The sequence below is a fragment of the Dermacentor andersoni genome, chromosome 5 (genome assembly GCF_023375885.2).
Source record: "Dermacentor andersoni chromosome 5, qqDerAnde1_hic_scaffold, whole genome shotgun sequence".
Lineage (NCBI taxonomy): Eukaryota > Metazoa > Arthropoda > Arachnida > Ixodida > Ixodidae > Dermacentor > Dermacentor andersoni.
In genome coordinates, this window is record NC_092818.1 from 26,487,178 (window position 1) to 26,559,266 (window position 72,089).

At 47.5% G+C, this 72,089-nt stretch overlaps 1 protein-coding gene across 2 annotated transcripts; it reads right to left on the reverse strand.

Moving 5' to 3' along the window:
* Positions 1-3,046: 3,046 nt before the first annotated feature.
* On the reverse strand, positions 3,047-51,006 carry LOC126529981 (uncharacterized). Of its 2 annotated transcripts, none has more exons than XM_050177448.3 (5): positions 50,681-51,006; positions 30,891-31,229; positions 25,855-26,142; positions 15,711-16,040; positions 3,047-3,689 (listed from the first exon to the last, which is right to left on the reverse strand). In XM_050177448.3, the coding sequence occupies exons 2-5, from the start codon at positions 31,221-31,223 to the stop codon at positions 3,474-3,476; spliced, it is 1,167 nt and encodes a 388-aa protein (XP_050033405.1). In that variant the 5' UTR covers positions 31,224-31,229; positions 50,681-51,006; the 3' UTR covers positions 3,047-3,473. The 2 variants fall into 2 exon arrangements, with proteins under 2 accessions (XP_050033405.1, XP_054926140.1); XM_055070165.2 differs by lacking the exon at positions 50,681-51,006 and adding an exon at positions 38,047-38,180.
* Between the last annotated feature and the right edge of the window lie 21,083 nt (positions 51,007-72,089).

The window sequence follows — 72,089 nt, forward strand, 5'->3', positions numbered from 1 at the left end:
TTTGAGGATGTGGGATACCTTGTCTGACTCAGTCATGTGTGCATCAACTTTGCGGCACAGAGCCAAGACGTCCTGAATGTACGTGACATCGCGCTCTGTTGACGTCTGCACACGGCCGGAAAGCGCCTTCTGCGCGGCAAGTTTGTGACCGTAGGGGATGCCGAACAAGTCTCGGAGCTTTTGCTTGAGCGAATCCCAACTGGTGAGCTCCTCTTCGTGCGACAGAAACCAAACTCGAGGTGTGCCACCGAGGTAAAAGACTACGTTGGCGAGCATGATAGTAGGGTCACGCCGGTTATTGCGGCTGACGTGTTCATACAGGCTGATCCAGTCCTCGACGTCTTCCCCATCTCTGCTCTAGAATAGGCCACGATCACGAGGAGCAGGGAGAGTGATGTAGGTCGTCTAAGTAGCAGCAGGTGTCGGAGGTGGCTGAGTCGAGTTATCGCCGGGAGCGATGAAGCTAGGCTCGACGTACCGTCAACTGCGAAGCTCCGTGACGAGGTAAAGGGAACGTCCACCTCCACCAGATATGTTACGTAAGAAGACGCGGATGAAAAGCTATATACAAGTATATTTACAACGTAATACGCCGCACTTGGCCAAGAGGCAACAGCCCGCGCTAGCCTCCAATCGTCGTCGTCGTCTTCTTACTGCTCGCCTCTTCGTCATCGGTAATACTATTCCGTAGCAATATAAAGGGAGCTACGTATGATAATAAGGTACCCTCCTCCATAGTCATGCATTTTCTCCTCAACTAGATCGCCGAGTGATCGCGGCTATGCTTCGCGTTCACTGGCCCTGCGTCATGATGGCACGTCGCTTGTTGACTTCTGTTTCTCTAGGAGCCAGTACGCGAAGCCTCTCCAAACTCTCCGCCAGCTGCTCGGCAGTCGACCCCAAGCGAGAGTTATCGAAGCAGGATGCGTTGCGAGCTTTCTGTCGCAGCGCCGAATGTGTCTGGTATTGCGGTAACCAGAGGCGAGCTGGGTGTTTCGATGGATGAGTGGAGGCATAAACTCAAGCTGATGAAGGAACTTTAGCGTAGACGTACGTGAGCGGCCTGATTGGTGTGCACGGTCCAATCACCTGTTGGCGCAGAGCTTAACCAGCCGAACAAACCACTAATACTGCTCTAACCAAGTGTAAAACATTTCAAACATTTACAAAAACAACGTGTAAACGATGACACTCCTGCGAAAAATTTACACCAGCAGCAAAGAATACATTTCATTACTCCTGCTGTGTGTGGTTGAGCTCTGTGCCGCCAGGTGGCTGCACCATGCAGACCATTCACATTTGCATTTCTGCTCATCCCTTGAAACGGCCCGGTCAAACGGCCAGGCCCTGTCACCTTGCGCTTGCGTTTACCCGAATACCGGACTCGCGAAACGCTATTGCGGTAGTAATCCTCCGGTGCAAAGTGACGGCCACAAACGCGCAAATCGTAGCGCCGATCGGATAGCGGCAGTCCGATGTGTTACAGCCAGTCCGCACGTCTGCTGCCTAACACAGAGAAACGATGTCGCAGCTTGGCATATTTCTAGTCGCTACGTTTGCAGACCACAACGCAACAAAGTCGAATCATGGTGCTCGCGAAAAGACTGAGACCGACTCGGACCGCGGAGCTCTCGTCAAAATGGAGCACGATGTAACACAAGCAGACGACGCTTGCTCTGTGCCGGAAGTGCTTAAGCGTAGTGAGAAATTGTTCGTGTGCATTCTCTTTCTGTTAATTTCTTTCTATAGAAACAAATTAACTAACATTCCAATTAATACGAACAACATTTGTTTACCATAAAGCTGGAAAAATTATTGATGACGCAGCGTGGGCAGCCAATGGGATAGCTATCCTTACTAACGTCGTTTGGGCAAATCACGTCAAATGGGTCGCGGCGGCTTAAAAGTCAGTCTAGCGATGTGCTGCGATCAGCAGCGATGTGCGTTTTTAAAACGTCATAATAAATTACAAGCTGTACGCGAAGCCCTTAGGTGCGTCAATTAATGATCAGAAGGACCTACTCTAACGACTCGGTACGTTTGCACAAAATCGTCAAAATCGTTTGGGAGTTCCTTTAAGATTTTTGCCATAAGAGGAAGCTTTAGCTCGGGCCCAACTCCGACGCGGCCTATTCAAATACATGTAAAACGCGAAATGTTTTTCTGAGATAACCCCTGGACCGATTTTAGTGACATATGCTGCATTTGAAAGAGAAAGTTAAGTTCTAGTGACTGCTGGAAGCGTAACTTCGATTTAGGGCTTGAATTTTGTTAAAAAGATTTTCAAATATTTGAGTTTTAAAAAAATAGAAGCACGAAGTTTACAAATTTATAGCTCTGCATCAAGAACAGATATCGCGGTTCTGTAAACGGCATTCATTAGATCATTGAAAGTGGAAAAATTCGATTTGTCATTTTTACATCTTACGTGAATTTGTTACTTTGTTTATAAGGGTTCTGCAAAAGCTGTATTTCCATATATATATTTTTTTAATATTCATGTGTAACATATCAATTTTGTCCGCTTTAGATATACTATTAGATGCAATTAACGAAATTGTATTATCGTTTTTTGTTGCTGAGTTATAGAGTTGTAAACTTGATAGTTTCATTCTTATGAACATTTTAGATTTTTGCCAATTTTTAATAAAAAATTGACGACCTAAGTCAAAAATTCGAAACTAACAGTCATTGGATTTTAAGTTTTCTTTCAAATCCAACAAACCTTGTGAAATTTGGTGCAGTGGTTGCTCAGAAAAACGAATTCTCCTTTTGAATGTATTTAGATAGGAGCCCCCAAGCTAAAGCTTCCTCTTAAAATAAAATAGGGCGTTACGACATGTTAGAGAGGTTTAGATTAGGGGACGCAAGCGGCTTGCGTACGCAAGAACTAGGGGCCATTGTAGTGCGCATGCGCAGACCCTTATGTCTTGGTCTGTACATGCGCAGTAGCGTGGCCCCTAGTTCTTGAGCACGCAAGCCGCTTGCGTCCCCTAATTTAATACTCTCTATTGCCTCTTGTGGGAAAGAGTGGTATGAAAACGCATTTGAATTTCAAATATTTATTTATTCAGTAACAATAAGTAGGCAGATACAATAGGTGTCGTTTGCGATTACCTGATGAGATTAGGGGCATGAAGGCGTATTGCGCTATTAAACTGGTCGCAGTATCATCTGACGCTCCTGTCATCACACCGTGATTGTGTGGAATGTGATGGTGCAAATAAGGAAGAATTAGAGTTGCATTTATGTGCGCATAAAATGTTAGTAGTAAAGACAGATAAAATTGTTAGTGGTCAAGAAAATAAAAAGAAACAAAATGAGAGTAAAAGAAGGATTAGAAACAATTGCGTATAGGCAATAGTGCTTAGCCGCAAAGTTGGACGTCGTGCCGGAGCCACTTTTTGCTCTGATGCAGCAAGCTCGCCTAGGGTAAGGCCCGAGCTAGGCCGAGAGAGCTGGGCTCCGGAGCGTCATTCCATTTCTATTGAAATGCACAGAGAATCATTGGCTATGAAGCCTGAGAGCTCAAGTTGGTTCCATACAACCGAGCGCGTGCGCATTGCTGCGTTGACTCCATCAGGTGAAGGTTTCTTAACGCACTCAAAGCGCTCTGTGTCCTCAGGCACCGATACGGGCAGCGACATGTTTCTCCGCTCATCGGCCGGATGCACCAAAGTCAGGGTCACCTGCGAAAGTTGTCAGCACAATATCAATCAATCGATCCATCGTTCTTGCTTTTCTATTGTTTCGTGAAAGGTAAAATATGCATCAAAAAATTTAGAGGAGGTCCCAGAGCACAAGGCTACATGTGGACCTTCTCTCCGGAAGTTATATATGGCGCATTTTTTTTTAGATCGTATAAATTTTCGATAAGAACGTAATGAGCTCAGCGAACGTGGCGCTATTGCAGACGACTTCCTATGCTAGGCGAGCTTACTTTGCCGCTAATAGCGTGAGCTTCAGATGAATACTGACACAATTTCATTAATTAACCTTTTTGTTAGTGCTTTGGGAACAGTTGTCTATATATGGCAAATTTGGCGGCAACTACATTTTAATGCAGACACCATTTTAAAAAATCTTGAAACTTGCACGTTATTCAATATATTCATTAAGGAATCCCAAATGCAAATAGAGGTAGCATCGAGACTTGAGCGCATGCCGCTGCGCCTCAGACAGCAACGCCCCGTAAAGAAGTGTGGGGCGAAGTTTCAGCGACAGGATGCCACGGCAAATCATGACCCCAAAAACAGCCGCACATGCTTGTCAGAGAAACGAATAAATCGGTAACTGCAGCGACTAGCCGAGACGTTCGATTTGCAACTTCCTCGCTCTTGGCATCACGGGGCGTTTCGGTTTTGATATTGTCTCAACTTTCCTTTGAAATTCTGAGATAAATACCTCGAACTAGGTGCTGTCTTAAATATTTGGGAAAAGAAATGACAGTAAATTAAAGTGTGGCTCAGCCTTCGAATTCGTCATTTAAGCAACAGCTACTGAGACACTAATAAAAAAGTTTATACATTTTTCTTAGTTACTCTTCCGAAGCTCACGTTATAGCGGCAAAGTGTGTTCGCCTCGCCTTGGAACTCGTATGCAATAATGCCATGTTCGCGGCACTTAAGGCATGTGCATATTAAAAAATTGGTATTCCTTTAAAAAGACACACCCTGTATAAACGTAGAACAAAATAAACGACCCACCGCGGTGAGTTAGCGGCTTTGGTGCTGCGCTGCTAAGCACGAGGTCGCGGGATCAAATCCCGGCCGCGGTGGCTGCATTCCTACGGGGGCGAAATGCAAGAACGCTCGGGGCCCCATGCATTGGGGGCACGTTGCATATACCCTGGTGTTCCAAATTAATCCGGAGTCCCTCACTACGAGGTGCCTCAAAATCAAATCCTCGGTTTGGCACCTAAAACCCCAGAATTCAATTCAGATAAAACAAACCGTTCAAAAAATGAACCGTTACAATGGACGGCAACAAATGACAAAAATTCTGAATAGTAGTGATTGATAAAAAATGGTAGCAACTCTTTTGGGAAAATTACTATTAAGAAAAATGTTTTTCGTGTGATGGGACGCGCTTTTACAATAATGGAGCAGTAAACTAATCAGTATGTCTTCCTTATTTCGAGTATAATAAAAACCAAAAAATATCCATAATAAGCAAATCTTGTTGGGTTAGCATAGCGCATTGTTGGGTGCCATTGCGCACATTACGAAACCCAGTAGTATTTTTTGCTACCACCATAAAATTTTTGAGCTTGCCAGGAAAATACCTAACCAAAGATTTTCTATGCGATTAGCATTCTTCGCTTCTTCAGTCATTTTGAACACATCTTTGTATCTATCTATCTATATATCTATCTAGCCTCCTACGTGATCTTGATGATCCCAGTTGTCTACCAGCTTGTGCTACTAGGTATTGTTGCGCCATACTGCGTGCCTTCATCGAGGCAATTGGCGCTCACCCCTTCCTCCCCTCTCGTTCTTCTGAAGTGGTTGCCCTTGTGAGAACCTGCAAAGCTCCTCGAAACTGCCAGCACATCTTCGTGGGTAGAACTATGGTGTTGTGGGGCACAGGGCACTTCGACGAATCCATTGTCAGCCTTTGAAATGCCACAGAACTGCTGTCCCCTTGCCGTGGTGGTATGCAGCTTGGACTTCTTCCGCGACAAAGGAGGATAGCGACGCGGTTAATGTCAGCACCGTTCTCGCCTTTTTCCTGCCAAAAGAATTTAAGGCAGAACCGGCTAATTGTTAGGAGACAGTTGCCACCAGCCACCCCTTAGTCTGGTGCGCTCTTCGGCACCGCTACATGTATGCTATTTGTTGCTATATGTACCTATTCTATAAAACGTTTCGTCTCTTCTTCGTCTGCTCCAAGAGTCCCTCTCGCTGTCAACCCCGTGATGTAAACGTATGTGCTCTTGGTCGTGATGTCGTCATGGCCGTTCTATCAATGTCGTTCCAGATTCGTAATCTGACTTCCGTCATGCCATCGAAGTCAAGCCTGCTAACCCAAACCAGTATCCAAAGTTGTCTAATAGCTAGGACCACTAGGCACGTGCTCATAGTCGCGATACCGTCGTGATCTTTACAGTATCGCCATTGCAGCTTTGTCATTCGACACTCGTCATGCCGTCGTCGTCACGCCATCATCGTCATTCAGTTGTCATGCATTCGTTGGCACACCACCGTTGTGATGCCGTCTTGGTCACTCAATCGTCGTCCTCCGAGCTTCATCAACCGACTCTCGTCATGCCGTTCATGCCACGCCATCGTCATCATATACACTTCATGATACATTCGTCACTACCACATTGTTATCAAGCACTAGTTGTCATCCCTATGTCCTAGGACATTTGTGATGTCATCGTCATCATTGTGTCTTCGTCCTACTGTCGCCTTCATGCGTACGTTGTCATACGGTCATCCTAATGCCGCCGCAGTTGTTCCACTGTCCGCATTCTCACTTCGTCATCCGACTCTCGTCAGCCCGCCGTTATTACGCCGTTGCTTTTCCATCGTCATCACTTAAGTAACGCCATTCATCGTCGTCATGCCTCCCCGTCATACCATCTTTGTCGATCTATCAACGTCATTCCTTGTTTTACCATCATCATCATCATCAGCCTGGTTACGCCCACTGCAGGGCAAAGGCCTCTCCCATACTTCTCCAACTGCACCGGTCATGTACTAATTGTGGCCATGTTGACCCTCCAAACTTCCTAATCTCATCTGCCCACCTAACTTTCTGTCGCCCCCTGCTACGCTTCCCTTCCCTCGGAATCCAGTCCGTAACCCTTAATGACCATCGGTTATCTGCCCTCCTCATTACATGTCCTGCCCATGCCCATTTCTTTTTCTTGATTTCAACTAAGATGTCATTACCGCGCGTTTGTTCCCTCTCCCAATCTGCTCTTTTCTTATCCCTTAATGTTACACCTATCATTCTTCTTTCCATAGCTCGTTGCGTCGTCCTCAATTTAAGTAGAACCCTTTTCTTAAGCCTCCAGGTTTCTGCCCCGTACGTGAGTACTGGTAAGACACAGCTGTTATAAACTTTTCTCTTGAGGGATAATGGCAACCTGCTGTTCATGATCTCAGAATGCCTGCCAAACGCACCCCAGTGCGTTTGATTCTTCTGATTATTTCACTCTCATCATCCGGATCAGCAGTCACTACCTGTCCTAAGTAGATGTATTCCCTTACCACTTCCAGTGCCTCGCTACCTATCGTAAACTGCTGTTCCCTTCCGAGACTGTTAAGCATTACTTTAGTTTTCTGCAGACTAATTTTTAGTCCCACCCTTCGGCTTTGCCTCTCCAGGTCAGTGAGCATGCATTGCAGTTGGTCCCCTGAGTTACTAAGCAAGGCAATGTCATCAGCGAAGCGCAAGTTACAAAGGTATTCTCCATTTACTCTTATCCCCAATTCTTCCCAATCCAGCTCTCTGAATACCTCCTGTAAACATGCTGTGAATAGCATTGGAGAGATCGTATCTCCCTGCCTGACGCCTTTCTTTATAGGGATTTTGTTGCTTTCTTTATGGAGGACTACAGTGGTTGTGGAGCCGCTATAGATATCTTTCAGTATTTTTACGTACGGCTCGTCTACACCCTGATTCCGCAATGCCTCCATGACTGCTGAGGTTTCGACTGAATCAAACGCTTTCTCATAATCAATGAAAGCTATATATAATGGTTGGTTCTATTCCGCACATTTCTCTATCACCTGATTGATAGTGTTAATATGATCTATTGTTGAGTAGCCTTTACGGAATCCTGCCTGGTCCTTTGGTTGACGGAAGTCTAAGGTGTTCCTGATTCTATTTGCAATTACCTTAGTAAACACTTTGTAGGCAACGGACAGTAAGCTGATCGGTCTGTAATTTTTCAAGTCTTTGGCGTCCCCTTTCTTATGGATTAGGATTATGTTAGCGTTCTTCCAAGATTCCGGTACGCTCGAGGTAATGAGGCATTGTGTATACAGAGTGGCCAGTTTTTCTAGAACAATCTGCCCACCGTCCTTCAACAAATCTGCTGTTACCTGATCCTCCCCAGCTGCCTTCCCCCTTTGCATAGCTCCCAAGGCTTTCCTTACTTCTTCGGGCGTTACTTGTGGGACTTCGAATTCCTCTAGACTATTCTCTCTTCCATTATCATTGTGGGTTCCACTGGTACTGTATAAATCTCTATAAAACTCTTCAGCCACTTGAACTATCTCATCCATATTAGTAACGATATTGCCGGCTTTGTCTCTTAACGCATACATCTGATTCTTGCCAATTCCTAGTTTCTTCTTCTCTGCTTTTAGGCTTCCTCCGTTCCTGAGAGCTTGTTCAATTCTATCCATATTATACTTCCTTATGTCAGCTGTCTTACGCTTGTTGATTAACTTCGAAAGTTCTGCCAGTTCTATTCTAGCTGTAGGGTTAGAGGCTTTCATACATTGGCGTTTCTTGATCAGATCTTTCGTCTCCTGCGATAGCTTACTGGTATCCTGTCTAACAGAGTTACTGCCGACTTCTATTGCACACTCCTTAATGATGCCCACAAGATTGTCGTTCATTGCTTCAACACTAAGGTCCTCTTCCTGAGTTAAAGCCGAATACCTGTTCTGTAGCTTGATCTGGAATTCCTCTATTTTCCCTCTTACCGCTAACTCATTGATCGGCTTCTTATGTACCAGTTTCTTCCGTTCCCTCCTCAAGTCTAGGCTAATTCGAGTTCTTACCATCCTGTGGTCACTGCAGCGAGTCGTCCAATCACCATTATAATCATTGTCGTGCAATCGTAGTCCGAGAGTTGCTATCATGCATCTGTTCTCATGCAGTCATCGTCACGGCATCATTATCGTGCACTCGTCGTTATTCCGTCTTTGTCCTACCATGTCGTCACACACTCATCGTTTTCCCATTCTCCTGATGTCGTCGTCATCACGCTCCTTCACCATCGTCATTATTTAGGAATCGAGATCTCCATGTCGTTATGCCATCCTTGTTATAGCGCCTTTGCCATTCCATCGTCTTCACTGCATCGTCGCCATATACTCTTGAGGAGCGGAGCTCTTCGGACAGCGGACATCGTCTTGGCATGGTTGACGCCAAGTGCAAGGGAATAACTTTAATATGCTGGCAACAGTCCTTATAGCGTTCATGAAGTGACACTAAGTAATGAATTTCTATTGCTACATGGATCACCTTTTGTCCTTTTCTACGTAATTATTGAATAGCACAGACGACTATGTTCGCAGCCTGATATTGCCACATCTTTCAAATGTAGTCAATGATATCGTTTTCTGCAAGCACGATTACTGTTCTGTCCTTTTAGACTGTATGTTCTTTATTTGCACCGGCTACTGATTTTGTTATTGCGTTTTCTAATGTCACGAAAGGATTCGAGAGCGAAAAACTGTTCCAATCAGTTTCTATTCCTATCCTCAGACACGTCAACTTTACGCAACTGTCGACACAAGCATCGGGCGGTGACTCGAAGCGTTGTGTGAACAGGCCAACGACACGCTATCCTGGTTTATAGGAGATCATGTTTTGTTGTTTTCAAAGGGAATAGCATTAACTTGCTTGACAGATTTTATTTCATTGGCTGACCATAGGCGAGGAGCCTACAGAAGTGAAGAGGATTTCGGTGAGGCCGGGCTAGAGCAGTGAAAGTAGATGATGCGGGTGATGATGATGCGGGTGATGCCGGCGCATCCTTGGACCACTTCTTGTTTAGCTATTGGCATCTAGCAGGAAATTGCGGCGGCGTGCAACGTAATCGTAAAAATGCAGCTAAAACGAATCCTCACCGAAGAAAAGTTGACACAGTGATGTCACCTACGTGCTGAAGAGTCTCGCCAACGTTATGTTACCACTCCAAGATTGCTATTATAAGAAAATAAATCCATCCTCTCCAGTAGCGCCGACTACCGAGTGGAAGAGCGATCAGCCGGTCGTCATCTTCTATGCGTTTCAGAATGGCCGCAATCTCCAGCTATTCCGAAAAAGATTCAGTTTGTGGTCTCCAGCATATATAGCGGTGCTCCGCCGGGAGTCACCTGGACCACCGCGCGGGTCCGAGGATCCGAGCCCCTCAGGGGGACGATCAGCTCAGCCGCGTGTGTAGCGTGTGCCCGAAGCGGACGCTCGTTCGGTCTCCTATGGGAGCGAGACAGAGCGCCGCAAGGAGAAGGCCCAGAGTACAAGGAAGGCGTTTATTGTACGACCACCTTGGCGTTCAGGATATCCGTATACACCCGTTTCGGCGCGGGGCTCATGAGCCGAAGCTCCCGCAAGTCAAGGGGTGACACTCAGTTATCTCAAAACGCGGGAGCACGCCGCTATACGGGAGGATGGCTCCCAACGACCGTGCTACCAGGGCAACGTTCTTTCAGCTCGGGGTAGCCTCCGAGGGCGACTCGGCGCAGTACGACCGCGCACGTCAAGTGAGCCGCGTCTCTTTGGCGTAGCCTTCAGAACAGGAGCAGCGAATAGGTACGCAACCGCCTCGGGTCGAGGACCTTCGGCGAGACCGGCCAACCAAAGGGATGACCGGGAGAATGGGAAGTCAGTACGCACTGTTTCGCTGTCCGAGAGCTTCTCCCCGCGTTGCCGCTCCTCGGTCGACTTGAGTCGCCAGGGGAGAGGGAACGCGGGTTCCCACCCAAACAGACCAATCGGGTGAACCCCTGGACCGTTCGGGGGCGGACAGCAGCAAGTGTTTTACGGTCCCGCTGCCGTTCGGTGCCCTCGGAGGAACAAGAGAGGGGGAAAGCGATGGACCGCACGCGCGAAGTTCGAAAGCGACCTCGCCGCGCTGCGGCTCCTATGCCCAAAACGTGCTGCGCTATGGCGCTGCAACGAAATGGGCTACGCAATCCCCACAAGTTCTGTTCGGCATATTAACCTATCTTTAATGCGTACGCGTCATTTTGACGTGGTAAGCTTTCGCAGTATTGGGACGTCGTGTGACAGACAGGCGAAGTAGATGCAGCTGGAAAACTTTGGACCGATTGCGGAGAATGATGGCGACAAAAGCCTAGAATTTAAAATAATTATTCTTCTCTTTTTCGGTCTAATCATGCATAATTAGTGTCTACGAGTCATATCAGATGAGGGTCTTTTCCACTTTTCCTGACGTTGACCGACAGACAAGCGAAGTGGCGGTGGCCCGAAAATCTTTTGACCAATTGTGGACAGGTGATACCAGAAAAGGAATAGAAGAGTTTGGAATAGCCTTAGGTAACAACGCCTCATATTGAATCATAATTCTGATCTAGCCACCACTTGTGTTTTGAAATAAACAGCGCAGTATTTGTAAATCAAAAAATGCGCTGATACATCGACCGTCTACTTATTGAAGTATATCGAGCGCATTACGATTATTCAAATTCATAGCGTTCTTGTGCAGTGATCCACAATGTTTTCATTCATATTGCTACGGAACAATATGTGCGATCACGAAAAGGCGAGCAGTGCGAAGACGACGACGACGATGAGAAGCTAGCGCGGGCTGTTGCCTCTTGGCCAAGCGAAGCGTATTTTCTTGTAAATATACTTGTACATAGCTTTTCGTCTGCGTACTGGCACAACGCCAGCATGGCCACGACCGTGTTATCGCTTACGCCAGCAGGCTCCTCTCACCCGCGGAGCGCAACTATTCCATCACTGAGAGTGAGTGTCTGGCCCTAGTTTGGGCGGTTGCGAAATTCCGCCCATACTTATATGGCCGACCCTTTTCCGTTGTCACAGACCATCACGCGCTTTGCTGGTTATGCTCATTGAAAGACCCTACAGGAAGACTTGGTCGCTGGGCGTTACGCCTCCAAGAATATTCGTATACTGTCACCTATAAATCTGGCCGTCTACACAAGGACGCTGACTGCCTGTCTCGCTACCCGGTCTACGAGCCTGACGACACCGACAGTAGCAGCGCCAACGGCATTTTCTCTGTGTCTGCCTTCGCTAACATCACCGATGAGCAGTCCCGAGACCTATCGCTGCGAGCACTTATCGAGCGTCTGCGCTCAACACCTACCGACGCATCCGTTCGCCGATATGTCCTCCAGGGTGGCATTCTGTATCGAAGGAACTTCCTCCCTGACGGCTCTGATCTTCTTCTTGTCGTGCCAAAACAGCTACGACAGACTGCACTCTTTGAGATGCATGACGCACCCACCGCAGGACATCTTGGGGTAACCCGCACGTACGACCGCGTCCGCCGCCGCTTCTATTGGCCTGGTCTCGCTCGCTCCGTTCGACGCTATGTTGCTGCCTGTGATCCCTGCCAGCGTCGGAAAACACCTCAGGTGCTACCTGCCGGTCATCTCCAGCCGATCACTGTCCCTGTGGAACCGTTCTTTCGTGTCGGATTAGACCTGCTCGGTCCCTTTCCCACGTCATCCTCTGGGAACAAATGGGTAGCCGTCGCAACTGATTACGCCACCCGATACGCTATCACTCGGGCTCTCCCTCCCAGTTGCGCCACTGACGTCGCGGACTTTCTCTTGCATGACATTATCTTGCTTCATGGCGCCCCGCGACAGCTGCTTACTGACCGTGGTCGAAACTTCCTCTCGAAAGTTATCGCTGACATTGTGCGTTCCTGCTCCATTCAACACAAACTGACTACCTCATACCATCCTCAAACCAATGGCCTGACGGAGCGGTTGAACCGTACTCTTACCGATATGCTGTCCAAGTACGTTTCCAAAGACCACCACGACTGGGACATTGCCCTTCCTTACGTAACATTTGCGTACAATTCTTCCCGGCACGACCCCGCCGGTTTTCTCCATTTTATCTACTGTACGGTCGCAAACCTACCTTGCCCCTAGACACGGCACTTCCTCCTGCTGCGATCTCAACAAGCGAGTATGCGCGCGACGCCATCGCCCTCGCCGACCATGCACGCCAGCTTGCCCGTGCTCGACTGACGGCCTCACAAGCCGCTCAGCAGTGTCATTACAACGCCCGCCATCGTGACGTACAGTTTTCGCCTGGTGCGCTCGTGCTCCTGTGGTCGCCCTCCCGTCACATTGGACTTTCAGAGAAGCTCCTTTCGCGATACACAGGGCCCTACCGCGTGCTGCGCCAGGTGACGCCTGTGACTTACGGAATTGCTCCTGTGGGTTCAACCTCGTCCTCTCTTCTGGCATCAAGTGATGTCGTGCATGTCAGTAGGCTCAAGGCCTACTACACTTCTTAGGAGTCCGATCTTTAGTCGCTCCGGGACGGCGCTTTTGCAGCGGGGGGTAGCGCTACGGAACAATATGTGCGATCACGAAAAGGCGAGCAGTGCGAAGACGACGACGACGATGAGAAGCTAGCGCGGGCTGTTGCCTCTTGGCCAAGCGCAGCATATTTTGTTGTAAATATACTTGTACATAGCTTTTCGTCTGCCTCTTCCTACGTAACAATATTACTATATGGTACTTGACGCACCCAATAGAACGGGGTTTTAAGCTTCTGCGTGGCTATTTAAAAGTGTGTTTTTGAAATGAAACCTATGTTAGCCAACAGACCTCTAACATACAAAACTTGTTAATATTAAAAAGAAAAAGAAAGACCGGCGCATCAAAGGGCCATCGACATCATCGCCAGCGTATCGCGGAAGCTAGGCCACCGTTTTAGCCAAGCCTACGGCATTATTTTCACGCTGTTATAAAACGTATAGCATTTTCCGAAGGGGCTCGTTTTTCGTCTACCATGGAACACAGCAGATCCCTCGCCACGCTACTCTCTGCCATGCCAGACGACGCTGCACTTTACCCCAACCTTTGCTTCCCATCATCAAGAATCTCCTTCTCTCAAGTGAGAAGCGCTCGGCATCACGTAACACTGTAGCAAACAATACGAGAATTTGGGATTGCTACAACCCGGTGTGCCGAGTACGTGGTTCGAATTGTACATTAAGACTACTACAAACATGTGGCCACAAAAGCGCCTGAACCTTTGAAGGCCTTTTTCTCCTACACGCACTCTTTTTTCAACGTAGTCAGATTCCTCTGCACCAAAGGTTGCTGGTGATGTAGCTGGCTGCTAAGGTGCATCAAATGTATATGTCGGCACTCTCATTCGTACAGATTTACAAATACAGACTCACACCGACATAGAGAGGCCGGTAAGTTTGAGTGAGCCCGAGTTAGTGCTAGGAATGGGAGTGAGTTTGCGTGAGCCGAGGTGAGTCCAAGCTTTAGCCTCAATGAGTTGAACTGAGACGAAACAACACCATCATAATTTAACTCGACTTACAGATTGCAATATGCTATATAGTTATAGTGCTGTTGTTTGCCTAACATTTCCCTTTGTATCATTTGCACAGTTCTCCACTTTCAAAGACTTTCTTGTGCTTGGAGTATCAATAGCATACGTTGCGGTATAGCATATTTCACTATTCTTATACTTTTCTACACTTCAAGAACATCAGTAGAGTGTCGTTGATGACCACCAAATGTTACTCAATAGCTCGTGAATCAATCTTATGTATTTGCCAATTTCCCTTCTTTTCATTCAGGTCCTAAATTACAGCTCGACCTACCGAACATATTTCTTCCCCACCAAAACAGCCTGACAGCCAATCCGGAACCGTGTTTCCCTTGAAGACGTTGAATATCCCCGTAATTTTTGCTATGCTTAGCTCGAGGTCGAAGCCTTCATTCAGGCAGCGGCTGCTTCATTCCTTTGGAGGCAGAATGCAGGAAAGCTCATGTAGATTGCATGGGTCAAGTGAAAGAACCCTAGGCGGTGAAAACTATTTCTGCGTCTTCCACTATGGCGTGCCTCATAATGAGAACCTGATTTTGTCGCGTAAACACTATAATTAATTATTAAGTAGCTATATGACGTAATAATCTTCACAGCTTCTGTTAATTTCATCAGTTCACAAGTTACGTCGTTTGTTTGGTTATGTTCAGCAGCACTGACGAATACATTGTCATCCAAAAGCGTATGACGCTTAGATGCTAAATGTTCATCCTTACCTATAGCACGACGTACTAAAGCATATTGCATCTTTTGCATACCATGAAATCAAGCGCGTTCTGGATATGCGGTTAGAAAGAATAAAAATACCGTGCGTCATTGCACACCGCAATTCCTAACAGTCATCGCCAAGGACTTCATTGTGGAAAATTCTGTTGTCTACGAAATCCCTTCTTGATATTTTTGAAGAGATAGTTTTAGCCTTGTCTCTAAGCTTTTTTTTCTTTTTGCTATTGAACGTGTTGCCGGATTCGTTGGCATTCCCTTTGAAACGGGGCTATGGCAAATAATCGTCTATCCTGCTTGAGCTACTCAGGCAGGCTATACAAAAGGTGCGAGCGAGGCTTGTAGCGACATCTTGGGACGTTCTGCCTATGTGCAAAATGCGTGAACAAAATTTTGTGTAGCGTGAGCGTTCTCGTTGACAGTACGTCATAAAACGACAGCACGGTAATGATTATGACACTTCAAACTCATTTAAATCCGCAGTCACGTACGATACTATAGGTCAGCGCAGTATTGGGTCACAAGATTGTGTCACGAGATGTAATTATCCACGTTGTTGCTCCCGTAAACTTCACCAGTGATCCAGTATTTCGCAAACATTAATACATTTACAGAATAGCTAAAGCTCTCTAATAATCGAAGGTTTCTACACTCGCATACTGTGCAACACACGGGCTGTCAAAATTCACTGACAGTGTACCTCCTCTGCTTACCTGTCGAGAAAAAGGCCAAGACACGAAGCTGTCCCAGCTCCCAGCACAAAACATCACTCCGAATTCAAGGTGGAGAAGCTGGTCCTTTTCGGCGAACTTGCTCTCCACCATCAAGGAGTACCCGGCTAGGATACAGGCTGGGCTGACTTCACGCGTGCTTACGCCGCCGCTCAGCGACGACTTGCGCTTGTAGATTTGGCTCAGGCAGATGTACGTTCTGTCCACAATGGCGGCGCCCGCTGCACACCCGCTGCGCTTGCCATCGGCTAGAGCAGGTGGAATGTGCACTCGGGCCAGCTGGCTAGAGTCAATGGCATCCCGGAGCAAGCCCTGCGTATGTTCCAGCAGTTTTAGCTCATCAGCATGCAGGTTGTCTGTCCTTTCTCACGAAGCCACTTTTTTGTGTGTTTACAGAAGCAGAGCTGCCGGAGGGTGCAATAGCTGTATCAGGCAAAAGTGTCTTCAATGCTTTTGCTCTCAAAATAGGTCGCGTGGTATTATCTACTGCTTTCTAAGTGCAATGGCAATGAAAAAAGAAACTTAGTTGGACGCCTTTGTCTGAATGAAGAAGCAGGTTGCGTCTCAAACAATGTTGCCAATCGAAGGGTAATTATCCTACAATAGGGCATTTTTACAATCAGTGACAACGCTAGTTGTCGCTACTTGCTAGGGCTGTAAAGCTGTCCAACAAATTTTCGATGAATTGCTGGGCATTTTACCTAGCCGTAAGCCATTTTACTCACAAATTCTAGGAAGCTAAGAAAAGGCACAACATCCAATGACAGAACTCCGGTGAAATATATATGCAGAACATATTTATAAAACAGCGTCTCAGTAGCTCAATTGGGCATCGCGCACGGAATGCGAAGTCATGAGTTTGTGCACCCACCTGCGGCCAGTTGTTTTTTCGTACACTTTCATTTCCAGTAATTTATTATGTATTTAATTTACTTATTATGTACAAGTAATTTCCCTTTGCTGCCTTTGGTGTCATTGTTTTTTGGCTTCTTATGACATGACTAAAAAAGATTGGGCCCCAGTTACCATTCATCTGGTTCAGGTACAGTGCATGTGTTTTGTTGGTCAACTCCGCAACTTACAGTGTAATAGCGCCAATATGATCTTCTTTTATAGCTTCGCCCAACAATGAACGAGAATAAAGGGAACGAAGAGGCCGGATTTTCGTAATGGACAACCCCATGCAGCCCACAGACAATGACAAAAAGGAAAACACAGGGGGAATAAATTGTCTAGTTAATTGTAATGTTGTAATGATAAATAATTGAACATGAAAGTGGGTGGCCACTTGATCCTACCTGTGGACAGTTGATTCTTTTCGTCCATTTTCATTTATTTATAATTTGTACATTTCAAATAAATAAAAAAAATAATTAATTTTCCCTGGGTGTTTCTTGCTTGCTGTCATTTGTCTGTTGGCTTATCATGAGGGACGGCTATGCTAGCTATACACACACGTGCGTTTTGCTGCTATAGGTATATTTTTACTTTCGGCAGAGGACTGCACATGCTGCAAGGACATTAACGTTACGAGAATTATTTACTTCGGGACAAAATCTGATATCACTATTAAAATGCACGCCAGTAACATCCGGAAATTTCGTCATCAGAGAATCGCTAGACCAATTGGAATGCACTAAGCTGCATTTCAGGGAGAAAACTCATTCCTGCGGATAGTCAGAAGCACAATTTTGTTTTCAAGCTTCTTAGTTTTGAGAAATGTTTAAAGTATGTAAGTTAGAAAACTAAAGCACCATCTTTACAAGTACACGACTCAGAAACAACAATAAATATTGTAGTTCTGCGTCTCGTAAAGCGCTTGAAGACGACGCAAGTGGCGCACGAATTTCAGCTTAGGTGAGATTATTATACTGCTGACGAGTGTTTTGCATAAGTCCCACTTACAAAGTTGTGCTTCACAAAAGAGCAGTACGATGCATGCATATTCTGTTCCCTTTAGGTGCCTCAATTGATGCACATTGAATATAGTGGTACTTGGAGACGGATCTGGGAAACTTGATCTTTCATTTCTTTATTTACCAATATTCAACAACATTGAACAAAAATGTATGGTCCTAACAAATAATTTTCCCACAGTGGGTAAATTTAACATATTCTTTTACATCTAACAAAGCTTATCAAATCTTGCGCAGTAAATCGCGAGCAAAAGGATTTCTCCATTCTAAAGCATGTAAATAGCAGCTGCTGTTGAGGTAAACCTTCCTGTTAAGCTGACAAGCCAGCTGAGGTACAGAACTTCCCGGTTTACTACCAGTTCATGTGACAGCTCCTATGGAGCTCCAGGAAGCATTACCAGGTTATGGAACCCCATTATGAAATCCAGTGACTCTTTCTGTTAGAATGAAGAGCTGAATGAAGCTGTGAATTTTTCTGCTCACTTATTGCCTAATCCATGGATAGCTGAAAGAAAAGAGCTGCCTTCCCTTTGCCAGTCGTGACGAGAATGCCGAGTGACCCACATCAGTTTGAGCGAAAATCGGTCAGTAAAATGTCATATAACTGCAAGAAAACAGTTCAAGAATATTTCCACATTGGCCCTATTTTCATTAATAATCTACAGCATCTCTATACTACAAATGAAAGAAACACCTCTGGCGCCCTTTAGCCAGACCTGGCCCTTCTGCCAATAAATCCCACGCATCTTCATCATCACCTATAGTGTAGGTCATCTTAAACTATGTAAGTACCTGCGCCTCATCATTTTAAATCACATTTTGCAGGGACTGACTGGAACTTTCAATGTAAGCATTTATCATATAAGAAAGAACTACATGTCTGGTCTCAAAAGTAAGTGCATGAAATAAATATTATCTTGACATTTACGTGATACTATATCATAACAGGGAGCTCTGTTTTCGTGGTGTGTTCCTTACAGTCATACAGACGAGTGCCTTGTTTAAAAACTAAATTTGCTACTAATTCTTGTGTGCCCTTTTACTTTGTTACCCTGCAAAGAAGATATCGTATGTATTTCTTCCAGTAAGATTCTTTTTTTACAATATAGCTTTCTTGCAGGCAGAAATAAAACGCTACGTAGGTTACGAAATACGCGAATTTCTGCCATAGGACGCTGATTGATAAATGTGCACGATATGTAAGCTACAATAAGAAAGTTCACTCATCAGGAAACATTTTTGTTATGCTTACCAGCAGCAGAGATTTGTTTCGACAGCTTTATTTGCATGTTAAACATATTTATGTTTTCTTAGTAATGTTGTTACGTATTTCAATGAGACGTTGGTACATCGGGTAAAATGTAGAGTCTAGCAAGTGGTCGCATAGAAATGTGGGATTTCTTCATCCACCGCGTAGGGTAGGTGGGGCGCTTTTTTAATAAGCGATTGGCAACGTAAGCCTCATGCTCTTTTATGCACTTTGTTGTACTCAGACTAGCATCTGCTCAGCAGATTATTAAATACCACGCATCTCTTTAGGTACTTTTTTTACACGAATTATTGTCGCGTGCAATTCACTGTCTGCGAATGTGGTATCAGGAAGAAACTGAACTCGTTTGATCAGAATTCTCCCCTTGCCCTCCCCTCCAAAAAGTAATGTTATTGTCGCTGTTGGTACATATGTGTAAATAATAGGAATGGGAAGGGGGTACTTTTCTTAGATTCACAGTTTTTTTTTTTTTACTCGTGCTTTCTGCTATGATTTCCCCATTTTCCCTCGGCACCATCAGTTCAATTTGCTCTACTGTGTTTTCCGTCATGCCACAACAATATAGTTGACCACTGACTAACTGTTAATGTACCTTGCGGTACGAGGCATTATTCCAACTGGAAACTGTGAGGCAGAGACTTCAATTTCATTTCATTTTATTACCTTAAAGACCCCATTCGGGGTATTACATAAGGGGTGGTTAACATGTGAACAGAATAAAAGGCAGGTGTTACATTAAAATACAAGTTTCAACAGTTTCTAGAAATTGTCAATGACATGCGATGGCAGCGACATTAATGGGTAGGTCGTTCCAGTCCTTGGCAGCTCGAGGAAAAAATGATGATTGAAATGTGACAATTCGTGTTCGAGGACGAGAAACTTGGAGTTGATGGCTGGTGCGCTGTGACATGCGTGAAGATGATGGCGTGACGTAAGGCGGGCGGCTTAGTGAGCTGTAAACAACTTTGTGATAAAGAGAGAGCGTGGCGATGCGACGACGAAAAGCAAGAGATGCCAAGCTAGATTGCGCCTTTAAGTGTGAAATGCTGATGTTATATGAGTATGAAGAATGGATGAATCTAGCCGCACGATTCTGAACTGACTCAAGTGCATTGATGATATATGTTTGATGAGGGTTCCAGATGGCGGCGGCATATTCCAGTTGTGGTCTGACAAATGATTTGTATGCGAGTAGTTTGACGTGCTGTGGAGCATGACGAAGATGACGCCTCATGAACCCAAGGGACTTGTTTGCTGACGAGATTACGTTAGTAGCATGCGCATTCCAGGAAAGCTCGTAGGACAGGGTTACCCCTAAGTACTTATAGGCTTGAACTGATTCTACTGGGACGTCTGCAATTATGTAAGTAGACAGATAAGGATTACGATGGCGGGAAATTGAAATAAATTTGCACTTGTTAGGGTTCAAGGCCATTTGCCAATGGTTGCACCAGTCCTGCACGTTATTAAGGTCATTCTGGAGAGATGCCTGGTCAGAGATGTTAGTCACAGTACGATAAATCACACAGTCGTCAGCGAACATACGAATAGGGAAAGATACATGCAGCGGAAGATCGTTAATGTATATTAGGAAAAGAAGCGGTCCTAAGACTGAGCCTTGAGGGACACCTGAAGTGACAGGTAGGGGTTCGGAGGAGACGTTATTGACAAAGACGAACTGGGAACGATTAGTAAGGAATTCTTTTATCCATTGTACTACAAGAGGATCCAAGTTCAATCTAGATAATTTTATTAGCAAGCGGTTACGAGGCACTGTGTCAAAAGCTTTAGAGTAGGCTAGAAAGATTGCATCGGTTTGAACGTTGTTTTCAAGACTAACGTGGAGATCATTAAGGAAGATAGCTAGTTGTGTTTCACATGAAAGCCCTTTACGAAAACCATGTTGTGAAGGATGAAAGAAGTTTGCCGAGTCTAAAAAGTTCATGATATGCGAGTATATGACATGTTCCATGATTTTGCAAGGAACACTAGTTAATAAAATGGGGCGGTAGTTTAAGGGGGAGTCTTTGTTACCTGCTTTGAATACTGGAACGACCTTTCCCACTTTCCAATCATCCGGTAAAGTACCTGTAGACAATGATTGTGTGGACAACAGAGTGAAACATGCCGCGGATATGTGCTTAGTATTCATTAGGATCTTTGAGTTAATTTCGTCTACACCAGAAGAAGTACATAATTTGTTTTTTTCAATGATTGATAGTATACCATCTATCGAAAATACAATGGGTGGCATATGTGATGTTATGTTAGTAGGTAGTGGAAGGTCTGGAGTGGTAGTTTCTTTTGTAAACACGGAAAAAAATGCTGTGTTGAATATATCAGCGCACTCGGCGTCCGTGGCGGTGTCGCCTGCTGCATTCGTCACGCTGATGGTACGAGCTCCTTGGGGATTTTAAATGCGCCAGAACTGCCGAGGATTTTGAGTAAGTAGCTGGGGCAGGTCGACGTTATAAAAAGATTTCTTAGCAGTGCGAAGGGCACTCAGGTAGGCGTTCTCTGCCGTGTAGTATTTTGACCAAGCCTCGGTGCTTCCAAGACGCGTGGCTAGCCGGAAGTGACGTTTCTTTTGGTTTTCAAGCTTCTTTAAAGCTCTGGTGAACCATGGCTTATTTTGATTAGTGTGCATAGTTATTCTTGGTATATGTTTGTTTACGAGTTCATTAATTTTATTTTTAAATAGTGTCCAGTTTTCTTGAGGCGAGTGCATACGGAATAATGTCTCAAAAGTTGAAAAGAAGTCACCTAACTCGTAATTAATAGCTTCGTAGTTCCCTTTATCATATAGGCATATAGTTTTGTTGGATTTTCGTTGTCGCATGGGTTGAAAGGTGAAGGTGGCGTGGATTACTTTATGATCACTTACCTCACGGAGGTAAGTTATGGATGATAGACTGTCAGGATGGCTGCTTAGTATAAGGTCGAGTACATTAGATGTGTCTTTTGTAACCCGCGTAGGCTCTAGCACAAGTTGAGTTAGACTGAAATTAAGACACACATTAACAAATAATTTAGCAGCTTCATTGCCTATGATTAAAGCACTATTGTTAGTCCAGTTGATTTGCGGAAAATTAAAGTCGCCGAAAAGCAGGATTTCTGCGTTAGGGTGTTTTTCACCAAGTTTGCTCAAGATGTTATTAAGTTTATGCGAAAAATCAGGAGTGTTATGTGGTGGTCTGTAACAAACGCCCAAGAGAACAGTCTGTGGTAAAGCACGGCAGATTAGCCATGTTATTTCCAGGTCAGTCTCAATGGTTGCAAGCGTGCACGATAAATGGTGATGCGCGGCGATTAGCACACAACCACCTCGTGAGGTTTCGCGGTCTTTCCGGAAAAGGCAGAAATTCGGCAAGTCAGCAAGAACCTCAGTATCGGTAATATCGTCAGTCAGCCAGGTTTCAGTTATTATCAGCAAATTACTGTTAGACGACAACACGAGGTTAGACAGAATATCGCGTTTAGGGAGGAAGCTGCGTGCGTTGGCAAAGATTACGGAAAAGTAGAGGTTAGCTCGTGTCGATACCGTAGGGCGGTTCCCGCGTCGAGTTGGCTGCTATTGCAATTCTTTCACACTCCGTGTGCGTTCATCGAAAACATAGCGCTTATTACCCATAAACAGAGTTTTAAAGCGCAGGGAGTAAGGTGCCGATTTGCTTTTTTGCGAATGAAAGAAGGTGTCTGCCGGCCAATTGAACAGGACGTGTAAAATCCTCGCCAACGCTGAAGTTTGTTCCTTTAAGTGTACGGCCGTTAGAAAGAACAAGATCTTTTGTTTTATGAAAGGTGAACTTCACTATTATGGGGCGGTTACTAATAGCTGCACTTGGCTTCCTCTTGGCTTGGCTTGGCTTCCTCTTGTCGCTGGGAACCACAGCTTTCACGCAGAAACTGCGATTCCGGTGGTGCTGCACACTACGCAATTATTGTGCACAGCACGTAGGCTTTGTCTTGGTCTAGAATGTGCTTACATTACGGATGTATGCGTTGCAGCTGGAACTGTCCGGCATCTGTTCTACAAATCGAGCTAAGCGGCAACCTTACTGCAGGCAAATTCAGATTTTGTTAAATTCAAATACACCTCAAATGACCGAAAAAAAACTTTTTTTCCGAGCGAGAAAGCAAATCTGTATATCGGCAGCTCCAAACGAAGCATTTATTTACCAACCGCATCAGCCTGTATAAAAAAATGTTTTAAAGATGGGAAACACTTAAGAAATAACTCGTCGGTTCTTTCGGCTTCGAACTTAATCAATGCAACAGCGGTGGGAAGCGCCGCCTTCTCAAAAACAGCTTCTTTTCAACCCACAAAAAGTCCTATTTGTCCTTTACAATGTTCGCTCTTAAGAGCTAGCTGGTGAGACATTTGTACTCATTGTTGTCTTTTCTTGTGTTTGTCTGGTTCTTTTGTTTGTATTGTGAATTGAGGTATTCCAGGTGTTCTACCGTAAGAGCGGAACGGCGCTTCTTTCCACCGACGGCTTCCATGTACCCCGAGACTCTCTTCAACTTTACGACTTTGGTGGGGGTTTACCGTTGGAGTAGGGGCATATCGGTGGGGGAGGCGGGGGGCGAAGGGGGCGGGGAGGCGGGACATGTGACAAGCTGGGAGAGCGGACGGAGGCGAGTGACTTGGAGGAGCTGTTGCGCTAGCACTTTGTAACGGCTGCTCTGACGAGATCTGAAGATGCTAAGGGAAGTGCTCTTATTTTCATAACTGCAACTTGACCGATAAACGACAGTAAATGCATCAAACGGCAGTTCCTTCCTGAACGATCATCAACGACAACAGCGATTAAGTATTACAACACTACGAAATACAAGTTCAGGCGCCACCACTCACAAACTCTTCGTCACGCACGATATCCTGCAGTAATTTTCAAGCTTTCACACTGCGCTATTAATCGGTGGTTACCACGTCCGACTTCAATTTTAGTATTGCTGCGAGTGCCTGAATTCACACGCTAGTAGTAGTCGTCCTGATAATGAGGGCCCACATTCACAAAAAAATTTCATGCTGGAATTGTTCGTAAGCGAGAACTTCAGCCATCTTTATGCTGAACATACTATTAGCGAAGGCTGGTTAACAATGACAGAGAACACTTCCGAACGAAAAGCTTTGTGAATACGGTCTCAAGAGCTTTCTTTTTTTCGCCGCTATGTTTTGAGCGTGAAGCAGAGGTTGGGGAAATAACGATGACACGATAACGGGACGCGACAGCGATTGCAAAGTGGCAACGAGACACAGAAGACTGCATAGCAGATGTGCAGATGCATGGGCCGGGCGGGCACTGCAAACACAGATTCGAGCTCCTGACCCCTGTCGCAGTAAATGGAAGAACAAGGTTACAATCTCAACTTGCTATCAATATGTAGACGTCATAATTATGTAAAGTAGCCTTTAGGTAATCTAAACGAACATACGAAAAGCAATTACTTGGGTAGGCGCATATTTCGGAAGCAATTTTCGCGAATTATTGGCAAAACCGAGGGTGTCGTGTAGTACGTCATCTTTGTACGTCTTCGATTACACAACATGCACTGTCTGCGGAACTGTGACATCCATATTTTTCCTTCACACGTACAAGGTAAACATCCCGCATATTTCTAAATTTTCTGTTGTTGGGAAACATTCAAATATATATATATATATATATATATGGAAACATTTCCAAAATAGTTCCGTGCCATTTTTTATAGATCTTCAAATCCTAACATAAGTGTGCATTTGTGCATAACAATGCCCCATTCCTGCGCTTCCAATTGTTGAGAGACAAAGTCTGTTTTAAGAGTCGCCTAACCCATATTTCTTTTGGGAGTTTTCAAAATTGCCCACAGCTCTCCTTGTTTTAATGAAAAGGGAATGGTAAAAATATGTATGTGGTACCAAGGTGTCAATGTCGGCTCATTTCTGAAAGTAAATTTTGAAGTGGGCCGTTCTTTTGTTTGGTGCATGCTTTGTGAAGCTGCTCTTCTGAAATTGCGCAGAGTCGAAAACTTGAAAGCAGGGATGCAAATATATTCGAAAGACCAGTTATATAATAATGTTATCCGGCTCCTATGTTCACATAAATAAAGCAAATTTAAAAAAACTGGACTCAATATTGAAGCTAACTGGCGATTGCAGGTGTCAAAGCTCAAAAGGAAGAAATTGTTGCGGTCACAGAGCAATTAGGCTGTGAAATAAAGCATGTTTATGTGCTTATACAGGTTCCTTCGAAATATCTGCCCTACACACTTTGACCAAACGATATTTCACCGAACTTTAGAATAATCCGCATAAAGCCAATTTTTATCAGAATGACACTTGAAACAAGTAAGAGAATTCTTAGGGTGTTTGGAACTCTGCCAACGACACTTTCAGAAAAAGAATGCAGAAGCTCCAGTTATCTTTGTATACGAAAGAAACGCAGAGTTCTTAAATATTGGAAGCAGTACTTCACACCTAATGGGCTCGTTTAAAAACAGACCCGAAAGTAGAACACAAGCAGGAGAATACTGTTCACACATAAAAAATAGGATTTTTCAGCCTTACACGTGAATGAACCATTAGGATATGCTTTGTCATGAGGAGCCACAAAACGGCTTTGGGATATACCGCATGTGCTGTCACATAACTCAGTTTCGTGCGTATTATCACTCAACACTACGCAATTAGCCTTGGAACATTAACGCTAATGCCCTGTTTGCATCTTCGAGGACGCATCGACTACATATTCAACTACGCTACATAAGCGCTTTGCAAGCATTCATATAAACAACTTCAGGTCGATGAGATTACTGATGGAAACAATCAATCTCACTAACCACCAGAAATATTCAAAGAAGAGCACTCTTCCTTCCTTGCACGATGCGTTTTCCTAAAGCATTGTCTTATGATGCATTCGCCACAAACTTTGGTCAAACGTTATTTTGGTTCACTTACCTGCAAGGACTTGATCTGGCTCGTATACCCGTCCAAGCACTCCACGAGGCCATTGACCTTGCCCTGGACAGCGACTTTCTTCTGCGACATGCCTTCAAGTGCATCGTCGAGCGACAGTCTAATCTTCTGAAGATCTCCGAGCACCGATTCGTTCGCGTTAGGAATGATGGAGATGGTTCCTTCGACGCAAGAACCCAGACAATGCTCCAGAATCTTCATGTGCGTCACACTGCTGCCACATTTCGGACATGATACCTCGTAGTAGTCACAGTCGTGCTCGATGTGCTCCTGCATTCGTGAAAATGTTTAGACTTAGAGTGAATTTGTGCATTACCCGTTTCAACTTTCGAGAGAAGGCATAGACTAAAGGCTAGTGTAACAATTCATCACCGCTATACCACCTTCAGAGCAATAACCCTCCTTAATGAAATGGCTATATGTAGGTTAGTGTTTAACATGTCCTTCATTAGCCCTAAATCCATTATGTAATACTGGATGGACTTGGGTTTAATTAAAGCAACTACAGAACGCGCCGTTTTGTTGTTGCTGCTGCTGTTTTTATTTTTCTATGATAACACTTAAGGCACGTTTGCGAATGCGATTTCTTGCCAGAAAGTTTTTCATATCCCCTCATTTTATCAAGCTTTAATTACTGCATAATTTATTGCTTGCGAACAAGGTGGTTGCCGACATTTTTCATTTTGTCCAATTAGGCAACTCACGCATGCCAATCCCTCCGCATAATGTTACGTAAGCGCAGCCGAGGAAACCTAAACAGCATTGCTCTGTGCTGAAGAAAATGCACCACCTTTTACTCCTGAATGGAACGTGGAAGAGCTGCACTATGTTGGTATCACCTCGTAAAGCGTTAATAAAAATCTGTGTTTTCAGTCATTTGGAGGAACTATGTTGATTATGGGCGTAACAGATGAAGTAGGGACACGATAACCTTTCGTTTCACGCCGGCAGCTTGGTACCGGTATTCATTAGTAAGACGTGAGAGAGTTTAAGGCGTTTCCTCGTTGTTCGTATGTTCGCGCGGGAGTCATTCTCGAAGTTTGTTAAGGTTATTCAACGTATATTTCCTGATGAAATGTAGTCAAAGGCAACAAAAGCCTAGGTCACAATGAACACTGACTGGGAAGGGAGCCAAAATTTCTTGCATTTTAGCTGTTTATGGTCGGCATTTACTTTACTTTTGACGCCGAATAATCCCTACTTAACGAACTTCCGTCAGACCATTGATCTCAGACTGAAATGTTACTTTTCTGATCAGTAAACAAAAAAAAAAAACAATACTTATGCAGGTGCCGTAGTGGTCCATGACGCTACGGATCGTGGTCGCGGAACTTTCAGTGCGGCATCTTTCATATTTGCAGCGTTCCTAGATCACCGAGTGTTCAGTTCTGGTTTAAAACTGACCATTTCAACATTTCAGAAGCGTAACTTACGGATATGACTACGCATAACATTCGGGTTTATTGTTAATACGAAAGGTTAGCATGTGCTACAAGAAGAAAGTAAGCCAAAATGCTCAACGATATGCACGAAAGACTAAATTGCCTAAAAAACATTATTTTCAGCTGTCTTTACTGTGGAAAAAAGATAACTGAGTTGCGATTTTCGTACGCCACTTCTTCGTCAAAATTCTTTTACCCTGATGTGAGGGTGTGACCGCAGTGATGATATGTCTTAGCGTTCAGCTTCGTGTGAGAGCGAGAAGGAAAAGAAGGAACGAATTAAAATTCCTGGAAGTTCCTGAAGGATGTGAAGTCGGCCGGCACAAAGTCGCACATCACCACGCTGCTTCTCAGTGCCTTCTGTTGAAAGTGCTGGTGCCTCGGCGTTACGTCTGAAAGTGAAGCATTGTTATCAAAGTGTGCATGTACACCACAAAGCCTTGTGCTGAGGGCTAACATAAAATAAATAAATGAGAGCTAATTCATCATCGACACAATCTTTTAATTATTCGCCACACATTCTTTTCTTCTACTTCGGCTACTACTAAACCCTTTTTAAGAATTATTGCGGTAGCACACATCCCGAACGACGCTTCACAGTTTCTATTGAATAAGAAAAATTTCCGACGTGGCCCTGATAACGGGCCGCTTGAAATATTTTGAAGGACTGTCAAGAAAACTTTTTTTCTTGGAGCCCCTTGGCTATCGGGGCTCCGGGCCGCAGGTCATTTAGCCCATAGTTTAATCCAGCCCTTTTGATCAACATGCACTTGGCTTCGCACATGAAGTTACCGTAGTGTTCCCCCATTTTCGTTAAATTTGACCGCTGGGACTGTTACATTTCTGTCAGGGCAGCGTTCAAAGTTTTGCGCTACTAAGAACGCATCATAGCGCTCGCATACGTAATTTGTTGCTAAGACCCAATTAACACACCCACTTTAAACTTTGTCTACACGTTACTTATTACTTGCCCAATACAGTCAACACACATAAAGTAGCTGCTTCGTTCGGTTTACTCAGGCCACCAGGCAAGCATCACATAATGCACGACCAAAGGTACGAGGCTTAATTTATTATTCGCATCGCTTGTAATTAAGCCAGAAATTTGTATTTTTTTCACACACTGCCCTCGGCATTCCCCCCATTCCACGAAATATAATCTTGATGTTGTCTAGAGTTATCTCGCGTCCTTTAAAAGCATAGCTGATAGCGGCGGTATGATAATACTTGATTCACATTTTTTTAGAAAGCTGTATTTGAAGCAACCATATTCAAATTCTTAAATTCATTTCTAGGCCGTACCCCTTGTGTTCGCTGAAATTGGCCTCGGTGGCTGTTGCAGTTATGCAACCGCAGCGGACTAAATATTGCGCCGATTATAAAACACACATAACGCTCTGGAGCCCTTGTATATGTCATTTATTGGAAATACTCTAATTACCCACCCCCATTGGAATTATACATTTGCGTTTCTCGTAACCTGCCCTTGTTTTCCTCAAATGTAAGCAAGGTGCAGGGTCTGTTTCCCTAACTACACCATAAAAACAAACTAAGAACCCCGTATGACGCATGAAAATGGAAAGAATATTGAGAGGGTTGGGAAAATATTTTCAACACTTCTATATAAACCAGGAGCGTGTAAGTTTCGTCACACATTACACTCAAAATGTAAACTATTTTGAGCAAACTTGGAAGTTGGTGGCTAGTGCAGGCTGGTTTAGGAGTCTGGAAAACATTGCGAATAACGCCAGTAAGATACCTTAAAACGCTTGAATAAGCACCTTTCTACAAAAACTTTAGTTACGATGCACAAGTTAAACATTTCTCATTTGCCACTTGCAACATGCTTCCTACTTCAAAGAAATAAAAACGCAGCGCCTCATATAGCTCACCGAGAAGACCGGGTTAAAGCAACCACACATCTTTTGCAACGCATAAAAATTGGCAGAAGATGAGTATGCAGTAATTATCGTCAATGTACATAATTAACCTACGTCGTTCAAGCTTGCCCATATTTTAGCAAATTATTCACTTTCATCTATTCTTGGACTTCTCGGAGAAGTGGAAACAGGTGAAGCGTCTTATATAACGCCTTTAAAGGGCCCAAAACGAGGGCCTAGCAATTTTCATTTAAACCCTATGCACACACTCTTCAAATGTTGCATGTATATAGCCCTTAACAAACCCCATATTTTGTTACAAATATAGGCTTTGTGAGTGAACTCGTTTATATTGCAGAAACACGCGCAAACTAGCATATGGCGTAACCGGTTACTTCCAGCCGCTAAGCTTCGCTGCAGTAGCTTCTTCTCACTAATGTGTGTTAACTCCTGTTGCTGCGCTGTGCGGATGTCTTTGTGCATGTGAGCCATGGTAAGGCACTTCGTTTTGTTCTCTTCCTTGTTATAGCATTTCTGCCGTAGGATTGCTTTCGTGGTGTGTATCATGACAGTTGTAGCGTTTTTGGAATTAAGCCTGCTTCTCTTGGTGCGTAGGTTGGCTTGACCTCTCGGACACTTGTGTCTTTAGCCACGTCTCCCAAGACAATGCACGAAATTCTCTTAAGTTCCACAAGAACACACGCAGACACACACACACGCACACACACACACGCGCGCACACACACACACGCACACACACACACTCACACACGTCACCCACATGGCATACACGCACGTAACATTTACGCGTGTACACGTCTCCACACGCACGCATGCGCGGACACGCGCACATCACACTCGCACACACGTCTCAGACACGCACACACGTAGATACACACACTGTCGCACACGTGCGCACGCGCACACACAATCTTGTACGAAACATACGGGCGGGCAGGGGATAAGCGCTTGCCGTGTCTTAATTTCTCTTCTTTTCTGGTGTGCGTTTCTCTGCGCTTGCATAGCTTCCAAATTTATCTCTGCTGCAAATTATATAAGTAAGTCTCCATCCTTTCTTAAGTTATGTTGAGCAACGCTGTCACCCTGTTGATGCGCTCTGCCCTCGAATAAAGTACTTTATTTAAATGAGCAAAGTTTGGCAGTTACAGAACAATGCGGAAGCTGACGGGAAGTCAAGTAGATCGTGCGCAAGTAATTTTATCCGGAATGCACAGCAATGTGCTTTCTTTTTTTACAGCAGCGCACGATTATATTCAAATGTGACAGTGCATATGTGAAGCAGCAGTAATGCTTGGCACTCATATGCAAAGCTCGTTGAGCGTGATGCAAATCGAACACTTATATGTAAAACGCCAAATATACTTTACATTAGATTGTGTAGGTGAGGGCCCTTACCCTGTCCCCTAATCTTTCGCACTCCCTGGGCACGTTATATTTCCCATTCACCTACATACGGACAGTAGGTAAGTCGCGTGGCCTTCGTACGAAAGTGTGACGCGCAAAACTTCAATCACTGAAAACAGCGCCTTCCGTCACCAGAAAATCATCACAAATACCTCATATAGACGTGCCTCTTCCTGTGCACTTCCACGCCAACCACCGACCGCCTAGCTGCACTAGTGCAACTACAACGTTGCCACCGCTCAGTCATAAAAGTTGGTATTGCGACAACTACCTTGAAATCTGTGATAGTGCCCATGAAACTGCAGCCCCGCCTTGAATTCAGGCAGAGGACACGGCGGTCATCCAGTTGGTCCTCCTTCAGCTCCAGTGTCTGCACCTGCTCCTCGATTATTTTCTTTCTGTCCACCGGGCAGGACTGATTCTTGTCCTTAACCTGGCCGTAGCAGACCTTGCAAAGGACGTGCGAACAGGGAAGCAACATGGTCATACGTGCCACGATGCCACACAGGTTGCAAATGCGGATGTCCGGCATGTGATCGACGAACTGCAGCGGTCTCCAGTCGAGTGTGCTGCCGAAGCCTGAGAGGAAGCGGGTAGTCGCCATCTTGCCCTGCAAAGAAAGAAGAACCATCCAAACCATTCTTCACACCGACCTTGAATAAGAAAATAACGTGGGATGGCGATTCGAGAATGAAAAAGCTTCGTTGGCATGTGCCACGTTTTCGTGTCAAAACAATGGCTCACGCCATCATCATCGTCATGGTCACCAAAAGAGGTGAAAGACTGCACATTGCACTGGTCGGGTGCGTCGCAAGCATGTCTATTGTTTTGTTTTCTTGCGCTGTTATACTGACCGAATACGTATTCCTCGGAGGCCCCGTCGCACTCACAGTATTGCACAACAGGAATGCCCCAGTCAGCTAACTACACCAGACCAATGACGATGGCTATGACTGAAACCAGGGCTGCCGTTCCGGACATAGTCAAATTCAGCGGCATCTTGAAATTTGGCAATGGCGGGATTTTGAGCCAATTAGAGGAGCCGTAGCATCTGTATCGGTCGCTCTCGCTGGCTCACAATATCACCATTATAGAATTTGACCACATGGCGAAATTTGACAATGTCCGTAACAGCACCTAAAGTGAACATAATGACGTAAAAAGTGACCAATTTCGTACCTAAAAAAATTAGGTTGCTCTCGCAGGTTGCCAGACTACGTCTCGAGTGTAACCGCAAAATGCACAAAAGCACGAAACGATTAGAAGGACCAGGCAACACCAGACGTGCACTAAATTGTGTATCCGTATTTCTTAATGTCGCACCTTTGCGCCATTTACAAACATGCGCAGAAACGAATAGCCAAGTTCTACTTCTTATTATGGAAATGGAATGTTTGCGTATTTAAGCCAGCGTCGTAAACTAAGCGATATGCCAGAAACATTTAGAAGAACGCTTGTCGTTCGCTTTGCTCAGACCGTTGTAGGGTAACAAACTGCGCACAGTCGCTCCGCAGAAACGCGATTCCACGAACTCACAACCCTGGCGTCTGGATAAAAAAAAATTAAGGATGATCACTCTTTCAGAGGAACCGGTAGAACATGAAAGTGAACCGTGTCTTCACAGAAGCTGTTGCATGTTGCTTCGTGAACTCACGGTCCGTTGCAGCGAAAGGTGCACGATTTTGGCGCCGGCGACCGTGTTGCCGGTTTTTTAGGAGGCGTCCAGCTGCCGAGTGTCTTCGGCGACGGTACGAGCAGTTTGGCCCGACTCCGTAGTGTGTTTGGCAGCCAGTTGAATCGCGACTAATAATCCTAATCCTAATCACATAATCCTAATCCTAATCATAATCATAATCAACGGACATAATCCTAATACATAAGAAAGGGGACGCCAAAGACTTGAAAAGTTATAGACCGATCAGCTTACTGTCCGTTGCCTACAAAATATTTACTAAGGTAATCGCAAATAGAATCAAGAACACCTTAGACTTCTGTCAAGCAAAGGACCAGGCAAGATTCCGTAAAGGCTAATCAACAATAGATCATATTCACACTATCAATCAGGTGATAGAGAAATGTGCGGAATATAACCAACCCTTATATATAGCTTTCATTGATTACGAGAAAGCGTTTGATTCTGTCGAAACCTCAGCAGTCATGGAGGCATTACGGAATCAGGGTGTAGACGAGCCGTATGTAAAAATACTGAAAGATATCTATAGCGGCTCCACAGCCACCGTAGTCCTCCATAAAGAAAGCAACAAAATCCCAATAAAGAAAGGCGTCAGGCAGGGAGATACGATCTCTCCAATGCTATTCACAGCGTGTTTACAGGAGGTATTCAGAGACCTGGATTGGGAAGAACTGGGGATAAAAATTAATGGAGAGTACCTTAGTAACTTGCGATTCGCTGATGATATTGCCTTGCTTAGCAACTCAGGGGACCAATTGCAATGCATGCTCAGTGACCTGGAGAGGCAAAGCAGAAGAGTGGGTCTGAAAATTAATCTGCAGAAAACTAAAGTAATGTTTAACAGTCTCGGAAGAGAACAGCAATTTACAATAGGCAGCGAGGCACTGGAAGTCGTAAGGGAATACATCTACTTAGGGCAGGTAGTGACGGCGGATCCGGATCATGAGACGGAAATAATCAGAAGAATAAGAATGGGCTGGGGTGCGTTTGGTAGGCATTCTCAGATCATGAACAGCAGGTTGCCATTATCCCTCAAGGGAAAAGTGTATAGTAGATGTGTCTTACCAGTACTCACCTACGGGGCAGAAACCTGGAGGCTTACGAAAAGGGTTCACTCAAATTGAGGACGACGCAACGAGCTATGGAAAGAAGAATGATAGGTGTAACGTTAAGGGATAAGAAAAGAGCAGATTGGGTGAGGGAACAAACGCGAGTAAATGACATATTAGTTGAAATCAAGAAAAAGAAATGGGCATGGGCAGGACATGTAATGAGGAGGGAAGATAACCGATGGTCATTAAGGGTTACGGACTGGATCCCAAGGGAAGGGAAGCGTAGCAGGGGGCGGCAGAAAGTTAGGTGGGCGGATGAGATTAAGAAGTTTGCAGGGACGGCATGGCCGCAATTAGTACATGACCGGGGTAGTTGGAGAAGTATGGGAGAGGCCTTTGCCCTGCAGTGGGCGTAACCAGGCTGATGATGATGATGATGATGAATCGCGACGCACTCTGCTTCAGGAGTGCGAGTGGCAGAGTTCGCAGTGGGCGCCTCGAACGTGCCAATGCGTTCTGCTTCCCGCTGGCGCGTCTCTCATGCACCAGACCAAAGCGAGATTCGCCCGTTGACGTTGCCTTTTTGTGCCGCTTAACGCAGCAGTTTTCTTAGTTGGGGCCATCACTAGCGAAGCAGTTGGCGGCGAATAAGCACAGCCAGTGGCGTAGTAACGGAGCGGACCTCTGGTGTCAGGTGCCAGGTCGGGGGGGAGTATCAAATATGTCTGGAGACCTCCCTCTTTCCGCCGGCTTTATTGGGCGTAAAGGGTAAAGAATGCTCCCGTAACCAGCAGCCTGAGCTTATGTTCCCGATGTACCAGATGTGTAGTGCCGCAGAATTGTCAGCTGCCACTTTATCAACATCCTACGTAACAATCACACGAATGTGCGGCCTAAAAAATTAATTCGCTAAGTGTTCGCTAAACTACTCGCCTTAGCGGAACGCTTCATGTGCGCAGGTGCGCTCGTGCGGTGCGCGCATGTCCCACCATGGTTTATCTCTCATCAGTATGTATATGGTGTTCCATTTATCAGTTTGTATCGCTTGTATTAGTTTTTCATCTATTTCGCGGTGTTGAATAAAAGCACATAGCTAGTCATAGCTAACCGTCTCGTTGTCATTTTGTTGTTCTTGTCACGGTGGCATCGCACAGGGCGGGGTATTAAGCCCTATTCTCTTTAACCTAACTGTGGTTGGCCCTGCTGAAATATTACCCAAGACAATTCACCTATCAATATACGCTGATGATATTTGTCTTCGGTCTTCTGCGGTGACTCGTCTTCAAGTGCGCACAAGAATTCAGCGGTTAGTCACTCGAACTTGTTCGTATGTCCGCAAACAAGGCCTTAGTGTGTCCATCGAAAAACGCGCCGTTAATCACGTTTATACGCAAACCCATGGCGCCGCACCCTGTTTCTCTCAATGGCAAGGGTATCGAATACCAGAAGTATCCCCGCTTCTTATGCGTGATTATTGAAAGGGACCTTTCGTGGAGCCCCAACTGCATCTACCTGAAGCGGACACTAATTTCGATTGTACATATACTGAGATTCCTGTGCCGAAAAACTTGAAGCATGCCGGTACGGTCCATGCTGCAGCTGTACAGAGCACTGTTTCTGGGCTTTTTACGGTACAGCTTGTCGGTTTGGCTAACACATGTAAAATAAACATTCGTACCCTCGAAGGTATGCAAGGACAGGCTCTACGCACATGTATTGGACTACCACGATGCGCCTCGACTCACTAAACAATCATGATTGCTGGACACTACTTGGTTCCAACATATATAACGATTGACAAGCTTAAAGCACACATTCGACATTTATGTCGCGTACCTAGCCAATATATATCGCTTGTTTACCAGCCCAAAGACCTCAAGCCACATTTTCCAGACTTGGTGCGACACACCAAGGCTACCTTCCGTCGGGCTTTACACCAGCGCCAAGACCACTGTTACCCCTATGGTGCCTACGAAAGCCGCAAGTACGCCTCACCAATGAACATGCCTCACACTTGCAACACAGGCGCTGTTATGTTCCCGGCATTACAAGTCACAATTACGTTCAAAGTGTCCCATATAACAACCCCTATAGCAACAACACTTGCCGCTCTATGTGCCGCCGTTAATTACATCGCACAAGCAAAACCTCGAAAGTGGGTCGTTTTTTTGTGACTCAAAGTCACAAAAAACGAGTGGGTCAAAGTGGTATTATTAACTCAACAAAATCTTCTCTCAGCAAAATCGTCGTGGGTGCCAGAGCCTGCCGTACTTCTTCCATTGCGAGCGGCCCAGTATGACAGTACCGAAATAAATATGAAAAAGTACACCAGTGACGTCGATATCTCTACCCTCTCCATTGCGAGTGCAGACCAACAGTAGAGCAAGCTATCGCTTGCACGGGCTTCATCGCGGCATTCTCGTTTTTTTGCATGGTGACGCCAACAATCGACGCAGAGCGTGCTCTATTCCGCTTCTCGTGGCGCCACCGCAGCTTGGATGGTCACATTTGCCAATAGCAGCAAATAAAGAAAGGCTTTATGGATCAGAATGAAGAGAATTCCCAATTGTCATAGCATTGGCGCCCACGCGGCAAGGAAACAAGTGACGTTTTCTGATAGGGTGAGGAGATCGGCGTCACTGACACGATATTTCATTTTCGTTTGAGTTCATTACCTACGACGATTTTTGTGAAGCTGTTGCTGGGCAACATATGACTGTCAAGGTTAAATTTTGCAAATACAATATTGCCTCTAAAATCGCTAATTAAAACTTTATCTTTGACATTTCTACGGCTAATGCACTCACGTACTACCTGAGCTTTGGAGAAGCAAGAACTTTTGTTAAAGGGCCCCTGAAACGGTTTGGACAAATTCTCTAGACGTGTAGGGTACTGCACCACAAATTCTGTGAAGCGTCTCATATTAAGAGAGCTACGGACGATTACAAGTTACCATCCTCCATAGTCATGCATTTTCTCCTCAGCTCGTTCGCCGAGTGATCGGGGCTAAGTTCCGCCTTCACTGGCCCTACGTCACGATGGCACGTCGAGTCGTTGACTTGCGTTTCTCTAGGAGCGAGTGCGCGAGGCCTCTCCGAGCTCTCCGCCAGCTGCTTGGCAGTCGACCCCAAGCGAGGGCTGTCGAAGCAGCGTGCGTTGCGAGAATTCTGTCGCAGCGCCGGACATGTCTGGTATCCCGGTAACCACAGGCGAGCTGGGTGTTTCGACGGATGGCTGGAGGCATAAACTCAAGCTCATGAAGGAACTTTAGCGTAGAAGTAGATGAGCGGCCTGATCGGTCTGCATTGTCCAGCCACATGTTGGCGCAGAGCTTAACCACCCAAACAAAGCGCTAATATTGCTCTGACCAACTTTAAAGCATTTTAGACATTCATAAGAGCAACGTGTTAACGATTACACTCCTGCGAAAAATTTACACCAGCAGCAAAGAAGAATAAATTTCCTTAGGGCTAATCACGGCCGCCTCGATCACGTGCGCCCGGCGGAGCAAGCCCCGCCGTGCGCGCGTGATCGAGGCACACACACACACACACACACACACACACACACACACACACACACACACACACACACACACACACACACACACACACACACACACACACACACACACACACACGCACACACACACACACACAGAGAGAGAGAGAGAGAGAGAGAAACATTAATTTCATTCTGGCGTCATGTCGAAGGCTATTAAACGTTAGGGTAGTGGTAAGAGGCTGTTGTAAATGGGCGTGAAGGTATGACGCTGGTGGGCGTGGCCTGTTGAATGCGCTTGGTCCGCATCTTGGTGTCCGGTGAGCCCAAGCGCCTTTGTAGGTTCCGTAAACGCGGCCACATTAGGTGACGTAGAATTGGTATTGTCCTAGGGGAAAAAAATCCCCGAAGATTACGATACCAACAAGAAATTTGAGCGCAGCTATTCGGGTGTTTTAAATTAGCGATGTATTGAGGCAAAAAACAATTTGAGCCTGAACCGCGGGGTCCTCTAGGCGGCGGCGCTGATCCTCTACTGGGGTAGCTCGTTTAGCAGTAGCGGGAAACGAAGCACTTCCACCGGTTGCGTCGGTCATTGTTTAGAAAGAAAACGTAAACACGGGAAAGCGTGGATCGCGCGGAGCGCATTCTGTAGCGGCGGCGGCCCAGGCGGAGTAGCGCATGAGCATTGTGCCCGACGCCGGCGCTTTGTTTCAGTATATGGTACCGGTGGAAGCGCTAGTCGCATGCCTTAGTAATGACATCATCGGCGATCGGGTGACGGCGCATAGTACTAGGGCTCCGTTTCGTAGCGGTTCGTAGCGGTATTACTCAAGTTCGCGCGTGCGCACCTGACCCTTCTCTGGATCGCACAGCGCCGGCTGAGCGGCAGTCGCTCGCTAGCACTTTCGCAGCAGCCCTAACAGTCAGAGCTGTGACCCCTAACCCGCGGTTCGCAGTGAGTTGCGACCACGGCGGGTTCAGGCCAGGGGGGACAGGGTGAGTCTCGACCTAAGGTGCTTATTCACCTTAAAGTACAAGTATACCAACTGGACAACAACAGCAAACCACACTTACAGATACAAAACAAAACCACAGCGGCGGAGCGTTCCGCACGTCTGGGGTAAAATAAACCGCACAATGTGGGAACCACAAAAGAGGCTGATAAGAGTTCAGCTCACCCAGAGTGGATCCGCGCTCGGGCCCTGGGGCGGTCAGTCGCTCACAAAGGCCTACAGCAGCAGGGGGACGGCGTACGGCGGTCTCAGCGGCTGAATTGAGATGCGGCCAGTCGCAAGCTCCTCAGCCGAAAGACAACGGTGCATCGAGGGAATAGCGCTTCTCCCCGAGTGGTGGGGAGGGAGTCTCCCCGGTTCCAAGAAAGGGAAAGGAGGGAACAGAGAGAGAGAGATACTTGTTTGGGAAGGAGGAAACATGGGGTAAAGTGCAGCGCAGTAACTGTCTCTCAGATGAGGACGCCTCAACCGCGCTGCACAGGGGGGGAAGGGATAGAAAGAGTGGTGAAAGAAAGAGGGAAGGAGCAGCAGCGGCCAAACGCCGTGAGCGTGGGGAGGGGGCTTAGAGGCGATCAGCTAGGGCGATGTCCTCGGCGAACACCAGAATCGCTCGGAAGAGGCGCTTCTGGCTCGAGATGCAGCCTGAGGGGTGCAGCAGATTGTCCACCGTTGCACAGGGATGTTTGTGTAAAGGAGGGAACAGGGTACCTTGGGCTGCGGCGTCGCGGCCAGGCGCGAAGAGCAGCGGGAGCAGCGAAGGTGCCCTCTCCCCGCTACCCTCCGCGAGCGAGCACGTGATTATCGCGTGTTAACCGCGTGGCCGCTCCGGAGTTATCGGGATGCGCGTGCGATCCCCACAAGTTATCATAAATTGTTTCTTTCCTGATTTCGTTTTTTCCTGTTAAGCAGTTACTCGCGGCAGGTTTCTTTTCCATTGCCGCCACCCATGAGATTAATTCAGCCTCTCTGACTATCCGCTTGACCTTCTTTGTTGCTGTGTTGCCCACCCCACAGGCCGCATACTTGCTGGTAAGCTTCCTAGTTCTTTTCCTCCACTGTGAATCAATGTTTTTTTTCCTTTACAGATACCTCAACACTCACCCAGCCCATTTACTTTCTTGCATATTCTTCAGTCGTTCTTCATACTCAATTTTACTGCGAGCTTCCCTCACTTCAAAACTAGTCCAGCCTATATCACCCTGCACAGCTTCATTTGTAGTCTTCCCGTGAGCGCCCAATGCGAGGCGATCCACTGACCTTTGGTTCCCATAGAGTCCTGATTGTACCCATGATTTAAAGCAAACAAGCGCATTTCCAAAAATAAGTCCTGGAACCATTACACGTTTCCACATACCTCGGAGCACGTCGTACCTATTGTATCCCCATAGTGCTCTGTGCTTCATTATGGCTGCATTTCTCTTCCCCTTCACTGTTATTGTTTTTTCCTGTGTTTCCATATATCTATTGCCTTCATTTATGCATATACCAAAACATTTATATTCTTTCAAACGAGGTATTTCCTGGCCCTGTATCGCCACTGTCTGTTAGCTGTTTTCATTGAATACCGTAACACCTGATTTTCTAACACTAAATTTCAAACCTAAATTTTTGCCTTCCTGTCCGCAGATATTAGCCAGACGTTGCAGATCACTCTGCTTGTTAGCTAACAAGACAATGTCGTCCGCATATAATAAACCTGGAAGCTGCTGCTCTACTACTGTACCCACCTGTTTGTATGAGAGATTAAAGCCGATATTACTTCCGTCTATAGCGCCCTCTCCATCCTCACCATGTACATCATAAACAGCATTGGGGATGAAGGGCACCCCTGCCTCAGTCCCTTGTTGACATTAACTTTCTCCTCGCTCCTCATCCCTTCCCATTCAACGCAAATAGCATTTTCTAGGTAAATCTCTCTCAAAAGCTGTAGACAATCGTCAGCTAAGCCTTCCCCTTCCAGGATATCCCACAAAATGTGGCGGTCTGCGTTGTCGTAGGCTCCTGTAAGGTCTAAAAAGGCCACACATAAGGGTCTACTTTCTAGTTTCGATATTTCAATACACTGGGAAAGAACAAATAAGTCATCACCTAAACGCCTACTTATTCTTAAGCCATTCTGGAGTTCTCCCAAAATTACACTATTCTCTGCCCATGCTTGAAGCTTCAATTTGATTGCCTGCATTGCTAGCCTGTATATTACCGATGTCATGGTCAACAGTCTATACCAGTGAATTCTATCTTTCTCCCCCTTACCTTTATAAATTAAATTCATTCTACTTTGTCGCCAACTGTCTGGTATTCTTCTATCTTTTAAAGTTGTTTCCACTGCTTTCGCCAGAGCTTCCTTACTTTTTGGTCCTAGTTCATTAATCCGCCTAACGAGAACCTCGTCTAGCCCTGTGGCTGTGCGCTTAGGAATTTTCTCCTCGGCTTTCTTCCAGTTAAAATTTGTCAGCACCAGCTCCTTTTCCACCTGGGTCTCTTTCATCTTCTTTTTTTCTTCAAATACAACTTCGTCATTGCCTTGGAGAGATTCGGCTGTTATTTTTCGGATGTAATTTATTGCCGCTTCCCCTTCCATTCTGCTTTAATCTTCGTCTAGGATATGTTGTATTGTTGTTGACTTCCCGCCTAATAATTTTGTGTGGTTCCAAAGTGTTCATGTGCGGCCTTCTTTCTGTCACGTATTTCTGAAAACCAACGTTCACTTTCACCTTTTAATTTTGCTTGCACCAGTATTTGAAACATTGACTATTCCTCCCGGTATATTTCCCATTTACTGGTTAGTTCATCCTACGGCAACTGCGCCTTCTTTGCCTGCCTCTGCTCTCTGGATGCTTTCTGTCGATCGGCGATCGCTTCTCGTGTCTCCCTGTACCACCAGCTTTTCGGTGTCTTTTTTCCTTCCCAACGAACATGTTCTTTCTCTTTCCGCATTTCTGTCGTTATTATACATATTGCCGTAGCAATATGTCGTGAAACACCATATTGCTATACAGTGGCGCCATCTATGGGCAGTCGGAATGCTGGCTTGGGTGGCGAACGCTCCGTTTTGCATTGCATGGTATACGCTCGGCGGTAGTTGCTGGCGTGTTTTCACGCTCGTGCGGTCTGTTTAGTATGACGGGGTGTCTTCTACGTGGAAAAGGTTCTGTGAGACGCGCTGAAGTGGTATAAGATGGTACGGCTGGACTTCCTGCTGGCGTTGAGGCGGACGGAGCACGCAGCGCGATGTGTGCGCGCATGTTAGAGCCTACTATCAGCCTCGGAGATCAACTGTGTATTTCTGAAAGTTCCATTCACTAATGTGACCTTATTGCAGTATTATCCTCTAGTTCTAAGCTGTGGTTTAGGAGCATTGCAACATACGCGATGATTCTAACAGCGTGGGTACCGTTCTACTACGTTAGAATTAATCTGTGCTGTTATACTTTGACAAGTGTTCAAACTGTTCGCTGCAGATTACATTGCGTGGCTATTTGGTTCGGTAGACGAGGTTTCCACCTATGAATAAAATAGTTTTGGTTAGTAATAACAGCATTCCTTAGAGTGTGAACTATACTTGTCTAGCAAGGCGAACGTTTACGAACTGCGTGAGTATCCTAAGCAGTGGTAGGTGCTGGATTACAGATATATTTGTTCTATTTAGCACATGGTCCAAGCATGCGGCATCAATGTTTATAGATCTAGGAACGTGCGGTGCGACTATGCGAGGTCGTACTGCGGCGTTAGCCCGTTCTCTTTTTTTTTTTTTCGAGAAAGAGTACGATAACCGATTTTTTTTTTTTCGGTTGTGTTCGTTCCGTTCTCGACGACGCACTCACACGTATTACGGAAATTTTGTCCTCAAAATAGCCATCGCATTCTTTTTATGCGATCCATCCTGGATATTATGGCTTTACATGACAAAAAGGCAATGCTGAAGCACATAGCTTATTCAAACGTACCATTCTGGTCCACCAACCGCAGTGATCGCTTTGTCAATTGAGCAGCGCCATCGGCCTCATGCAGGAGGCTAGCGTAGACATATAGTGATTTCAAGCCTACTAGACTTGATATGCGTGAGAGCGACACAGGTGTACAACAAATATTTGATAGCGTCTACAGCTTAGATGTTTCGTGGTTGCCTTAAGCCCGAGACACATGGTGCGATTTTGGGTGCTATCGGTCGTACGACCATTCGCATTGGCAGCCGCACTCAACAGGTTCTCAACCAAATCCGCCGCGCATGCGACCAACTTGCTGAATATTTTCGTGCGACTGCCGCATCGGTCGGACGACCGCAGCCAATGACAGCGCCGGTAGCGCGAACGTCACGGCCGCGTGGTAGACACGGCGGGGGGGCCGGCAAGCGAGCGCCTCGCCGCTCTGATCATGTCTGTTTTTTTTTTGTTTTTTTCTCCCTGGTCGAAATGCGGGCCTCTTTCGCCGCTGGCGGCGGCACATAAATCAGCTACAATTTGTTTCTGACACGAAATAACTTATAGAAAAAAGTGACCTCGAAAGAGTGCGTGCTACAAAACGTTGTGCGAAATAGTAAATCGTTGGCGTGATTTTTAATCGGACGCGGTTAGCGCAGACGGGCCAGCAATCGTCTATACGAAGTGGCTAGCCTGACTCGCGTGTTTACTCATCGCTACTAACGGCACCGAGAAAACTAACCGTATTTTCACTTGAGAAAAACATAAATGTTCAGGCATTGATTGCGCTGACGAATTTGGTCGCTTTATTACGAGCTGCGGACGCATCTCCAAGGGCCATCGGCGTCGGATAGACGGCTGCGAGCTAGGCCTACACCGTCTCACAGCGATCGCAAGCTCGCCAGGCATGCTCGTTCGCTTCCGTCGGCGCCAATGAAACAAAATGTGCTGCAATTTAAGCGCGACAGAACTGTGTACACGTTGTGCCGACTAACATAGGCGCTTCGTTATACGAGCTGCAAGCGATCGTGTCACAAGCGCCACCGGTGTCGGATTCGATAGCCAAGCGAGCTATGCCTGCTGGCCATCGGCGGCTGTAAAAGGAGCCGATACTGCTAACGCGGCCCTGCGGAAACACGTCTACAGTGCTCGCATGGACGTGTTTATATTGTCATCGTTTATTTCAAACAAGACAGCTGTGCAAATACGTTTGCTTTCAGTAGCGGCGTTTACATGAATACGACAGAAGCGTATCGTATCAACTTTCAAGCGTATCGCATATCATGTAAACGAGGCAATTCGCTAGGAAGGCGTATCGCATCCAATACGCCAAACAAGGGTAGTTGGAGATGGAGAATGCGCATTTCAGCGGCGCATGTGAACAGAAGCGTATCGCATCAGGAATTATGGGAAAACATTCGCTGCGGGATTACAACCGGTCAACCAACCAGCGACGCGGCCGTATAGCAGCGGAAGCATGTTCACCGGAAGTAGGGGGCTCATTTTGAAATGTGACACCAGATGGCGCTAGCTTGCCAGCCAGTGAGATTCGCATACAGGTGCATCAGCGGAATGCGATACGGCAAGATAATACGATACGCTTCTAGCGTATTCATGTAAACGCGGCTACTTTCTTTTGGAAGTTACGCAGCCTTCCGAACTTCCACGCAGGGGTGCCGGTTCTGGGCGGAGCTACCCGCGGTTCGCTCATTCGTACCGTGTATCCCGAATCACTGCATGCGGCAAGTCGCACACGGGGCGCCGTGCGACAGATCGCACGGAAAATCGCACCATGTATCTCCCGCTTTAAAGACACATGGTGCGATTTTAAGTGCGATCCGTCGTACGTTGCATCGTATCAGACTTGTCGCATGCGACGATTCGGGACACATGGTACGAATGAGAGAGCGGCGAGTAGCTCTGCCCAGAGCCGGCTACATGGACGCTCGGAATACTGCGTAATTTTGCAAATAAAGTGAAAGCAAACGTGTTTACAAACGACGACAATATGAACTCATCTATGCGAATACCGTAGACGTGTTTGCGCAAGGCCGCGTTCGTAGTGTCGGCTCAGTTGAGAGCAGCCAATGGCTACGAGCCGGCAGCAATAGCTCACTCGGCCGTCAAATCCGACACTGGTGGTGTTTGTGACGCGATCGCATGTAGCTCGCAGAACGAAATGCCCATGGTGGTCGGCACAACGTGCACATAAATATGTCGCGCTTAAATTGCAATAGATTTGCTTTTATAGGTGCCGACGGAAGTGAACTAGCAAGCCAGGTGAGCTTGCGATCGTGGGAGACGGTATAGGCCTATAGCTCTCCAGCCGTTTATTCCGGGGCCGACAGCCCTTGCGATGCGTCCGCAGCTCGCAATAAAGCACTTAAATTCGTCAGCACAATCAATGCCTGAACGCCAGTCAGGCAAGCCGCTTCGCATAGACGATTGCTGCGGCGTTTGCGCTGACTGCTTCCGAGTCGAAATAACGCTAGCGGTTTACTATTTCGCACAACGTTTTATAACATGCACATTTTACGAGGTCGCTTTATTCTATAAGTTATTCCGTGTCAGAAAAAGTGTAGCTGAAAGAGGCCAGCGTTTGGACCAGGGAGAGAGAAAAAAGCATGCGCAGGACCGGAGCGGCGAGGCATTCGCTCTCCGGCCCCGCCCCGCCTGGTATAGCACTTTGCCATGGCGTACGCGCTACCGGCCCTCTCGCTGGCTACGGCCGTCCGACCGACCAAGCAGTCATGCGACAATATCCAGCAAGTTGGTCGCATGCGCGGCGGTACCTGTTGAGAACCTGTTCAGTGCGGCTGCTGAGGCGAACGGTCGTACGACGGCTCGCACGCAACATTGCACCATGTGTCTCGCGGTCAAGACACATCGGGGGAATAGAGCTTCTCCCCGAGCGGCGGAAAGAGTGTCTCCCCGGTTCCAAGAAAGGGAAAGGAGGGAGAGAGAGATTCTTGTTTGGGAAGGAGGAAACATGGGGTAAAGTGCAGCGCAGTAACTGTCTCTCAGATTAGGACACCTCAACCGCGCTGCACAGGGGGGAAGGGATAGAAAGAGTGGTGGAAGAAAGAGGGAAGGAGCAGCAGCGGTCGAAACGCCGTAAGGAGGGAACGTAGTTTTGGATGCGCCGTCGCGGTCAGGCACGAAGGGGCTTCAGCGCGAAGGGTAGCGGTAGCGGCGGAACGATGAACTCGAGCGAACATGTGTTCATCACGTGTTAACCGCGCGACCGCTACGAAGATATAGGGATGCATTCGCATTCGCGCAGGCTTTCACTACCAATAGGCACCGTGCAATGAGGTTTTCCTCGTTGGTTTGTCTATACCAGTGGCGTAGCTAGAAATTTCGTTCGGGGGGGCTCACATTGCCGCTCGGCCTCCTCCTTAAGCGGAAGCTTCAGCTCGGGTGCTCCTATTTAAATACATGTAGAAACATAATTCGTTTTTCTAGGCAACCACTGCGCAAAATTTGACGAAGTCTGTTGCATTTAAAAGAAAAACTTAAATTCTAGTGACTGGTGGTTTCGAATTTTTTACTTAAGTTGTCAATTCTTTCTTAAAAATTGGCCAAAATCACAAATTTTCAGAAAACGAAACTATCAAGTTTAGAACTCTAACTCAACAATGAAAAATGATATCACAATTCTGTGAATTGCATCTATTAGTACATCTACAGCGGAAAAATCGATGTGTTACACATGAATCTCAAAAAAATTTGGTATATGGAAATACAGCATTTGCAGAATCCTTGTACGCAAGATACAAATTGCAGTTCACGCAAGATACAAATTGACATACCAAATTTGCCCGCTTTGACTGTTATAATAGATGCCGTTTACAGAACCGCGATGTCGGTTCTTGATGCAGAGCTCTTAGTTTGTAAACGTCGTGCTTCTATTCTTTTTTTTCGAACTTTCGAATTTTTTAAAATATTGAAACAAAATTCAAGCCCTAAATCAAAATTTTGCTTCCAACAGAGACTAGAATTTAGCTTTCTCTCTCAAATGCACAAATTTCATTAAATGCGATCCAGGGATTATGAGAGAAAAGTGTTTCTGCGTTTTACAAGTATTTAAATAGGCCGCGTAGGAGTTGGGCCCGAGCTAAAGCTTCCTCTTAAACAATTTCTCGAGGGATTAAATACATGAATGATAACTGCATTGTCATTGCCAAAGATGCTGCAAACAAATTCTAGAACGCTACGCACTGTCATAACAAGTACAATATGTATTTTTTCATGAAAGAGTATACTCGTATGTCCCAAAAATTGTACCCGAAATAACTGCTACCAATCTTTTCATGTTTTTTCTGTTAAATACGTAAAGAAAATATCACACGAACTTTACAACAATACATCAGTTCGAAACTAGCAAAGCAGTGCATGCCGCCAATATCAAAAATGTAAAGGCCATGAAATGAATTAGTTGATAAATATTTTAATGAAAGTTCGTTATTCAAGAACCATGTTTGCATTTTTGTGCATATGCAACGGCCAGGGAAAAACCTCAATGACGCTGTCCTTTGTTCCAATGTATTGCGCTGGAGCAGCTGTGACCGGTCGTGTTTTCTAAGCAACTGCATCGAAATTATAGTCGCAACAGAGAGCACAGATAAAACGCAAGAACATTGCAAAATATACGAAGCCGAGTCAAATGAAAGTGAGCCAATCGGAGTGTATGACAAACGGGATAATTTATTTAAAAGTAGTCTCCATTAGCATTTGGACATTTGTCCCATTGACTAACGAGTCGTGTGATTCCCGTCTCATAAAACTCCTTTGGTAGTTGCTTCAAAAAGTCTGTAACTGAGTCTTTCACGTCATCGTCCGACACGAATCTGGTTCCCTTGAGCTGTTTTTTCAATTGCCCCAAAATATGGAAGTCGCAAGGTGACAGGTCTGGCCTGTATGGCGGACGTTGCAGCGTTTCCCACTTGCACTTTGCCAGTTTTGTGTTAAACATATCAGCGACGTGGGGACGCCCATTGTCGCGCAACAAGGTGACCCCATTTGTCAATTTTCCACGTCGTTTGTTCTTGATTGTGACACGCCGCCGATCCGGCGTTTCACAATATCGGAAACAATTGATAGTCTCTCAATATTTAGCAAATTCCATCAGTAATGGCCCCTGACGATCGAAAAAGAAGTCGAAAACACCTTTCTGGCGGAAATGACGGCCTTTATTTTCTTTGGGGGTGGTGAATTCGAATGCTTCCACTGTAAGATTTGCCACCATGTTTCAGGCTCGTAGTAGGGCACCATGGTTCGTCGATCACAATTGCAGACGAGAGGTCGTCACCCTCATTGTGATACCGGATCCGATGAGTCAAGGCAGCGCCGAACTTCTTTGTCTTCTGCCGGTCGTTCAAAATCTTGGGCATCCATTGCGCACACAAAAGCCGATAATCGAGATGTTCATGAAGTATGGCGTGAACCAAACCGTGACTGATGCTCACACGCTCTGCCAGTCCATCGATGCTTATTCTCCGTTCTTGTCTCATCAGCTCATCAACCTTTGCAATTTTGTTAGGGGTGATTGCACGATCGCTTTAGCCCGGTCTTGGGTCGTCTTTGCAACTTTCACGTCCTTCTTTCAACCGTTTGCTCCAACCCTTCAAGGTGGCCAATGAAATGAAATGTTCAACGTACACGGCAGCCATACGGCGACTGATTTCTTTTAGGGAAACACCTTCAGCTGTCAAAACCCTCATGGCACCACGCTGCTCAACTTCTGGAACGTCTATTACGTCACGCAACCATGTTGAACCCAGTGTATGAGAACACTAAAAAACATTTATCCTCACCCTTGTGTGTCACTTTTGTAAATGCCTGTGTGCTACTCGCATGCCTCGCAGATAATGAACCGAACCATTATTGCGCGGGGTGGGTAGGCTCGCTTTCATTTGACTCGCCGTCGAACATTAAAAATCCGAATATGCAATGGAATACACAAATGCGAAGGTAAAGCCTGATAAAGGGCAGAAAAGTGTCACTGGAAACAAAGTTCACTGCACGTATACACAAAACCTCGCAACGAGATATTTAAATATGCGTTTAGGTCTCCAATAAATCTACGTATCTATGCAAAAGTCAGTCTATATATTGCGTCAAACAAGGCAAATAAACATGCTGCGCAATCACAGACTGACAGAATTCTAGATCCCGGCTCCATTTTCGGAATTGTTTCGGAATTGACAATTCCAAGTTTCCAAATTGACATCCATAAGCTCCATAGATGCCGCGGCGAGCCCGTTCGCCATCAAAACACCCTTGAAACTTACTGCTCGGACGGAGCTCCTTGCGTTATGTGACTCCCGGTGCATGGGCGTTGCCGAGAAGTCCAGCCAGAGTTCGCAATGTTCGCGGTGAAATGTCTTTTCGAGCGTAAAAAAGACATTCTGCAAAAAATCCAGAATGATTTCCGGCGCCGGGGGTTGCTTTGGTCACCGGTACATGGACAGCGCGAAAAAATTTCGGGGGGGGGGGGGGGGCTGGAGCCCCATAAGCCCTCCCCCCCCCCCCCCCCCCCGGCTACGCCCCTGGTCTGTACATGTCGTGCCACCTAGCAGCGGCGGGGAGCACCTTCGTGTACGGACCCTCACCGTCATTTCAACATTGTCCGTGGTGCGCTCAGGCCCGCCTGAAAGACCGCTTTTCCAATTTTCCAATGGATTCACCTCGGCCTCTTGGCAGCTCCTCCGTGAGAAGTGGGAACAAAAAGAACACGCGCAGATACTCCTGCGTTAAGGATTGTCACAACCGCGAAGGGGATGAAGGCGTCAAATTGTGCCGCTTCCCTTCAAAACCGTGGAAAGCAACCCGGCGGCTGCAGTGGATAGTCGCAGTTCGTATCGCTCTTGCAAATTTCTGTTAAACGAAGTATGCAAAAAGAATTAAAAAGAAAATAATCCAGCGCGGCATCCGTAAAAACACACAATAAAGCGACAACTGCATAAAAACGCGTGAACTAATTACCGCTGTTGTAAATTGGTTTAGATACGAGTAGTTGTTTAGCTCGTCTCGCTCCAAAACAAACGCTCAGTTGTTACGCGTAAAATCTAGATTCGTAAGCGCTCTGTGCTAGAGCTCCGTATGCACTGGACTTTGTTGTGCATTAATAACTCAACGTGCACTTTCTGCACCAAGAACAAGACGCGACTGCTGGAAAAAGGCTCATTCATGCCGATGTTTTCTCGTGCTTGGAACAGAACTGTGGTTGGAGCACACCGCAGCACACAACGAGTATTCGCAAATTAGCATTTGTCGCGCACGCTAGGGCGCATTCCTTCTGTGTTTACGTTGTTTAGTCTGAGCTTATTGCTCTCTATATGTTTCAGCGGTGACGACCTCTCACATTCGAGCCCGAACGACAATACCAGAATATGCCCGAGGCACTTTGTCGACGGAGAAAAAGACACTTACTTGCCAATTCGCCAAAACCTCTACGATTGTGAGGTGCAAGGCACGCTCCAAGTAATGAAGTTACAAATGACAGTTGAAAAACGTCCATGGCCGTATTTTCTCACTTAGGTCACATAAAATAATTGTTTCTTGACTTACTGTTTCACGTCGTAAGCATGCTTGCTTTGTTGTGTCAAGCACTTCGCGACCTGCGGTGGTTGCTTAGTGGCTATGGTGTTGGACTGCTAAGCACGAGGTCGCGGGATCAAATCCCGGCCACGGCGGCCGCATTCTGATAGGGGCGAAACGCGAAAACACCCGTGTACTTACGTCCACGTTAAAGAACCCCTGGTGGTCAAAATTATTCCGGAGTCCCCCACTACAGCGCGCATCATAATCAGATCGTGGTGCTGGCACCTGAACCGCCATAATTTAATTTAAGTACCACGCTGTTACGTCCTTGCTGTTTACTTCTTTGACACGATATACATGGTTGTAGTCGTAATCTGACCTCCTTTCTCAAGCTTCGGCGGTCGAAAATTGGCCTCCATGTCATCGATTGCTAAAACCACAATTTAGAAGGACCGACACGTTTCAAGCGAGCGCCGCAAAAGCATGCCTCCGTAGCAGTGGCCGTCTTGGTGTTCCGCGGAACTGACAAGGTGGCGCCGACGGTTGAGGCGATCGCTGCGCCGCCTGACCATTGCGCACATGACATCGTGCTTGGAATACTTCGGTACCTATAGGAGTGGCGACTGCTATTACGCCTCATTCCTACAAGGTCAGACTTCCGCACAAATTCATTTGTGAACAAACGAATTAATAAAGTTTATCTAGATTTTAAGCAACAAAAAAATTCATTTTCTCAGCTTCTACGGCCGCCGTTCGCATTGCGATGCCTCATTCACTATGCGCTGCAGATACGGCTCGCCAGTGCCCGTGTGCGCGCGGGCGTTTGTGTGTGCGCGTGGCGTGACCACAGCGGTGTCAAGTTTCACACCCTAAAGCGTCTATGCCATACACTTCAGTTAAACCTCTGGAAAATGGTCCTTAATGAATTCCTCAAAGGGAGCATTAGTAGGACGTTCTTGCTCGCTAGTTGATTCATACTTGAAAAAAAGGCGGCAGATCCCACGCCCTGTGGGAATACATGTTATGCGAATCAGTGCGAGGAGAGCCTACCAAGTTAACGAAGCGGCCATGAGAGCACCAAGACCTAGGCCGCTGTTTCGTGACCTACATGGCACGCATGTCATGGCATTCATGTCATAACCTATCAATTATATCCGTCATACACTCTTGTAATACTAAGCCAACTTTGGTATCTACCAAATTAACGAAACGACCTTGAGAGCACGAAGACGTAGGCGGCTGTTTAATGACATACATGACACGTTCCGGACGTCTGAGGGGAAAAAACGCACAAGGTGGAAAGCACAGAAGAGGCTGATAAGTGTTCAGCTCACCTAGAGTGGTTCGGAGCTCGGGCCCAGGGGTAATCAGTCGTTGACTAAAGCCGAGCGCTGCAGAGGGACAGTGTGCGGTGGTTCCAGCGGCTGAACTGAAATGCGGCCAGTCGGAAACTAGTCAGCGGAGAGACGCATCGGGGAATAGTGTTTCAGCCCGAGCAGCGGAGAGGGTGTCTCCCCGATCCTAAGAAAGGGAAAGGAGTGAAAGGAGGGTGTTCGCTGCGGCGTCGCGGCCTGGCGGGTTGAGCAGCAGGAGCGGCGAAACGTGCCCTCTCCCCGCTACCCACCATGAGCGAGCACGTCACCTTCGCATCACTACCGCGCGGCCTCTTCGAAGATATTGGGATCCGTGCGCATTCGCACATCCCCCCTGCTTAATATCACCCTTTAGCCACGAAGAGGCCGCCGTCACCTGAGGCTTTCCTGAGAGGGATATGCTACTCCGATATCAACCCGGTTTGAGTCCATGTTGATGAGGGAGCAGCTCTAGCTGCAGACCGCCGTTGTCGCCGTGTAGGTAGTCGCGAGCCAGGTCGGAACATTGATGATGGTACATAGCAGCTTGACTATCTGTAAGCTGATGTAGTAGGAGGCAAAAAGGGCACTGGTTCCGGGTCACCTTGCCTCTCGGCGGCGCCACCTGCCTGAGTCCGTAGTGCCTGGACTTCTCTTGGCTGCCCCGATTATGCTGATGCGATCCCCGAGCCAGCCTCGAGATGGTGCAGGACAGCTGTCTTCTGATGTCCCCGGAGTTCGTTGCTCTCTGGTGTGTTCGAACGCCGTTTTTTCTTGTTCGTCACAACACAGCTCTCTCTGTCGTTTAGCCTTCACTGCTGTCGCGGTTTTCGGCACGCACGATCAGCAAAGCCGCGCCGACCGACGACCCCGAACGATGGCTTCTACTTCGCTGCTCAGCAGGGGTCCGCTTTGTCCTTGCGGGCGGTTCGGCGTGGAGTTGTGCGGTTCGGTTCGGGGAACTCTGGGCGCTCCTCCCACTTCGGAACGGAAGCCGCTCGCCGAGCTTCTCATCTTGTTGGTGGCTGCTGGAGGATCCGCTTATCTCGCCGCCCGTTTTGTGTTGCTGACTGTTTACGGCCTGCTCGTTGGTTCCGACAGCGATAAGGGGATTTTCTGCTTTGTTGTGGCTGCACGGCTGGTGGTGGGCGATCTGCCGCTGCGAAAATATGGCTAGCCCCTCTCGCTTCTTCCAAAGAGACGTGCGTGCTCGCTCTGGAAACCAGCACGCTAGACATCGGAGGAGCGTGTTGTCCGATGTCGCGCGCAATAATATAGCCTCTGCGAACCGGACAAAGTTACTTCTGGCGAGAACCGCACTGGCCGCACTGCGCTCGAACGTCGAGCTGTGCCACCCAATGCCACTGCCGGCGGGCGCGGGAGAGCGTTCTCCTCAGGCCTCTAGTTCCCTCTGTCGTAGTAGGGTTTGAGGTCACACACATGCAACGGTTGGCAGATCGGTCTTAACTTCAAGTCCGCCAGCCTGTACATGAGCGATGAGACAGTCCGTCGCACCCGGCACGATCCTGTCCATTTCGTCGCCAGAGAAGCTGAGAATTTCTTAGTGGCGTGGCTTCGGACGTGATTACGTCTCAGGTCGCACACTTGGTAGAGAACTTCCCGATGAGAGCGGTCGTACTGCGCTTTCAGCTCGGCACGAGCAGTGCTCAGTTTCCGTCGCGCTTTGCGTAAAGCCTCCGTCACTTTCATGCGCAGCCCAGTCGCATAATGGGCGCGTGCCGACGAAACAGTCACTTCCGTGCTGCTGCTATCCTGTACAGTGTGTTCTACTGGATTCAAGAGCTCTCTCGGGCGTGTGTGGCGGGTGTAAATCCAGTCAAGCGATTCACTGTCGACCCGATAGCAAATCCAATTTCAGGAAGACAAGTGCCCACTCATTGTGCGTCTCCGCAAATGCAATGAGCATGTGCTTGATGTTGCGGTTCACATGTTCAGTGAGATTCGCCTGGGCATGGTACATGGTTTTTCTGCAATGCTGCGAGAGCTGCACGACATTCCACGAAGAGTTTGGCAGTGAAGTAGAACGCATTGTCCGTTATCAACTGCTCAGGATAGCCGACAGTTGATAAAGTTGAAGAACAGTTTCACCCTTTCTGGTGTATATTTGTAATACAACAATAATAGTCATCTGTCTTGCCCGCATTTCCTTTCTTTAACCCTGCGAGCCCGGTACTTCCAAGTCATGAACGGCATGCACGTTATCAGCATGACAGAGCATTATCGACAGGAAAGTAACGAGCGCAGCGTTTCAGGAAAGGAAATGCCGGCAAGACAGATGACGATTATTGTTGTGTGGCAAATATAAATCTCAAAGGGTGTAAACTTTTCCTAGAGTACATGATTACGCGTACCGTCAGGTTCCGTAGGGGGAACAGTTCCACCAACTTGTTGAAATGGTCTCCGACTACGAGTAGGAATTGGTTCCCGCTCGGTGTCCTATAGGGTAATGTCCCATGACACCACATGCCGCAATTGCCGCGGTGTTCGGTTATTGGTCGGCTGCATGAGCAGGGGTGATCGTCCCCCAGAGGCCTTTACGCTTCAGCACACGTTGCAAGAGCTAGCGTAGCGCTTCACATCCCGCTTCATTCCAGGCCAGATAGCAAAGCGGCACAACCTAAGGCAAGAGCAAAGTTTTTCTTCCTCCGCCGTGTTCTTCTTTCTTCGTGTTTTAGTTCGCTCTCGGCTCCTCCTGAGCCGCTGCACTATTCTCTGTTTCAGTACTCCGGGACTAAAGATGCTGGATGTTAATAATTCAAACTGAATTTATTTACAGGCAGATATTAGGTTACAGTGAGTATACATTAACAAAGAAAACGGGTTCACATTTACGAATGCGGCTGAGCAAGGCCTCGGAGCAGTCCGTCGCTCCGATCGGGCACCTGACGAGACCTGTCCGTCGTCTCTGAAGCCTCAGCTCAGACTGCCCGCTCAGCCGCGCACATTCTCACCCCCGGCTGCGTAACTCGCACTGACGGTGGCCGCCGCTCGGACCACCCGAGCCGCCCGCGCCGCCTCGGCCCGACCCAATACTCCCCAATTTCTTCCTTCTCCGGATGCCACTACAGCGGCTCGCTGCGCGATTTTTAGCGCTCGCCAGAACCAGTGCGCGAAAACCCCTGTCGCTCCCTTTTTCGCCGAACAGCGTCCGGCCACCGCCTTCCCAAAGCAGGCGCTCTATGGAAGCGGCCCGGGTGCGAGCCCACAGCACAACATCGCAATGCAACACGTACACAAAAACAGAGTGGACCCCAGAGAAGTCGAGCAAGCATGCACTTACGCAAGAAAAAATAATGCACACGTGAGCTTCACCAAGCAGAACATTCACAACGACCTTAAACCCCGCACCCAAGATCGTTATTACAATCCTACTGGTTGTAATGCACGATTAACTCAAGGTGTCGTCGTGAATGATGCATACACACAAGTGGAGACAATACCACAGAAGGGAAAAATTAGCTCAGAAGTGATGAATTGGTTACATGAAAACACTCTTGGGAGCATAAAAAATGTTCAGTATGACACACAAAACGCGGCATTGAATATGGCGTATATGCGCGCCATTGCCTTATCAAGAAACACACCGTAATGACAATATCAAGCACTGCTAAGTATGTACATTCCATGTCAAAGCACATATAGTCTCTCCGGGGGACTCCCGGGCTCAGCCCCCAGAGACCATGGAGGGAACTACCCTTGTATTTCGTCCCCTGCACACCTTTCCTCAGACACCCCATCGGCTCTCGTGAGACGCCATAACGCATCGGCATTCGCGTGCTCCGTGCCCTTTCTGTAGCTGACGGTGACGTCGTACCGTTGTAGTGCCAGCGCACAACGGACAAGCTTCGCGCCCGCAGAGTGCGTCGTAGTTAAGTAAGTTAGGGGGTTGTGATCAGACACGATATTTCTCCAGGCGTCGTAGACCCGCGTATAGAATTTACGATGGGCCCAGATTACAGAAAACGCCTCCCTTTCTATTGTTGCCCATATCATCTGAGTGTCGTTAAAGCGATCGCTTGCAAATGATATGGGCCGCTCTTTACCCGATTCGGTCATTTGAGCCAAGCAAGCGGCTGCGTCGTTTGCGGATGCATCTATGAACAGCTAGTACGGCTTAGAGGAATCCGGAGTCGACAACATCGCCACCCTACACAGTACTTCCTTCAACTCGCTAAATGCCTGATCCGCCTCCACGCCCCAGGGGATTTAATTTGGCACCTTTCTCCCTCTCAGTTGAGTTAGTTGTTTAGCAATTTCCGCGTAATCTCTTACATAAGTTCTTTAATATACGCAGAGACCCAAAACGCTTCTGAGTTCGCGCCCTCTTCGTGGTCTCTGTAGCTCCTTGATGGCCCTAACTTTTTCCGTGTCTGGACCATGTTGCCCTGAGCCTACGACATGTCCCAGGCATTTTATATGATGCGCCGCGACTTGGCATTTCTGCATACTGGCTGTCAAGCTTGCCTCGCGCATTGTGATTAGAACATACTCGAGGTGTTCACACCATGGTGACTCATGGGCAAGGATCAGAACCTTTTTCCTTCTCTCGCCCAGGCAGAACTAGCTGCTCATTGTGGGTAATTTTGTCATTGTGAAAAAGTCATGAAATCTTGTCATGAAAAAAATGTCATTGGCGGCGATTTTGTCCTTGTGAAAAAGCAGTCCGTCCCGACTACTTGCTTTACCTTGTTTCCATGCATTGACCAGGGTCAGATCTGCTCTCTGCGCCTCCCGAAAGGCCTGATTTTGCTCTGTTCTACTAGAGTCAAAGCTCGCCTTTCCCTGCACCACTAAGCCAACTTTGGCAGGTTGGTCTACATCTGCGAGCGTAGCAGGGTCGCCTAAGCTCGCCTCCTCTCCCCAAATATCGGAGGTCAGGTCCAAACCAGCCTCGATCACTCGCACTTTGGCAGCTTGGTCTACGTCTGCGCGCGTATCAGGGTCGCCTAAGCCCTCCTCCTCTCCACAAATATTCGAGGTCAGGTCCAACCCAGCCTCGATCGCTCGCCCGCTTTCAATACCGGCACAAGCTTCTTTAATCATGTGCCAGGCCTCCGCCGAGAGCTGGCAGTCAGCGTTGTCCGTCGCTAATTCCTCAGTAAACGCGCAGATTACAGGTACTTCCCTAGCTCATAGTGAACACTCCCGTCCGTATCCAGACCTAGCACAACGCGCACCAACCTCGATACGACTTTTGCGCCGAAAGCTGCCACCAGCGTCACATTTCCCATCTCATGTCTCGCGCTTTCATGCATAATTCCGAGATGTCCTAATTAGGACATCCATCGGATATCCACACGATTGAACTTCTGGGATCTATGAAATACCAAAATATTAATTCGTATGGATGTCCGAAGGATGTTTTCAACGGGATGTCCCATACTGGCCATATGTGGGACCGACACGCACACTCCAACACGTACTACGTGATCATATCGCTGAATGTTAAGTCTTTTCCACGGCTGCCTTCAGCGCACGCTTTTCCGAAAAGACATGTCAGCCAGCAACGTGAAGCTGCTGCACTCAGGATCAAAATTCCAATGCTGACGATAAATGGAGATGTTGCAATGAACGATCTAACTGCACAAGCATATCGGGAGGAAACGTCACAAAGCGGTAGGCAGAGCGCCGGAACAGCTGCGCATAACCACCTACCGCAAGGCGTAACCGAATCAATCGTGTAATACGCTCCTATGCTCTCCGAACATGTCGAGAAAGCGTGAGTACTGTAACCTCTGCGACGGCGGCAACTCCTGTCGTAGAACAGAGCTGTGATTGCCTTTGCCATGTCGAATCGCCACTGTCATTTACATGGACGCTTTGCGGTCCTATGAGAGTAGTCGGTCACATGACACAACGCCGATGTTTTATTGGAGCTCTTCGTCTTTCTATGTATAGGCGCGGAATGCCTGAGTGTTGCTGGGTTGGTGCGCTCCGCGCTCTCTGACCGGGGTTGCCAGATTGGGCTATTATTAGCGAAATTGGGCTGCTTGTAACAGCGGAGCAGTTTAAGCTTGAGTTCAGCCGTGGAGCGTTACCAGAAAACTCAGCGCAGTTGTGCACCGCCTCGCGTTGCCTATTAACCTTCTGCGAGAGCATCGAGCCGCGTACTCGCACCCCACGCGCGTAGGGCGTAGTCATGACGTCCCATAGGAAGACTAACGAAAGTCCAGATGGCCGAAGAAGAAGCGGCTTACCAGGAAGAGCGCCGTACTGCCAAGCGAGGAGCGATGCGTCGCCGCCGAGCTGATCTGGAACACGGCGCCGAAGCTGCGGCTGAGAAAAGGGGACGCCGCGTCGAGGTTTCCGAGTTTCAGTCCAGGGAATGCTAGAGTCAGCGGCTTAACGCTCGACGTCGCCGATAAAGCGATCCCGGCCTGCGACTGCTCGAAAACTTCCAGCGAGAGAAGGACTTAGCAAAACCTACCATAACCTCGCAAAACCTAGAAACGACTTAGCCAAGCCTACCAACAACTTAGCACAACCTAGCATATAAACTCGCAAAACCTACAAACAACTTAGGCAAGCCGCGTAAAAGCTAGGTGGTCGCAAGCTCTCCTGTTGACTCCAGCCTTGCACCCCTAGTGCAAGCTGCGCGCGTTTTTACATCGGCTGGCATCGAAAATTCCGTGTTGGCTACATTACTATATTTGGGCTATTTTTGTCTTAAGGACTTCCGAGTCCCGAGGTCCGCGTCAGCGCTCACCAAATTCGGGAACGTCGATTTATGAAAACCCTAAGCTCATTGCTGCTGCAATGATATGTAGGCAATGTCGGCGTTGGGAAGATGTCGTAAAGTCGTGGCTGCCATGTTTATGCGTCATTCCAGCGCTGAGCTCTCTTGTTTTTGTTTTGGGTTCGCTGACATCTGCTGCCGATTAAAATGTCAGTCAGTAAGAAATGCGGTAGGGCTACAGCTGTCGAGCACGTGTTCCACGTCGGCTGCTATAGAGCAAACTATTATGTAGACTTACACAAGAGCTCAAAAATGCGCAGGCATGTCGTGGCGCGTCAATTTCACTCGCGGTACTTCAATGTTTATCAAGGGTTCCTCAAAGCGTTTTGCTTCGTTTTCCCACAAATCGCCGCATTATTTATTTACCCAGTAACTTTCCGAAAAAATCCGCCACTCACTTTAAACGAGAGACGGGACGGTTCGAGTCCTTATGTACTGCATGCCCATCGACGCGCAGTAGTCCCGTCTGACGATGAAAACAAAATATTCTGCTCTAGTATCACCAAGCGTCAGCAAGGTGTGGGCTAGCATTAGGAAAGCAAAAAAATGTGCCGCAAATCCAATGTTCCCCCTGTTTTCCGTGCTTGTTTTCTCCCTACTTGCTCTGCCTCTTTCGAACACAGCCGTCGAACGCGTGTTCAGCCAGGTTTCGTTGACAAAGAATAACTTGGGAAAGCGCAGGTCTAACGAGACACTGCAAGAGTTCGTTCACGTTAGGTTTGGTTTGGCACCAGGTTGGGGACTGCTGCAAAAATTTTTAGCGAGATGAACTGCTTTTTTTCGCGTTTCATTCTACATGGTCCAAGTGGCAGTGGAAGTTAACTAAAGTGGGACTCGACTGTATAATTAATCCATCTGCGTAAATCCCCAGTGTGAGAAGTAGGAAGTGGGACTGTATCCAATGTTTCTTTTTTCGTTCATTCTTTTAGACAAGCAGGTTTGTATTGCGTGAAAGTCCCGACTGTTTCATGGTACTTTTTGAACGTTCCTAGTATTAAAATGATAAGCTCTGTAAATATATGAAAAATGATGTTCACCCAGTGAAGATGGCAACTCAAGCAACCCTAGCCGACTGCCGATACTTGGCCGATCGTTGAGAAATATAAGCCTGCTTCACTGGTCACCCGACTTCCAAAAACAGTAGGCCCGAGGTTTACTCCCAGCTACGTCAGCACGTGGCCGGCCGCACGGGCTGGGCGCGTCATGAGCGCGTCAAACGCTCATCGGTGCGACAAGCCGGCAGTGCATAGGACCGGCTTTAGTTGCCGACTGAACTTTGGCTCCACGTATTTTTTTGTTAGACAGCATAAAATATCTTGCGCTAAGTACACAACTGCCATAATAACAAGTATTTTGCATGCTGCCACAGCTGATGCATACTGCAGCAGCCCCAGACTGCGACTTTGGACTTCTTAAATTCTTTTTTAAAGGAGTTCGCTCGTACTGCTTCATGGTTTCAACTCACGTTTCACTAAAAGGCCGCAATTCTTGTTTGTCTGCATTGGTAAAACGCTTTCCATTGTAGTTAAACTGGTTAGTTCGCAGCTGGTTCGGTTTGACTGGGTAGGAAGTGTATTTTTGGCATGAACCTTGGCAAGCGTACATACTAATTAAACACTGTGAAAAACGCAAGAAGAAAGAATGCGACCTCATTGCGAAATTTAAGCGCGAACAAAAAGGCAATATCAAGGATACATTCTTTTAAAGTTTATTAGAGCAAACGCGCATACTACTTCCAAAGACACGCTGGTACAGGCTATTAGCGGCGAGAATTTGGATTGGCGCCCTTTCGCTAGGGACGTCACGGCCAGTACGCCGCTCGCTGCAGCTCGCTCGGCTGCCGCGCGCGCTCGTTCCCTTCGTGTATGCTTGGGCTATGGGTGGCTCAAGCCGTGCTTATTGAAGGATATGTCTGCTTCTTTCTCCCGCCATGCCTGAACCACAGTTCCTTCTCCTAAAGCACGTGAGTCAATAAAATTTACGGCCTGGATATCGCAAGCTATGTAGCGTTGAAGGAGTCTATACTGGCATTGCAATGGGTATATGCGCCGTGTCTGTCCATACATTTTGCGTAAAATGAATGTCTGCAAATTCAACACGCGAAGTTGTGTATGATGCTTCGATAAACAGTTAACATTGCCTTAGTATTTCGCTATGAGAGACACTGCATTTTACATGGAAGAAAAATCTTGATAATTGGCGTCAGCATGTTATCCGTGTTAGACACTGCCCAGCGAAGCTGTCATCATGATTCTTATTACTCAGGTGAGTTGTTCTAGTGAAATATGGCCATTTATTATTGCGTAGAAGAAAGAGTTAGGCACACATTCCTCATAAAAAAGTTTACTGCTTCTTTCACCTCTCTCTGAAACAGGCGTCCAAAAAACGAATTGCTCATGGCTGCTAACACTACGGCGCGTCATGTAGAGTATTTACGTAATTAATTCACAAATGCCATGGTAGCAATCATCTGAGAGAAAAGTTTCGTTGTTGAGATCGAGAGCCAATCAATTGCAAGTGATGAAATGTTTCATGGTGGCCCTCAGTAGCCTTTATCAATAATATGGCACACCCCTGATCACGCAACGGTAGCAACCGACTGTCGGTATGGCGAGGCACGCTTTGTTCGCGAAACCCATCAGTTCACTACAACTTCGAATTGAAACCATAAAGCATTTTTTACAACGCCAATAGGAATGACTAAAGTATTTTCGAACTACCACAGCGCCGCTTAGATTGCCTAGAAAAGAAAAAAAATCAAGCACTTTCTGTCTCACCATGTCTCGATCCAGCGTCGTTTAATTTTACAAACGGGGAACTATTCGCTTCGTCGATATATAAAAGAGAACCTCGCCCAACTGCAGGCAAAATAAAGTTTGCTCTAGTCGAATCGCAAACATTAATAAAGAAAACACCGCAGGGGTTACATATATTTTCACTTGATTTTTGACCCTCCACAGGGGAATTGTGATATCTTCAATATGTCCCATACTACTAATGATTGACGCTTCCACTTCTTTCTGTCTGCAGCCATACGGTCCAACAGGCATATTTCACTAAAAAATTTAGGCCGAGCAGCCTGTGTGAGTTGACCAAACAGATTCGTCATGTATATTCCTCAAGCAACAAGCACCAGTAAATTTCTCAAGTGAGTTGAACGTGTAGCACAGGAAAGGAAATATATTGTCACGTGGTGGTGACGTAGAAGAACACAGTAGCAATACTGTGAACGAGAAAACTAACTTTTATTGGGCGAACTTGTGCCCACAAAACAGGCTACACTTATAGCACAACGAAAGCGGCGAACACAGTCGGCGATCGTCGGAAATCTGATCAGCGGGTCAAGCGCGTCGGCTTTTATAGAGCAGTCATCGAATGTTCCAGACTAATCGTTGGGACCCGCGTGCCTTCCACATAGTTCTACATCATTCGCGTCAGGCGATGAAATCAGATAACACAAGGTTCGTCGACAACAGACCGCGGATAGAAGCATCGATAACTTTCTAGAAACTTCGGATACATGCAGGTGCGTCCCGCGCTGTGTGATAGCATTTGTTAGGCGGCGAAGCGTGGTCGCCCGATAAAGATAAGTACACGTGTCAATACCCCCCTCTTAAAAAAAAAAGCATCGACCCGATGCTGCAAACAAACGAAAGTAATACACAAAAGCACTCGTAGCAAAGAAAACAACAAAAATAACGAAGTTCGTCAGCGTCCGTAAAAGGGTTTAAGGCGCACCACGTGGACCACTTCAGATCGTGCGCGGCGCCGCTGTGAATGCGAAATGCCGTCTGGCACGACCTCATAGTCCAGAGCGCCAATACGTCGGATGACCTTGTAGGGTCCGAAATAGCGTCGCAGTAGCTTCTCACTGAGTCCTCGTCGGCGTATCGGGGTCCATACCCAAACGCGGTCGCCGGGCTGGTACTCGACGAAGCGTCGTCGGAGGTTGTAGTGTCGGCTGTCGGTCCTCTGTTGGTTCTTGATCCGGAGGCGGGCGAGCTGTCGGGCTTCTTCGGCGCGCTGGAGATAGCTAGCGACGTCAACATTCTCTTCGTCAATGACGTGGGGCAGCATGGCGTCGAGCGTCGTCGTCGGGTTCCTGCCGTAAACCAGCTTAAACGGCGTGATCTGTGTTGTTTCTTGCACCGCCGTGTTGTAAGCGAAGGTTACATACGGCAGGACCGCGTCCCACGTCTTGTGCTCAACGTCGACGTACATCGCTAGCATGTCGGCGAGGGTCTTATTCAGGCGCTCCGTGAGACCATTAGTTTGCGGATGGTAGGCAGTTGTCCTCCTGTGGCTTGTCTGGCTATATTGCAGAATGGCTTGGGTGAGCTCTGCTGTAAAAGCCGTTCCTCTGTCGGTGATGAGGACTTCTGGGGCGCCATGTCGCAGCAGGATGTTCTCGACGAAAAATTTCGCCACCTCGGCTGCGCTGCCTTTCGGTAGAGCTTTAGCTTCAGCGAAGCGGGTGAGATAGTCCGTCGCCACGACGATCCACTTATTTCCGGATGTTGATGTCGGAAACGGTCCTAACAAGTCCATCCCGATCTGCTGAAAAGGACGGTAAGGAGGTTCGATCGGCTGTAGTAACCCTGCTGGCCTTGTCGGTGGTGTCTTGCGTCGTTGACAGTCTCGGCATGTCTTGACGTAACGGGCGACGTCGGCGGTAAGACGCGGCCAGTAATACCTTTCATGTATCCTCGACAGCGTCCGGGAGAATCCGAGGTGCCCAGCAGTGGGATCGTCGTGTAAGGCGTGCAGTACTTCTGGACGCAGCGCCGACGGAACAACAAGAAGGTAGTTGGCGCGGACTGGTGAAAAGTTTTTCTTCACGAGTAGGTTGTTTTGAAGCGTGAACGAAGATAATCCACGCTTAAATGCCCTAGGGACAACGTCGGTGTGCCCTTCCAAATACTCGACAAGGGCTTTTAGCTCCGGGTCCCCTCGTTGTTGATCAGCGAAGTCTTCCGCGCTTATTATTCCAAGGAAGGCGTCGTCATCCTCGTTATCTTGCGGCGGCGGGTCAATGGGGGCGCGTGATAGGCAATCGGCATCTGAGTGTTTTTGACCGGACTTGTATGTTACAGTGATGTCGTATTCTTGTAGTCTGAGGCTCCACCGTGCCAGCCGTCCTGAAGGGTCCTTTAAGTTAGCTAGCCAACACAACGCGTGATGGTCGCTGACCACTCTGAATGGCCTGCCATATAGGTAGGGGCGAAATTTCGCTGTAGCCCAAACGATGGCGAGGCATTCCTTTTCCGTTGTGGAATAATTGCCTTCCGCTTTTGACAACGACCGGCTAGCGTAAGCTATCACGTGTTCATGTCCATCTTTTCTCTGGACTAGGACGGCACCGAGGCCTAGGCTACTGGCGTCAGTGTGGATTTCGGTATCGGCGAGCTCGTCGAAGTGCGCAAGTACGGGCGGCGACTGCATGCGTCGTTTGAGTTCTTCAAATGCGTCGGCCTGCTGCGTTTCCCACTTGAACTCGATGTCACATTTACTTAGCTGTGTCAGCGGCTCAGCGATGCGTGAAAAGTCCTTGACAAATCGCCTGTAGTAGGCACACATGCCAAGAAATCTACGCACTGCCTTCTTGTCGGTGGGCTGCGGAAACTTTGCGATGGCAGCTGTCTTCTGCGGGTCGGGGCGGACTCCAGACTTGCTGATGACGTGGCCTAGGAAGAGAAGCTCATCGTAGGCGAAGCGGCACTTTTCTGGCTTCAGAGTGAGCCCTGATGACTTGATGGCCTCGAGTACTGTTGCGAGCCGCCTAAGGTGATCGTCGAAATTTTCGGCGAATACAACGACGTCATCCAAGTAAACGAGACAGGTCTGCCACTTCAATCCTGCTAAAACCGTGTCCATCACGCGCTGGAACGTTGCAGGCGCCGAGCACAGTCCAAATGGCATAACCTTGAACTCGTAGAGGCCGTCTGGGGTGATGAAGGCGGTCTTTTCGCGATCTCTTTCGTCGACTTCAATTTGCCAATAGCCAGACTTGAGGTCCATCGACGAGAAGTATTTAGCGTTGCAGAGCCGATCTAATGCGTCGTCTATCCGTGGGAGCGGGTATACATCCTTCTTCGTGATCTTGTTCAGTCGACGATAATCGACACAGAAACGTAGGGTTCCGTCCTTTTTCTTTACCAGGACAACAGGGGATGCCCACGGGCTTTTCGACGGCTGGATGATGTCGTCGCGCAGCATTTCGTCGACTTGTTCTCTTATAGCTTCACGTTCCCGCGTCGAAACTCGGTAAGGGCTCTGGCGTAGTGGTCGAGCGCATTCTTCGGTTATTATGCGATGCTTTGCGACTGGTGTTTGTCGAATCCTCGATGACGTCGAAAAGCAGCCTTTGTATCGTCGAAGCAGACTTCTGAGCTGTTGCTGCTTAATCACGGGGAGACTTGGACTTATGTCGAAGTCTGGCTCGGGAACTACGGTTGTCGGGGTAGGTGCGATAGAATCCGAGAGGACAAAGGCATCGCTGGTTTCCACAATTTCCTCAATGTATGCGATCGTCGTGCCCTTGTTGATGTGCTTGAACTCCTTGCTGAAGTTTGTCAGCAACACCTTCGCGTTTCCTCCGTGCAGTCGAGCGATCCCTCTTGCGACGCAAATTTCACGGTCGAGCAGTAGACGTTGGTCGCCTTCGATGACGCCTTCTACGTCAGCGGGTGTTTCGGTGCCGACCAAAATAATAATGCTGGAGCGAGGCGGGATGCTCACTTGATCTTCAAGCACACTCAAGGCGTGGTGACTACGAGGGCTCTCCGGCGGTATTGCTCTATCTTCCGACAGCGTTATTGACTGTGACTTCAGGTCGATGATTGCGCCGTGTTGGTTCAGGAAGTCCATACCGAGAATGACGTCTCGTGAACACTGTTGGAGGATAACGAAAGTGGCAGGGTAAGTCCGGTCGTGAATGGTTATTCTTGCCGTGCAGATTCCAGTCGGCGTGATGAGGTGTCCTCCTGCGGTGCGAATTTGAGGGCCCTCCCATGCAGTCTTTACCTTCTTCAACTGGGCGGCGATGTGTCCGCTCATTACGGAGTAATCGGCCCCTGTGTCGACTAAGGCAGTGACTGCGTGGCCGTCGAGAAGCACGTCGAGGTCGGTGGTTCTTTGTCTGGCGTTGCAGTTGGGTCTTGGCGTCGGATCACGGCTGCGTCGTGTTGATCTGAAGCTGGAACGTCGCGTCGTCAAGTCGTCTTTCGTCGGTGTAGTCTTGGCTTCCCGACTTCTTCGGGACGGCGGCGTGTCGTCATTAAGTCGTCGAGATGGTTTCTTCGTCGTCTTCGTCGGCGGCGGAGGATCTTCGTCAGTTCGACGAACAGCAACCGCACCTCCATCGGTTGCTGCTTTTAGTTTTCCGGATATGGGCTGACGGACCGGCCCCGGGCTGGGCCAGTGTATGGTCGGCGCTGCGGCGACAGGTAGCGGCCTGGTGACGGCGAACGGGAAGCTCGTCGAGGGCTCCACTGAGTGGCGGCGAGATAGTCGGCGATATCGCGAGGTCGTTCGCCAATCTGTGGCCGCGGCGCGTTAACGGCGAAACCTCGCAGTCCCATCTCCCGGTATGGGCATCGGCGGTAGATGTGCCCCGCTTCTCCGCAGTGGTAGCAGAGCGGGCGGTGGTCAGGAGCGCGCCAAATGTCCGTCTTCCTCGCGTAGGTGCGCTGGGCGACGGGTGGTCGTGCTGGCGCTGGCGGCGGCGGACGACGGAACTGCGGCGTGACAGGGCCCTGGCGCGGTCGCGGAGGGGGACCTTGACGGCGTGCGACGGCGGCGTAGGTCATCGCTTGCGGCTCAGGCTGGGGCGATACAGGGGCTACTCCAAGTTGTTGTTGGAGCTCTTCACGCACGGCGTCGGCAATCGAAGCCACTTGAGGCTGTGATGGTGGGAACAGCTTTTGTAGCTCCTCCCGCACGACCGCTCGGATAGCCTCGCGCAGGTCGTCGGTGGCCAGTGATTGAACTCCGGCGTAGTTCGTCGAGTTTGTGCGGCGGTCGAATTGCCGGTTTCGGATCTCGAGTGTCTTCTCGATGCTGGTGGCCTCGCGAAAAAACTCGTCCACGGTCTTCGGTGGGCTTCGTACCATTCCGGCAAAGAGTTCCTCCTTCACACCACGCATCAGCAGGCGGACTTTCTTCTCCTCGGGCATTTCAGGGTCGGCGTGGCGGAAGAGGCGGCTCATTTCTTCCGTGTAGATCGCGGTCGTCTCATTAGGCAGCTGCACCCGGGTTTCTAATAGCGCTTGGGCTCGTTCTCGGCGTACGACGCTTGCGAACGTCTGGAGGAAGCCGCTTCGGAAAAGTTCCCAGGTCGTTAAGGTGGCTTCTCGGTTCTCGAACCACGTCCTGGCCGCGTCTTCCAAAGCGAAGAAGACATATCGCAGTTTGTCGTCGCTGTTCCAGTTGTTAAAGGTAGCGACTCTCTCGTACGTCTCGAGCCAGCTTTCCGGGTCCTCGAAAGTTGAACCGCGGAACGTCGGAGGCTCCCTGGGCTGCTGCAGCACGACGGGTGACGCTGGGGCTGCCATTGGGGTGGACGTGGTGGCCATCTTCCTAGTCGTCTCAGGCAAAAGTCCGTGCTCCGGGGGCAGTCCTTGCAGCCTGCGGCTACCTCGCTGGTTCTTGGCGACGTTGGTGTCTTCCGAGTGAGGGCTTGGGTCACGGCTTTGTGGGGGCGTCCGGTACATGAACGCAAAGCACCTCCACCAGATGTCACGTGGTGGTGACGTAGAAGAACACAGTAGCAATACTGTGAACGAGAAAACTAACTTTTATTGGGCGAACTTGTGCCCACAAAACAGGCTACACTTATAGCACAACGAAAGCGGCGAACACAGTCGGCGATCGTCGGAAATCTGATCAGCGGGTCAAGCGCGTCGGCTTTTATAGAGCAGTCATCGAATGTTCCAGACTAATCGTTGGGACCCGCGTGCCTTCCACATAGTTCTACATCATTCGCGTCAGGCGATGAAATCAGATAACACAAGGTTCGTCGACAACAGACCGCGGATAGAAGCATCGATAACTTTCTAGAAACTTCGGATACATGCAGGTGCGTCCCGCGCTGTGTGATAGCATTTGTTAGGCGGCGAAGCGTGGTCGCCCGATAAAGATAAGTACACGTGTCAATATATTGGTACATTTCCCTTTGTGTTCTGGAAATGGCTCTGAGCCTTCATTAGCTTTACTTCAAATTATCACCGTTTAAAATAAACACGTGAAGAACCGCCTAATTTTGAGAGCAGTTAAAGAAGCAAGTGGCGCCTGTAGAATCTAAGCTGCAGTATTAGTTATGTGCTCGCGTCAGTGCCGAGCGTTTCTGTGAGGAAATGCAAAGTTCGATATTATACCATGAACTACTCGTCGTGAGCAAACCTGTTTTAGCGGATTAAAATCAACGTAACTGTTGTAGAAGTCATATATAGCCAGCGTTTGTGACACACTTGTTGCGCCGCGGCAGGTGGGGTATCATAACTGGATACTTATGTGCTATGTTTTTGCAGTTGTCGATCCGCGTATGCAAAACCCGCATGGCTTGGTTTGCGCTTCTTCGGCTGGCACCGTAGCGTTGCCTTTGAGAGCTGCCTTGTCGTCTAAAACATACGTTCTTTGAATAAATTTTCGCAAATGAAGTCGTCGCAAAAATATATTTGAGACGACCGCCATAAGTATACAAGCAGAAAGAACGAGGGCGAGCAAACGAAAACACCGCAGAAAGCGCCTTGACACCGCCCGAACTGTAGCAGACGACAGTTGCGAGTCCGTGCCCTGACGTCACGAGAGCGGCGCTCGCAGCGCCCCTGTAGTTCGTTCCCGGGGCTAATGGCCTCTGGAGACGCTGGATAAGGGGGGGGGGGGGGGGGGGGGGGGGGCTGGGGTAAAGAGAAGAAAAGCAAAACAGTCCCGAGGCGGGGAAGAATGGGGCATGAGGGGAGCCGAGCCAACGCCCGGTAGCGTGGCCGTGTAACTGCAGTGCAGAGCTAGGAGGGGGGTAAGGAAAAAAAAAAAAAAAAAATCGTGCGCGACCAGGGAAGACAGGCGGAGAAGCGCGGAAACTTTTCTTTTCCACCGTCTTTCTTTTCCCTGAATGTTTTCGACAAGTATCTGCAGCTGGGTGACACCGTCTGGAGTTGTACGCGGCACTTGCGGCCGAGAAGGCGAAAAATTCTGCGCAAAACCCAGGGCAACCCACGAAGAAGAGATGAGACAAGCACTGGCGCTGATTAACAACTGATTCACGTGACCATGCACGCGTGCGCAACAAAAGAGAGGAATATTCATGTCATACTAAAGCCAGTTACCGAAGAAGTGCGTGCAGGAAATTAAATTAGGCTAAGTACAGAGACAAGGAGATATGACCGATACAGTCTTCTGCTTTTTCCTTTATGTGGAAAGCCTCCACGGTCAGCCGCGCATGTTCATTTGTGCTTCTACCGAGAATCGACGTCTCGTCATATCACGATTTACAATTTCAGCAACAATTAAGATGTGCAACAAGGTAAGCCCCTTCGTCTGCATTAATATTTGTTTTTTGCTCATGTTCCCTAAGTCGCTCATTGATACGCCGCCCTGTCTGCCCGATATAAGCCTTTCGACATGAGAGAGGGAAAACAAGAACCACACCGGTGAAACATGGGACGTAAGATATCCCGTGCTTGATTTGGCATTCTCGCTTGCTTTTGCCGCAAGTACGGGAGCAAAGCTTAGTAAGTTTGTTCGGCGCAGAATACGCCAGGGGGACACCAGGCCTGTTAGCAACTATCTTGAGTTGATGAGTGACCTTATGAAGATAAGGCACCACCACAGGTCTGAACGGTTCACGTTCAACGGTTCTTTTCGCTTTTTGTTTTCTGACTAAGGGCCTCGGCAACTGCCGTCAGGAGCGACATAGGGAAACATGTTGCTGAAAGTCGGTGCACCTGATCATCAAAGCTACGCTGCATTTTGTGCACACACGACTTTTTTTTAAAGGCGATTCCATAGAAGAAGACGCAATTCTTCGTTTTACAACTTTGGGTTCAGCCGACTTATACCCCAGTCAGACAAGCATGCCAAATGGCCTTTGAAGTTAAGGAGCATTGAGCTTTCAAAGGCACGTTAGTTCAAGGGATATGTGTCGGTGCTATACGGTCTCCAGGTAGTCTCCGTTGAAGCTTTTAAAAGAAACCGCAACGTATCCTTAGCGCTGCCATCGCCTCGATAGTAATAAAATAATTTGGCCCAAATGCGTCTTATAATAAATTTGTCACATTTTTTTTCAGCAATATTTATTTTTCCTAATACATAGAAGAATCAAAACAAAATGCACGCGTAGTAAAGACATTACTTTACGAAATACAGATGTATTTATAGTAATGATGGCCACCATGTATACCACTTCGTACACCGCATGTTCGCATCGATTATTTGTTGTTGCCCTTGCTTCAGCTGCTTTGTTTCATTCCTTGTGGCCAGGCAGCGGTAGTTACGCGTAAACGCGGTAAAAGAAAGAACTACGAAACAAAAGCGACGAGGGAAGAAGACGCGCAGAAAAAAGCCGAGGAGACTGGGATGCCTAGCAGGCGCTAACCAAAGAACCAAATCGCACATTGCACCCGTGTTGTGTCGATGTTGCTGCTGATGACAGGCCGTGCAGGCGCTGCTGTACCGGCACTTTCATGATGGTGATTGCGGGTGTCCCGAAAGTGTTTAGTACTTTAGTAATAGTATTCAGTACTTATAAGCTTGTTCTGAAGAGGTAAAAATGTAACTTCTATATTTTTAGATTTTATTTTTTCTGCTGTCGGACGCCCTCTAGGCTCGAGAGTATTCCCTTGGGGTTTCAAAGGCCGAACGCGCACTCCATTCACTCGAATCTCCCTTCCGTAGGGTTCCTTTGCTGTGCCTGTGTGACAGTGCGCATTCTCCCTTGAAGTAAAGGACCTTTCGTTCAAAGGACTTTGAAAGTGCCCGTGTGACTAGGGTACTAGAAGCCAAAAGCTCCTTTTGTGCAGGTGGTTAGTACGGCCAAAACACGGCTATCGCGAACCAGGAGCCTAAGGTTCAAAAACTGCAAAATATTATTATGAGGTAGCTCGGGAGTAAAAACTAGTGTTTGTCCGTGTGGCTTCAAATCATTTAAGACCTTATTAACCGTATCCCGGTTGGACGACTCATACATTAAAAAAACTAAAAAAATATTCAACGTACCAAAAACTCTTCAAATATTCCTCTCCTTAAAAACATAGTCTAAAGACATGTCCCCCTACATTAGCTAAAAAAATATAACTGAGAACTGGAGCAACACATGACCCAATACAAATGCCATTTCGTTGTAAAGAAGGCTGGCCATTAAAAACAATAAATGCTACGTTAAGGCAATATTCCAAGAAACTTAAGAAATTCCCCACTGATAGTCCCACATCATTCTGGAAAGCGATCGCACCGTTATCCTCAGTGAATGAATTAACCGAAGACAAAAGTTCCCGCTGTAGCACTGAATAGAATAAATATTTTATGTCGACCCAAAAAGCATAACCAGCATCTTTATTGCCATGCAGAAACTTACCCACTTAATCCGATTTCTTAATCCGGTAAGGGTTGTTCCCCGCTAGCAATTTTAATTTCTTCTGCAAGAATTGGCTTACGTTGTGCTGCCAGCAACCAGACTCACTTATAGTGGTTCTGAAAGGGATATCGGGTTTGCGCGTCCCTGCAGTAAAAAAATGGTGTTAAACATTTCATTCCACTTACTTCACTAGCTTTAGCAAGTGACGTCAGTTGCAGTTTGATGCAAAATGCTATAAACTTACTGTTTACCCTGAGCAAGGTTTTCGTTCGTCTGTTGTCCTCGTTTCTCCGTTGGACCATGAAGTTTCTCGGACGATGATCGGCAGTTGTTGATCGAACGCAGACAGAAAGCGATGGAGATCAGGCGTACAAAAAATATTTATAGGTAAACTTTTCTGTATACATGGCAGTTAAAACAAATGCACTACAACTTGAACAATTCAGAAACAAAGTCTGACTCTTCGAATATCTCAATCACTGTTAGAACCCTGACTAATTTTAACGTGCATGATACGGAGCCTCATTGATATATCAGCAATCCTTATTTCAGCCCAGCCTCGTCTTGACGTACGCGGTACGGAGTCTAACTGATCTATCAGCAATCCTGATTTCAGCCATTTCTGAGGAACTGCATGTCGTCTCAATTATTATAGCTGAAACAGACAAAGAAAAAGGACGGTAGTGTCGTTGGCCCGTCCCACAGATCCAAGTGCCAATGAGAGTTAAAAGTTTGTTATACCACAACCCAAAGGCAAGGGCTTACTTTTAAAAGTAAACATATTGGAAAACAAAACTGTTTTCCTTCTTCCTAAAACTCCGTTCCCCTCTCATTTCTACGAAGTCAGTCACGGCCTCAGCAAAACACACCAGGCACGCACAATTTATTGCTAGGCCGTCTCAAACCTTGTTGGCGTCTCTAGGACATCTCAAACCTCGGTGGCGTCTCCACCCCGCAAGTATCTCGGAAGCCAGGCTTCAACACCGTGTACCACAGCTCCACTCAAGGTTTGTCCGCGTTGGATAAATATGACCGTCCATGGAATCCAAACTCATTATCTAAAAGACGAAGTTCTCCGAATGCGCTGCTCACATGCGCACTTCATCTCTACAGCGCACACTGTAAGTTGTCATTCGACACCAGGTGGGCTCTTCTTAGCTATCAGCAACACAGGCCGACGGTTAATTCTCGGACGCGTAGGGCAATAATCTCCCGCTCCGTAGATGGAGCACGTGCTCAATATTGCTAGGCCCTTCAAAATCTCGGCGGCTTCTCCAGCCAGCCAGGGTTTCGGGAGGCGGCCTCACAATACCGCGTGCAGTAGTTCCATTCAAGGTTTGTCTGTGTATACCTATTAAGGCCGTCCGCGGAACGCCAACTCAGTGCGCACAATACCGCCTTCTTCGAATTGGCACGGCGCCCCCCTTGCGCGCGCCTTCAGAGAGAAGTGGTTCTTGCGGGGCGAGAGGACGGAAAGCTGACACTGTCGTCTTCAATCCTTCGTCACCCGACACCAGGCGAGTCTTCTGACCCTTCATAAAACACAAACGGTCGCCCCTCGCGCATGTAGGGGAGTGGACCCCTTCTCTATACACAAAGCACGCCGGCGACTCGCGACACTTGGAAATACACAAACAATAAGTGCAGCCGTGCGCGTCTCTTCCAAAGAGTACACTGGGCTCAAAATGTGCTCAGCTATACTACAATAGCCAAAGGACGCTGCATCCTAGGCCGCTGGCTCTGCGAGTTCCGTCAAAGAATATAACCATATACTACCCAACTTAGGCGCTTGCGGAGCCTGAAATAAATATTGACGACTAAGGAAATCAATTTTCCCATAGCAATAAACAAAGGGGCGAGAACTCGATACATTCATGGGGGTGAGCATGCAAAACAACATCACCTCATGTATGTGCAGGCAACATTTTTTCCAAAGCATCGCCCGGCACAACAGCAGAAATTTAAAGTATGCAGGTTTTATAAAGATTCTGTCCCCAGTCTTACAATATTCACCCACACGGACAACCGCAGCCACAACAAAAACGCCCACCAAGGCTTAACTG

Excerpts from the sequence above, each read along its gene's own strand:
- LOC126529981 (XM_050177448.3), bottom strand. The coding sequence starts at position 31,223 with ATGGCGACTACCCGCTTCCTCTCAGGCTTCGGCAGCACACTCGACTGG. Across the intron at positions 26,143-30,890 it reads GCACTATCACAGATTTCAAG|GAGCACATCGAGCACGACTG; the intron begins GTAGTTGTCGCA and ends TCACGAATGCAG. Across the intron at positions 3,690-15,710 it reads CTTGGCCTTTTTCTCGACAG|GTGACCCTGACTTTGGTGCA; the intron begins GTAAGCAGAGGA and ends CAACTTTCGCAG.